Here is a 70085-nt window from a genome sequence, read left to right as displayed (position 1 = left end):
AGTTGGAAGCCCCCCTGGTAGATATTGAATGAACACGAGCTACCTGCACTGTACACTTTTATCTGCCAGGTAGTCCCAAGCATCTAATAATGAAGTTGTGGCCTGATTAAAACCATGTCAAGTGTCTCTTGTTCACTTTTGTATACTAAGCCTATAGACCATACAGTGTTTTCATGTACTATACTGAAGGGTTCTTTAGAACTACCTAGATTAGGTTAGTCACAAATTTACATAATTTAGACCACAAACCTGCACTGGACCTATGCGGGCAGATCTCTGCACCAGTGTAGAGCCCTGTTGAAATCCACAGTGCTTCATGTTGGCAAAAGGGTCCACCTAGTCAATTGTGGTGCAGGCACTCTTGTCATTAGACATTACTAGATTATCCGTCACTCATTAGTAAGCAAAAGAATTTGATAATAAATCTTAGACTAATATGCTAGACCTTTATTTGTAGTTATTTAAACTATACTCTAGGAAAGTGTAAAACTTGAGGAAAATTAAGAAATTGAAGTGTTGTTGAGATGAAGCTTTTCTATTGCACACAACTAACTACACGTCATTACCTCTCACCTTTTACTGGGTGTTTTCTTCGGCACTGTAGTCACCTCTCTGTGTGGCCTTTTCTGCTTCTCCTTTTTCTCTCTATTTGTCTCTGTAGGTACTACTCTAGATTTTTTTTTTGAAGGTGCAGGTACACAGGCAAAGTCTTCATCTGCTTATGAAAACACGCACAAGTTAGAAAGAGTTTAGCCCATACAGTGCAAGTTTCTCCAACAACCACGAAAAAGTCTCTCCTCAGAAAATGTATTTAAATCACAAATATAAAATATTCTAAAACATTTATGTTCTTATGGCTCTCATCTGAAACTATAAAACCAATTTTCAGTCTCATAATCGGACAACAAATAGATGTAGCTGTAATGAGCTTTGAGATACTCTTGAACAAAAAGGTACTAGCTAAATGTAGATCATAATCATAGTGAGACCTGATCATTCTCCTCCTTTTGCAGCAGCTTCGTGGTGGTGAAGTCCATAAATGGCTATTAGCCAGGATGGGTAAGGAATAGTGTCCCTAGCCTCCGTTTGTCAGAGGATGGAGATGGATGGCAGGAGAGAGATCACTTGAACCTGTTAGGTTCACTCTCTCTGGGGCACCTGGCATTGGCCGCTGTCGGTAGACAGATACTGGGCTAGATGGACTTTTGGTCTGACCTGGTACAGCCATTCTTATGTTCTTACTATTTCTAACAATTTTCAAGATGTAAATATTCAAGTTAATTAATTATTATCATCAATATGAGGATAAAGTTTCAATCTCAAATGTGTTCTCAGAGTTCACATTCACTTGAAATTCAAGTTCTTCTGGCAATTGAATACCATTCAATATACATCATTCTTACAGTCCTTGGTCTTTTGGAACTTTTTCCTTTTAATGATTCCCATTCTTAAAAGAGGAGTTCTCCCCCCTTTCATTACACTGCCTCTTTACAAAGTATACTTCTTTAGACCTCCAAGGCCCAAACTGGGAACAAAGACTGAAAATCGGGGATATCAGACTAAAATCAGTCCAAGAATTTTAAAATTTTGTCTTTAGCACAAATTTTTTGTATAACTACGATGCAAAAAAATTGCAATAAAAATAAGTGATAATATCAAGTTTAAATAGGATGGAGGCGAGAGGCATGAGACCTCTGCACAGATGGTTCTACATTCCTGCAGATCACTGTGATTTACAGAAAACTCTGTGGTCTGTTTCATGGAAGAACATGGAATAGACCACCATCCCTCTGGAAAAATGTCAGAGAAATCTCTGTGGGAAAAACCTAGCAGAGCTCTCCTGCCCCAAGCCGCCTCCTACAATTTTTTTTTTCTGCAAGAGGGGTTGAACTAACTCAATATTATGAACAGGTCAGCAGTGTAAATATCACTGCTATTGTGTAATATCCTTATAACATGGATTGTACTCTAACAGGGCCTGAATTTGATTCCACTGAAGCTAATAAGAGTCTTTTCACTGAATTCAACAGAAGGATAGGGCCCATATTCTACCAACATTTTAAACAAAGCTATTGCAGACCTTAACTCTTTTTGGTGTGGATAACAGTGGACCACTTACCATCATTTTCAAAGTCCCCAAACTGTGAATAATCAACAATTTTCTTATTCCTGTGACAAAACAACACACATTATTAGTCATTCAACACAAGAACCATTGTTTGTTAATTTTAGTTTCTCGGCATTGCACTAATTCCCCTTTTCAAATCAGTCTCTATTCATATATATAGTTAGTCATTGCTATCATATAAACTGTAAGCTCAATTCAACATGCGTTAGCGTCCAGCTACTCAAGTGTTTTGGCAGTAAATGGCTTTTTGTTGCCAAGTTGATTTATTTCTTCTATGTACACAATTTCTCGTGATAATTATTTCCTTATAGACTCATAGGTCAGAAGGGACCAATATGATCATCTAGTCTGACCTCCTGCACAAAGCAGGCCACAGAACCCTACCCATCTACTTCTGTAACAACCCCTAACCTATGTCCGAGTTATTGAAGTCTCCAAATTGTGGTTTGAAGACCTCAAGCTGCAGAGAGTCCACCAGCAAGTGACCCATGCCCACGCTGGAAAGGAAAGGCGAAAAACCTCCAGGGCCTCTGCCAATTGCCCTGGAGGAAAATTCCTTCCTGACCCAAATATGGCGATCAGCTAAACCCTGAGCATGTGGGCAAGACTCACCAGCCAGCATTCAGGAAAGAACTCTCTGCAGTAACGCAGATCCCATCCCATCCAACATCCATCACAGACCATTGAGCAGACTTATCTGCTGATAATCCAAGATCAATTGCCAAAATTAAACTTATCCTATCATACCGTCCCTTCCATAAACTTATTAAGCTTAGTCTTAAAGCCAGATATGTCTTTTGCCCCCACTACTCCCTTGGAAGGTTGTTCAGAACTTCACTCCTCTAATGGTTAGAAACCTTCGTCAATTTCAAGTCTAAACTTCCAAATGTCCAGTTTGTACCCATTTGTCCTTGTGTCTACATTAGGACTAAGCTTAAATAATTCCCTCCCTCCCTAATGTTAATCTCCCTGATATATTTATATAGAGCAAGCATATCCCCCGCAGCCTTCTTTTGGCTAGGCTAAACAAGCCAAGCTCTTTGAGTCTCCTTTCTAAGGCAGGTTTTCCATTCCTCGGATCATCCTAGTAGCCCGTCTCTGAACGCTGTTCCAGGTTGAATTCATCCTTCTTAAACATGGGAGACCAGAACTGCACAGTATTCCAGGTGAGGTCTCACCAGCGCCTTATACAACGTACTAACACCTCCTTATCTTTGCTGGAAATACCTCGCCTGATGCATCCTAAAACCGCATTTGCTTTTTTAACGGCCATATCGCATTGGCGGCTCATACTCATCCTTCGATCAACCAATACTCCAAGGTCCTTCTCCTCCTCTGTTGTTTCCAACTGATGTGTCCCCAACGTATATCTAAAATTCTTATTATTAATCCCTAAGTGCATGACCTTGCACTTTTCACTATTAAATTTCATCCTTCTTTAAAAAAATCTTATAAATCACATTATTGTCTCGTACAGTCATTTGAGATGTTTTCTCCATGGTACTTTTAGATTTTGTTTCCTAGACCTAATTGTAAGATCATACTATAAATATTACTATATGCAAAGACTGCATCATCAAAACTTTCAACACATTACTTAGGCCCTTGATCCTGCAGTGAGTTACATACCAGTCAACTCAAGCCCACATGGAGATCTTTTGACTTCAACAGGATTTCTGACAAGCACAGGGATCTGCCTGCCTGCACAGAGCTCATAGCAGGATTGGGGCCTAAGATCTGATCCACGGTATATTTATTCACTAGTGACTCAAATCTGCTGAGCACATTCAACTTCATTATGAGTGAGGACAAAGAAATAATAAGGTATTGAGAAGAGCAAAGTGAGAAATATAGACAAAAAAATAACAGTACAAGATAATGCATCTGGAAAAAAATCAGAAACACAGATATTCAATAAAAGGGACACACTGATCCTACAATGACTTCAGCACAGGTACACGGATCTACCCATGCAGAGCTCATTGTGGGATTATAGCTTAGGAAAAAAAAGGCAGTGTCAAAACTGGGTCTTTATGTTCATTTTCTCAGAGACTGAAAGCTGTTTGGGGACAGGTGCAGATGCTAGAGTGTTGCAAGTCTTATAAGTCCTTCCCCATCCAAGATAGGGAAATAAATAACAGCAAACAAGTTTGGATAAATGTATGATTATATGTAGTGTTGTAGCTGTGTTATCAGATATCAGAGATAAGCTCACCTCTCTCAGCAACAGAAGTTGGTCCAATAAAAGCTATTACCTCACTCACCTTATCTTTTGCACATACCTAAGCAGTTACTTGCAACCATATGGCACCTATCACCAAAGTGAGTGGAGAACTGACATACCTTAGATGCATACTTGCCTAACATCAAGCTTTTAGGAGGGCTTCTCAGGCCTGGTCTACACTACACAGGTTGACACAAGACAGGTTACATCAACCTAACTGTGGAAGAGTGTACACTTACATTTCACTCCCACAGATGTAACTGCCCCATTAAGCTTTGTGTACACTACACAGTTTTGTTGACATAAGTCAGCTTTCATCAGCAAAACAGTGCAAGTATACACACTGAAATGTTCTTCCCACCAATGTAACTCCTCATCTCTGACAAAATAAAACCACCTCGATGAGAGGCATAGAGCGTTTTGTGACGTAGTTACAGTGACTCGGTGTCAGACTAGACGCCGAACCTGCTTATGTTGTCCGAATTGGCCTCCAAGAGGTGTCCCACAATGCCCATCACGACCGCACTGGTCAACAGTTTTCTCTCTGCTGCCCTGCAGGAACACAGGCACGTATCCTTCAACTGATTGAAGGCCTAGGAATTTTTGAGATTCCTCTTTCTCTTTGCTCAGCATGGACTGTTCATACAGCATCTTCTCAGCTGACCATGCCAGCTTTCTGCAACAGAGGCGCTCCTGCCTGGAGTACACCAGAGCTGTTGGATCTGCTCGATCTGTTGAGAGAGGAGGCTGAGCAGTCACAGCTTCGCTCAAGTTGTAAGAACTTTGATATCTGTGGACAGATTGCTCATGGCCTGCAGAACGGACAAGCAACAGTGCCATGCTAAGATCAAGGTACTAAGGTGGGCATAGCAGAAGGCAAGGGAGGCAAACTATCGCTCTGGTGTAGCACCAAAGATAAACCACTGCTACCAGGGGCTGGATGCCATCCTCAGCAGTGACCCTACCTCTACTGCCAAAAGCTCAATGGATACTTTGGGGGGCTGGAGGCAGCAGCCAGCAGAGTCAACCGCAAGGACAAAGTGGTAAATCAGGAAGTGGTGTTGCGGGAGGATGTGGGACATGTGACAAAGTGGACTGGTGGCATTGCAAGTCAGGACCTATTTTTGACTTCAGGGGGGTTTAGCCAGTCCCAGCACTGGTGCCCAGAAAGCACAAGATGCATGCTTTGGTAAACACACATTTTCCTTTGACACTGCACAGTGATGTGAGATTGAGGTCTCATTTATTTTGTTATATGGTAGAAGGATAAGGGATAGAAATTACTAACAGAGTCTATGCAGCTAAGTAGTGGGGGCCTGGCAGAAAAGTTTGTTAATGTCCAAGGAATCCTCCATACAGATCTCTAAGAAGCTTTCATGTAGGTACTCTGCAATCCTCTGCCAACGATTCCTTGGCAGAGCTACCCTGTTACTCCCCCGCTGTAGGAAACTTTGCCGCACCAACAGGCAATTATTTCTGCAGGGACCAAAGTGGCATTAGGCAAGCAGCATACGGACCCGCCCTGAAGCTGCATGCATGCAGAAGATGCACCGTTGAATCCCAGATTACCTTCAGGAGTGAGGTAATCGGATTTGATTACCCCAGCCTGTGGAAAAGGGTGCCAATACTCAGAATAGTGTCTCTAGGCACATATAGTGATCCTCTTTGCAAACTACCCAGAATTTTTGTCCCTTCTTGCCCATTCCCTCTTCCTAACATCTTCCCCTCTCCCCCTCATCCACCTCTGCTGAACTCACCCTATTTGGGACTCTTGTCAAACTGTGTGCTAGCCAAGGGAGAGTGAGAAAGAGGTATATGCGACTTTTGTGATTCACAGCTGTCAGTGCACTCACAATACTGTCTCTGTTCTTTGTTTCCTTGACTTCTGCAGATGTTCCCTTGAGGATCAAGTCCTACACCCCGGCAGAGCACCTCCATCAGATAAGGAAGAGAACCAGGAGGAGTAAAGAGAATATGTTTTGCAAGTGCTGCAGTCAACACATACAGCAGATAGCAAAACAAGATCATGGAGGGAAAACTCAGGCTGGACAGTCTGGAAAGGGGCAGGAGCAGGAGCAGATGATAGATGGACATGAGTAGATGATAAAGCTACTAGAAAGTCAGCAAGAGATGCCCAAGTCCCTCACAGTGCTGCAGTCTGAGCACATCCATGCATGACTCCCCCTACAGTGAATACAGACTGCTGTTCCATGCCCTCTCCCAAACTTCCACAACACATTCCTCAGATGTTCCCATTCCGTCGCAGTACCCCTTGCACTCCACACCTAGAGACTAGTTTCATGAGGAAAATTTGAGTTACACACAGCTCTGAGAACCTTAATGGAGAGACTGTTCCTCATTGCCACGTCCCCTGTGTGCAAAAACAAATATGTTTTATCCTTTAAAGTATAGTCTTTGAAACAAAATGAGTCTGTGTGTCATGCACACAGTAGTTTCTGTGAAAATTCAAATACACTGGCTATAAGTAGAGGAGTATTTACTCACTACAATTTAAAGCTCAGGAAGCAAGCATTACAGGAGTCATTCAAGGAAGCAAGTAAACACTCCCTGACCGAATGCATCACATAAAGACACATTACTGAGGCTCATTGTCAAAATGCTCCTTCAAAGCCTCCCTGATTCAAATAGCTCCCTGCTGAGACCCTCTAACTGACCTGGTATCTGGCTAATCAAAATAAGCAGCCAGCTGATCTATCTTAGCTCTCCATCCCTGGAGAAATATTTTCCCTTTGCTTCACAAATGCTATGCAGAACACAGCAGGCTGCTATGACCATCGGAATATTGTCCTCATCAAGGTCTACCATGCCAAAGGCACATTCAATGGTCATTTGTCCCCTGCTGAGCCTGTTGTTGAAAACTTCCTTGCTGGTGTCTAGATTCCCAGTGTAACTTGGATGGGGGCAAGAGGTATGTGGGTTCTCCCAGGATCACTACGGGCATTTGCACATCCTCCATTGCAATCTTCTGGTTGGGAAAGAAATTCCCAGCGTGCAGCTTTCTATACAGTCCAGTGATCCTAAAGATGAGTGCATCATGAACCTTCCCTGGCCAACCCACATTAATGTCAGTGAAACGGCCCTGGTGTTCCACCAGCACCTACAAGACCCTAGAGAAGTAGCCCTTTCAGTTGATATACTCTGTTGAAAGATGGTCTGGGGCCAAACCTGGGATGTGCGTGCCATCTATCGCCCACTGCAGTTAAGGAATCCCATTGCTGCAAAGCCATCAAGTATTTCCTGCACATTACCCAGAGTAACAGTCCTTCATCGCAGGAGGCGATTGATGGCCCTGCAGGCCCTGCACACTTACATCACCACAACCCTCAGGATGGACTTTCCAACTCCAAACTGATTTGCAACTGACTGGTAGCAGTCTGGAGTTGCCTGCATCCACACAGCAATCTCCACTCGCTTTTCCACTGTGAATGCAGCTCTCATTCTGGTGTCCTTGCACTACAGGGTAGGGGCAAACTCTCCACACAGTTCCAGGACAGTGGCTTTGCACATCCAAAAGTTCTGCAGCCACTGCTTGTCACCCCAGACATGCATCACAATGCGATCTCATGACTCAGTGGTCCTGACCTCGGATAACAAGCAACAGTCAATAGCGTGCAGCTACTCCATAATTGCCAGCAACAATCTTGAACTGTTTCTTTCCACTGCACACAGCAAGACAGGCACCACAGAGTCACCTTCTGTTTCCCAGCTCATGAAATACTACAGGACCAGCTGCTTTGGGTTCATAATGCTCATTACCAGACAGTTCAGAACTGTTTCAGGCAGAGATGGCAAGTGCAGTTTACACGGGCTATTAAAAAATGGTACAAAATGAAGTTGGAAGCCCACAGAATGATCAGACAGAAAGAACTACATCATGATTAAGAACCCCATGATTAATGCTAAAATTTTGTCACAGATATTTTTGGTAAAAGTCAGGGATAGGTCATGGGCAATAAACAAAAATTCACAGAAGTCTGTGACCTGTCCCTGACTTTTACTAAAAATATCCCTGAACAAATGGGGAAAGGATGGTCCAACACCCACAACTGCTGGGCTCCAGGGTCCCCCCACCGCCTAGGCCAGCTGGGAGCTTCAGGGGGAGAGGAGGAGAGGGGGTAGGGACAGGGACTGACAGCTCCAGCTCCAGCCCCAGCCCCAGCCCCAGCCCCAGCCCCGCTTCCCTGGGGCTCAAGTGGAAAAAGTCAGGAAGTCTCTGGAAGTTTCAGAATCCATGACCTCTGTCACCTAATCATAACCTTACCCATTGTGCACTGTGATCCATTCCCAGACCTGCCAGTGGCAGAAAGTGGCAAATTGCACAGTGAGATAGCTACCAACAATGCAACACACTCTGTCCATGCAAAAGATCCGACCCTGAACATGATCTGACGACACAAAGAGCGTTGTACAGATGTGCACAACTGATGTAATTAAAGCTGCTTACGATCAATATAACTTAAGTCAACTTAACACTGTAGTGTAAACATGGCCTTAGTAACCGCCATTTCCTGAAGGGGCGCAGAGTCACAGTTGATGTAACATCAGTGAGGACACTGCCTAGCTTACATCAACTGTTACTAGCTTTCAGGAGCCATCCCACAGACCCCAGGCAGACAGTACAATCCACCCAAGGCTCCGAGTGAGGCCCCGCACCGCGCGCGCACACACACTATGTAGGAACGCAGTGGCGGGCATGGCAATCCAGATAACTAGACAGGAGCGGTCAGACTATCGAAAGCCCCCCGCCCGTGCCCCCCCCGGGCCACAGCGCTGCAATGACCAGGCCGCCAGAGGAGGGCCAAGGAGGCTAGCTACAGAGGAGCCACAGGACGCGGTCCCCCCGCACGGCGCTGAACTGCCCCCGGAGACGGAGGCCAAACACCGCTTACCAGGCGGGTGATGAGAATCAGGCTGGCGCCCATGGCTGCGGACTGGCCTGAGCGGCAGCCGCGCGGGGCCGGGCTTCTGCAGGGGGCGGGTCTGCGTCAGGCAGAACGAGCCCTCCCCAGCAGCGGAGAGGTCGGAAGCTGCGTCCCGCGCTGCCCTGCCGTGTCAACGGTCGCGGGCCGCGCGGGAAGCCCCTGGCCCGCGTGCGCTCGGGGGGAGACCCCTCTGACCGCGCCCGTCCATCGCGGTGCGGCGGCGCTGGCTCCCCGCCGCCTGGCGGGCGGCGTTCCTTGTCGCCGCGGCGCGCGCTAGCGCCGGCCCGGCACATTCGTCACCGGCACAAAAAAGGAGGCGGGGCCCGAGCGGGGAGGAGAAGGCGAATCTGCGGCGCCGGATCCGAAGGAACCGTTGGGAGCAGCAACCCCGCCCCACTGTCCAATAGCCCGGACCAGCTGCTCCCTCCGGGCTCAGGTGAGGGCGGGGCTGCCCCGCCCGTAGGGAACAGCCCCCTCCCCCCGTCACTAGCGCCAGCGGCCAGGGCAGGGGGCCTAGGCCCGGCCCGGCCCGGCTCTCGGTGGGGGCCAGGCTCGCGGCCCCCTCCCCTCCTCTCCTCGCGGTGACTGGTGCGATTGGCTTAGGCCTCGGGCGGGGTGAGAGGGCGGGACCGTTGGGTGTTTCCGCGCCTGAGCGCGCGGATGTTCTGTCCGCAGCCGGGGCTGCGTCATCCCCGAACGAGCTTCGGTGCCGCGCGAGCCACTCCCGAGCGTGGGCAGCGCCGGGCTCAGGGCTCTAAGGCGTGTGTCGTGCTGGCCAGTGTGGACAGAAGCCCTGGCTCTCATTCAGCCTTCCTAGCGCTGCAGGTCAGGAAAGAATGGTTATGATCAATTAGTCTGAGTTAACCTAGGCCACCGGGGACAGTGTGTCCGAGGAGAGTAAAATTTCAGACATTAACTTTTTCCTTCGTTTGTGCAATGGTGCAATAGAGCTTTTCACCACCTCATCCTTCTCCCACCCTCAAAAATCCCAGGGTGCAGCTTCCCACTGATAGTAGAATGGTGTCCTCCAGGTGACAAACCTCTTTTAATGCAGCCAGAGACGTTTTGTCTGCCTCAGGTCCCCTTTGCTCACATAAGCACAGGGGACATGGTCCTCCCGCATTCTTTTTTCATTAATGTCTGTGGTTGTAAAAAGTGAAAGGATTATTGGTTACTTTTTGCACTTCACAAGTTTGGATATGACAATAAACTAGCCAGTTTCACTTTCTGTTCTCTTGGATTAGTACAATGCTATAAGGTTTGAGTTGCAAACCTTGCAAGGGATTGTTTAAAGACAAACCAACTGTTCTAATTTGTCAAGTGTCCGAGGGGTAGCTGTGTTAGTCTGGAGCTTGTAAAAAGCGACAAAGAGTCCTGTGGCACCTTAAAGACTAACAGATGTATTGGAGCATAAGCTTTCATGGATGCATACCCACTTCGTATTCTAATTTGTTGTGTTTTTAAATTCATGAAAACATATTCATTTTAGGTTTTGTAACTTAGGTCTTTTAAAATTGTTCTATTACATTTGTATAAACCCCTCAAAATAATTTTTATTCTAAAATATACACTTAACCCAAAATATTCCCTCCCTGTTTTAATATATCTGCATTAAGAGGAAGTGAAATCCTAATTAACAAGTATGGTCTCTTTGGAGACAGCATTTGACTTCAGCAAGGCCACTGATGGTAATTTGCACTACGTCAATAGCATGTTTGAATTTGGGGGCCTAAGCCACATTTTTCAGAAATAGGTGCTAAATCCATATTTAGTCACTAAAATTAGTGGAACCTTCCAGGTGCTCAGCACTTCTGAAAATCAAGCAACTTATTTAAGTACCTAAATGTGATTTTAGCAGACTTAGGGCAGGTCTACACTATGGCGCTACATTGGCTGTAGCGCATCCAGTGAAGACACACTTGTCATAATTACTTCACCTTGGTGAGAAGCAAAAGCTGCATCGCTCACCAGGGGATTTTTTCACACTCCTGAGCAATGCAAGTTATATCAGCTTAAGCTATAGTGTAGACCTGCCCTAAATGTAGGCACTTATATTTAAAAAAAAAAATATTGGCTATTATGTCCCCTTCCCTGAATATTTTAATTATTGCCAAATCACATTTTGTGTTTCTTTTTGTTAACAGTTGGAATATGTGAATATATATAAAAGATACGACATGCTGTTTTGCTTATTATGCAGAAAATCAACAAAAGAAGATGAAGGCCAATAAGGGAAAAACCTGCACTAGAGAGCGAGAGTTTTCATATAAATTCAATGCTGGAAATCAGCACTTAGTGCTTACAGTGCCTCTCAAATTTCCTGTGCAAGAGAATGCCAGTCACTTGCATGGACGTCTAATGCTTCTGCACAATTTACCATGCTTCATAGAAAATGGTGAGAATTGAGTTTGTAAATGATCAGTATCGTATGCATTAATGTGCTGTGACAGACTAAGCAAAATATTATTTCTAAAAGTTTTTTGAAAGGAAATTTTAATAATATTTAGCTGTTTTTATGGTTTGACAGCATATCAATATATGAGGAAGGAGTGTGGTCAAGTAAACTTAGTAGTTTTAAGTACATGTTCATGCAGTTGTTTGAATAGTTAAAATAAAAGGAAATTTTAAGTAAACTCTGGTTGATGACACATTCTTTTCTTATTGCAATAGACTTAAAGCAATCTCTTAGTCAATTCATTGAAGGAGAATCCATAAAAGATTATGATAAAGAAGCAGAGGCGGCCCTGGAAGCTGTGAAATCCGGAGAAGTGGACATGCACCAGCTGGCAAATGCTTGGGCTAAAGCTTATACAGAGGTGAGACTGAGGGTATGTCTACACTATGAAATTAAGTTGAACTTATAGAAGTCGCGTTTTTAGAAATCAATTTTATACAGTCGATTGTGTGTGTCCCCACTTAAGACCATTAAAACCATTAACTCGACGGAGTGCATCCACAGTACCGAGGCTAGTGTCAATTTCCCGAGCATTGCACTGTGGGTAGCTATCCCACAGTTCCCGCAGTCTCCGCCGCTCATTGGAATTCTGGGTTGAGCTCCCAATGCCTGAAGGGGAAAAAACATTGTCGCTGGTGATTCTGGGTAAGTGTCATCAGCCACCCCCTCCACGCCCCATGAAAGCAATGACAATAAATAGTTTCTCACCTTTTTTCCCGGGTTACCTGTGCAGATGACATACCACGACAAGCATCGAGCCCACTCAACTCACTGTCACCATATGTCTCCTGGGTGCTGCCAGACATGGTACTTCATTGCTACACAGCAGCAGCTTATTGCCTTTTGGCAGCAGACAGTGCATTACGATTGGTAGCCATTGTCGTCATCTCCTGGGTGCTGTTTTAGCCGACCTTGGTGAGGTTGGCCGGGGGCATCTGGATATAAATGGGAGACGACGATGGCTAGCAATCGTACTGCACCGTCTGCTGCCAGTCTAAGATGTGTAAGAGAGATGGAGGGGATCAAAACAATAAAGAGACCAAATGAATACAAAACAAATCTGTATTCATTTGCTCCCCCCTCCTTCCCTCCATGAATGGTGGAGGGAGGGGTAGCTCAGTGATTTGAGCATTGGCCTGCTAAACCCAGGGTTGTGAGTTCAATCCTTGAGGAGGCCATTCTGTGTGACAACCCTATGAGCCATGTCATCAATCACCTCTCCCTCCTAAGAGCAACAGCAGACAATCATTTCGCACCTTTTTTCAGCGCAGATGCCATAGCACGGCAAGCATGGAGCCCGCTCAGATCACCGCGCAATTATGAGCACTGTAAACACCATGCGTGTTATCCTGCAGTATATGCAGAACCAGAACCTGCAACAGCAGAACCAGGCAAGGGGGCAACGGCAGCGCAGTGATGAGGACACGGACACAGACTTCTCACTAAGTACGGGCACTGGCAATGTGGACATCATGGTGTTAATGGGGCAGGTTCATGCCGTGGAACGCTGATTCTGAGCCCGGGAAACAAGCACAGACTGGTGGGACTGTATAGTATTGCATGTCTGGGGTGATTCCCAGTGACTGCGAAACTTTCGCATGTGTAAGGGCACTTTCATGGAACTTTGTGACTTGCTTTCCCCTGCCCTGAAGTGCAAGAATGCCAAGATGAGAGCAGTCCTCACAGTTGAGAAGCGAGTGGGGATAGCCCTGTGGAAGCTTGCAATGCCAGACAGCTACCAGTCAATCGGACATCAATTTGGAGTGGGCAAATCTACTGTGGGGACTGCTGTGATCCAAGTAGCCAATGCAATCAAAGAGCTGTTAATATCAAGGGTAGTGACTCTGGAAAACGTGCAGGTGATAGCGGATGGCTTTGCTGCAATGGGATTCCCTAACTGTGGTGGAGCGATAGACGGAACCCTTATCCCTATCTTGGCACCAGAGCACCAAGCCAGCGAGTACATAAACCAAAAGGAGTACTTTTCAGTGCACTGGTGGATCACAAGGGACGTTTCACCAACATCAATTTGAGATGGCCGGGAAAGGTACATGAAGCTCACGTCTTCAGGAACTCTGATCTGTTTCAAAAGCTGCACCAGAGGACTTTCTTCCCAGACCAGAAAATAACTGTTGGGGATGTTGAAATGCCTATAGTTATTCTTGCGGATCAGCTTACCCCTTAATGCCATGGCTCATGAAGCCGTACACAGGCAGCCTGGACAGTAGTCAGGAGCTGTTCAACTATAGGCTGAGCAAGTGCAGAATGGTGGTAGAATGTGCATTTGGAGGTTTAAAAGAATGCTGGCGCCGTTTACTGGCTCGGATAGACCTCAGCGAAACCAATAGTCCCATTGTTATTACTGCTTGCTGTGCACTCCACAATATCTGTGAGAGAAAGGGGGAGACGTTTATGGCAGGTGGGAGGTTGAGGCAAATCGACTAGCTGCTGATTACGCGCAGCCAGACACAGAGCAGTTAGCAGAGTACAGGAGGGAGTGGTGCACATCAGAGAAGCTTTGAAAACCAGTTTCACGACTGGCCAGTCTATGGTGTGAAAGTTCTGTTTGTTTCTCTTTGATGAAACCTCCCCCCCGCCCCTCGGTTCACTCTACTTCCCTGTAAGCTAACCACCCTCCCCTCCCCCCTTCAGTCACCGCTTGCAGAGGCAATAAAATCATTGTTGCTTAACATACATGCGTTCTTTATTAATTCGTCACACAAATAGGGGGATAACTGCCAGGGTAGCCCGGGAGGGGTGGGAGAAGAGGGAAGCACCGGGTGGGGTGGGGAAGGAGGGAAGGACAAGGCCACACTGCATTTTAAAACTTATTGAATGCCAGCTTTCTGTTGCTTGGGCAGTCCTCTGGTGTGGAGTGGTTGGCTGCCCGGAGGCCCCCCCCAACGTTCTTGGGCATCTGGGTGAGGAGTCAGTGGAACTGCAGAGGGAGGGCAGTTGGTTACACGGGGGCTGTAGTGGCAGTCTGTGCTCAAGCTGCCTTTCCTGAACCTCACCCGTATGCCAGAGCATATCAGTTTGTTCCTCCAGTAGCCTCAGCATTGCCTCTTGCCTTCTGTCACCAAGCTGACACCACCTATCATCTTCAGCCCGCCACCTGTCCTCGCGTTCATATTGTGCTTTCCTGGACTCTGACATTGTCTGCCTCCATGCATTCTGCTGGGCTCTTTCAGTATGCGAGGACTGCATGAGCTCGGAGAACATTTCATCGCGAGGGCATTTTTCCCCCCCTTCTAATCTTTTCTAGCCCTAGGAAGGAGAAGATAGTGTGAGCATTGAAACATTTGCAGCTGGTGAAGGAAAAAAAAAGGGAGAGTGGTAGTTAAAAAGACATATTTTAGAGAACAAGGGGTAGACTCTTTCATGGTAAACCTTGCTGTTAACATTACATAGCACATGTGCTTTCGGTAGAAGGTCACATTTTGCCTCTTATTGAGGGTATACCGGTTTGGTGTGAGAGATCACTCACGCAGGGCCAGGCAACAGAATTTGACTTGCAGGCAGCCATGGTAAGACACAGTCTTTTGGCTTCTTTAACCTTCATAACATGTGGGAATGGTTTCAAACAGCAGCGTCCTTATTTCCCATACCAAGCAGCCGTTGGGTTGGCCATTTAAAATAGGTTGGCCATTTAAAAGGAGGAGGGGCTGTGGTTTTCGGGTTAACGGGTTAGGGTTGCAGCGCAAACCTAACTAACTCCCCCCCCCACACACACACATACCCAATTCTCTGGGATGATCGCGTCACCCCTCCCCCCACCGCATGGCTAACAGTGGGGAACATTTCTGTTCAGCCATAGGCAAACAACCCAGCAGGAACGGGCACCTCCGAATGTCCCCTTAATAAAAACACCCTATTTCAACCAGGTGTCTAGGAGTGATATCACTCTCCTGAGGATAACACAGAGAGATAAAGAATGGATGCTGTTTGAATGCCAGCAAACACTGGGACCATATGCTGCCATGCCTTGTTATGCAATGATTCCAGACTACCTGCTACTGGCCTGGCATGGTAAAGTGTCCTACCATGGAGGATGAAATAAGGATGCCCTCCCCAGAAACGTTTTGCAAAGGCTTTGGGAGTACATCCAGGAGAGCTTTTTGGAAATGTCCCTGGAGGATTTCCACTCCATCACCAGACATGTTAACAGACTTTTCCAGTAACTGTACTGGCCGTAAATGCATCCCAAGTCGTCAGGGCAAATTAATTATTCAACAACGCTTGCTTTTAAACCATGTATAATATTTACAAAGGTACGCTCACCAGAGATCCCTTCTCCTCCTGGCAGGTCTGGGAGGCAGCCTTGGGTTGGTTTAGGGGGTACTGACTCCAGGTCCAGGGTGCGAAACAGTTCCTGGCTGTCTGGGAAAATGGTTTCTCCACTTCCTTGCTGTGAGCTATCTTCAGCCTCCTCCTCCCATCTTCCTTGTCCCCAAAACCCACATCCCTGTTGCGTGCTACTCCATTGATGGAGTCAAAACACAGGGGTGGGGTAGTGGTGGCTGCATCACTTAGAATGGCATGCAGCTCATCATGGAAGCGGCATGTCTGGGGCTGTGACCTGGAGTGGCCGTTTGTCTCTCTGGGTTTTTGGTAGGCTTGCCTCAGCTCCTTAAATTTCACGCGGCACTGCTGTGGGTCCCTGTTATAGCCTCTGTCCTTCACGCTCTTTGAGATTTTTTGAAATGTTTGGGCATTTTGTCCTTTAGAATGGAGTTCTGATAGCATGGATGTGTCTCCCCCCTACAGCGATCAGATCCAGTACCTCCCATTTGGTCTGTGCTGGAGCTTTTTTGCGATTCTGGGACTCCATGGTCACCTCTGCTGATGAGCTCTGCATGGTCACCTGCGCTGATCAGCTAACCACGCTGGCCAAACAGGAAATGAGATTCAAAAGTTCACGGGCCTTTTCTTGTCTACGTGGCTAGTGCATCCGAGTTGAGACCTCTGTCCAGAACGGTCACCATGGAGCACTGTGGGATAGCTCCCGGAGGCCAATACCTTCGAACTGTGACCACGCTACCCCAAATTGGACCTGGCAAGGTCGATTTCAGCGCTAGTCCCCTCATCGGGAGAGGAGTACTGAAATCGATTTTAACTGCCCTTTAAGTAAAAAATAACGGCTTTGTCGTGTGGACGGGTGCAGGGTTAAATCTATCTAACACTGCTAAATTTAACCTAAACTCGTAGTGTAGACCAGGGCAAAGTCTGAAATATGAAGTTCCAGTGGTTTGCTACATGTGTAGTCTTTCAAAATGTATGTAGGCAGCATTAGAAATTACACTGAAATTCAGTTCTACTGATCACCCCACGTGGTGATAATTTGGCTATTCAGATAAAATCTGAGGGCTCATTCTGCAAGTTCTTAATCATTTCTGTGGAACTATCCACTGAAAGGCCTACTCAGTAAGAGTTTGCAGCAATGAGCCCTCATGGTCAAATGCTGCCCTTTAATAAAGGTCAGCAACTCACATTGAAGTCTATGGGGTTGAACAAATGTAAAGAGGGCAGAGTTTATCCTTGTACTTTGCCTAACACTTTTCCTATTGATGCTGATATGTTGGCCCCTTTTGAACACAGATCACTAGGGATTTTTGTTGAAGAGATCCAATTGGAAACGATTTAACTGATTTTTTTTTAAAGTATTCACACAGGTAGGAGATGATAAACCATTTTTATTCAAACTCAGTTTCAGATAGAGAATGTTATGTAGGGTTATCAGCTCATCCACATTTGGAGGTTGAGCAGCCCCTGTTCTGTTATTTCCAGCCTAATGTGCTGGGGGAGAGAATGGTTGTGATAGAAATCAAGGGAAAACAGAAGATGGAATGGGGAAATGGAAGGGAAAGAGCAAATTTCAAAGATAAAAGTAGATGGGAGAGAGAAGCCAAACTAGAAAAGGAAAATTTTAAATTTTGAACAGTGTACATTGGCACAAAAATTAACTCTGTCATTTTAAGTGACTTTGGTTCTGTGTGCTTGTTTAAAAATTTCCATAGCATTCTTTAAAATATTTGACTTTATTACTTTCTAGACAACATTAGAACATGCAAGACCTGAAGAACCCAGCTGGGATGAAGATTTTGCAGATGTGTACCATGATCTGATACACTCTCCAGCTTCTGAAACTCTGTTAAACCTGGAACACAACTATTTTGTTAGTATCTCAGAGTTAATAAGTGAGAGAGACGTGGAACTGAAAAAATTACGAGAAAGGTATTTTTAAAATGTCTAATTAAACTTGATGTTTTTTATATGACTCTGTTACAAACTCTGTAAATGAACAGTTAGCAATATAAGGCTTATTTTAGCTTTTTCCTTCTTTAAAAAGAATACAGGTCATAAAATGCAAAAATGTAACTCCATGTAATAACTGTTTCAACTTGGAGTCTAATCAAAAGCTAGAATATGTAAAAGCTAAAATAATCTTAATCACATTAATATGTCCAAGTTCCACATACATTGTGGAATATATAATTTTTTTAAGTACGTAAGAATTAGGAAGCCTGCCAAACAATCAATGGGGCCACTCAAGGAAGAAAAGGCTATTGCAGAAAAGCTAAATGAATTCTTTGTATTGGTCTTCACTGCAGAGGATGTGAGGGAGATTACCACACCTGAGCCGTTCTTTTTAGGTGACAGATCTGAGGAACTGTTCAAGATTGAGGTGTCACTAGAGGAGGTTTTGGAACAAATTGATAAATTAAACAGTAGTCAATCACTGGGGTCAGATGGTATTCATCCAAGAGATCTGAAGGAATTCAAATATGAAATTGCAAAACTACTAACTGGTATGTAACCTATTGTCAAATCAGCTTCTATACCAGACGACTGGAGGATAGCTGATGTGACACCAATTTTTTAAAAAGGCTCCAAAGGTGATCCTGGTAATTACAGCCCATAAGTTTACAGTACCAGGGAAATTAGTTGAAAGTAAAATATAGTAAAGAACAGAATTATCAGACAGATGAACGTGATATGTTGGGGAAGAGCCAGCATGGCTTTTGTAAAGGGTAATCTTGCTTCACCAATGTATTAGAATTCTTTGAGGGGCTCAGCAAAGGTGGACAAGAGTGATCCAGTGGATGTAGTATATTTGGACTTTCAGAAAGCCTTTGACAAGGTCCCTCATGCTCTTAAGCAAAGTAAGCAGTCATGGAAAAAGAGGGAAAGTCCTCTCATGGATCAGTAACTGGTTAGAAGACGGGAAAGAAAGGGTAGGAACAAATGGTCAGTTTTCACAGTGGAGACGGGTAAATAGTAGTGGTGTCCCCCAGGGATCTGTATTGAGACCAGTGCTGTTCAACATATTTATAAATGAACTGGAAAAAGGGATAAACAGGGAGGTGGCAAAGTTTGCAGACAATACAAAATTGCTCAGGATAATTAAGTCCAAAGCAGACTGAGAAGAGTTCTGTGTTCTGTTCATTCCCTCTGAAGTGTCTGGCACTGACTACTGTCAGAAGATGGGATACTGGGCTAGGTAGACCATTGGTCTGACCCAATATAGCCATCTTTATGTTTCTGTTGTATTTTAAAAAGGAATGTAGTATCTAGACAATGCAACATTTATTTGTTTAGAGTCTAGAAAATGCAAAAAGGCCCCTATACAAAAGCTCCAGTACCTTTTAACGTGCCTTAAGTAATGCAAACCAACAACAACTTCCTCACATCAAAAGAGGGAGAAAAGACCTCCACTCAAGCCAATGATTATAACTTATAATACATATTATTGGAACATTGGATTCTAGATAACTGGTAGACTGTTGAAAAGCTGCAAAAGCCTCTTTATCCACTAGGGACAGTATATCATAGACTCATAGACTTTAAGGTCAGAAGGGACCAATATGATCATCTAGTCTGACCTCCTGCACAAAGCAGGCCCAGAATCCTACCCATCCACTTCTATAACAAAACCCTAACCTGTGTCTGAGTTACTGAAGTCTTCAAATTGTGGTTTGAAAACCTCAGGCTGCAGAAAATCCACCAGCAAGTGACCCATGCTCCACGCTGCAGAGGAAGGCAAAAAGCCTCCAGGGCCCCTGCCAATCTGCCCCGGAGGAAAATTCCTTCCGTACCCCAAATATGGCAATCAGCTAAACCCTGAGCATGTGGGCAAGACTCATCAGCCAGCGGTCAGGAAAGAATTCTCCACAGTAACTCAGATCCCATCCCATCTAACATCCCATTGCAGACCACTGGGCATATTTACCTGCTGATAATCAAAGATCAGTTGCCAAAATTAAGCTATCCCATCATACCATCCCTTCCATAAACTTATCAAGCTTAGTCTTAAAGCCAGATATGTCTTTTGCCCCCACTACTCCCCTTGGAAGGCTGTTCCAGAACTTCACTCCTCTAATGGTTAGAAACCTATGTAATGCTTTCCTCTTTAGAGCAGAAATAAAAGCTTAAGCTGAAACATTATTATACAGAAAACATATAATAATATAAAATATTAGTTTAAAAGGGACAGTTGTCAGGCTTTATTGTATTAACACCAAAATGTCCCAATTACATAGCTTGTTGAATAGCAAATGAAAGTAAATGTCTCAAAACATCTACCTTCTGATATTATGCCCACATTATACAGTGCATGCACACGTATTTAGTTTTTTCTCCTAGTATGAAGTTACTTTATTCACGACAGTTATGGAGACATTAAATTGCTACAAAATGAGTATAGTGTGAGGTTTTGATTACTAGTGAATTATTTTCTCAGTGAATCACATGTATGTATAAGCAGAAAAAAGAGCACATGGAAATAGGTCCACATTCTGTCTTGCAGAGCTTTGCTATGGCATAACTGTGTATTGACTTCAGTGGAATTTATTTTCATGTACACTGCTACCGTGCTGTAACGCGACCCGAGATAACACGGGTTCGCATATAGCATGGTAGCAGTGGGGCTCCGATGGTGCTTTCAAGGATCCAGGGCTCCGACTGCTGCAGGGAGCCCAGGGCCCTTTAAATCACTGCTGGAGCCCTGCTGCCACTACCCCGGGGCTGTGTCAGTGGGTCTGAGCTGGCGATTTAAAGGGCCTGGGCTCCCCGCAGCAGCCAAAGCCCAGAGCTCTTTAAATCATTGCCGGAGTCCTGCCACTGCTACCCCGGGGCTTGGCTAGTGATTTAAAGGGCCACGGGCTGCTGTGGGGAGTCCCAGGCCCTTTAAATCACTGCTGGAGCCCTGCTGCTGCTACCCTGGGGCTGCGGCAGTGGGGCTCCACTGGCGATTTAAAGGGCCTGGGGCTCCCCACAGCCAGAGCTCCAGGCTCTTTAAATCACCGTTGCAGCCCTGCCACCACTACCCCACTATAACAGCATTTCACTTATAACGTGGTAGGAATTTTTGGCTCCCCATGACTGCGTTATATTGGGGCAGTGATGTACTTTACATGACCATGAATCTTCATATGTAAGGGACTATTGAAGTTACATCAATTGAATTTAGGCATTATATAGTCTATTTACACATGACTTGATTTGAAAACCCTGTCTCTAGGTTTTAAATAGATGTTTTGTGCCAGGTATTGCTTCCAGTCCTGTGCTATGTTTAGCTGATCTTTGCTTGGAGAAAAGTGTGCCTGCAAAAGAAATGATGAGGCAAGTGACAAAGAAGAGTTTAGCTGAGCTGGCTCAGATGATTGGTGGTTATGTGATACTGAATCTTTCTTACTCTGAACGTAGCTCACACTGGAAGTTGTTCAATATAAAATGATTTTGTAGTTTCAGTCCAGTTTCTGGTGGTTAGGTATCCACATCACAGAAACACTACCAGTTGATAGTCTCACAGGACTGAAGTTAAACTACCCTGGGTTCAGAAGTTAAACTATACTTTCAACACAACAGATACTCCCTCCAACTCAGAATTGAGAGAAGCTTGTCCTGCTCTGTTTCTGTAAAAAGGTTTTTAGTATCCAGGTTGCTTGATTTAACACATTCTTCTTCGAGTGCTTGCTCATATCCATTCCAAGTAGGTGTGTGCGCGCTGCATGCACGTTCGTCAGAAGAATTTTCCCCTAGCAACACCCTTTCCCTCTCGGTCTTTCCCTAGCCCCACGTGTTTCACAAAATGTATGGCAGTGGTGGCGCTTTCCTCTCGTCGCCAATGCGTTTCCCTTACCTGACGACTGGTTGTTCGCGGGCACCTCGGACCCAGTCGCCGCACACGGTAGCCCGGAACATCTGAGCTGTTCGAGAGTTTGGGCTCATGGTCAAATTTCGACAAGTCATCCTCAGTATACCCATCAGAGGATAGTTCATTGGGCTTACTGGACTCCACGCTCGTAACAGCCTCGCTCCCTGAGCCCGTTCCAGCACTGTCCCGCATAGAGAGCCTACAAGCTTTCCACCGACTCGGCTGGGTCTGTCTCAGCCTTCCTCGGTCACCATGGCGGCCTGCACTTTTGTCACCCGAGCATGCAAGCTCCCGCTTCGCCCCCTTCAAATTCTGAGTCCTCCGATTTACGTCCCACGCAGAGATTACTATGGACGTTGTCGTCACATATCGCGCAGCGTCCTACTCCTCCGCTGGTGGCAAAACCCTCCCTCTGGTGATGTGCGGGCATGCCATTCCTACCCCAGGCAACGTCTATGTCCGTAAACGGACGCATCATCTCTGGGCGGGGACCCACATGGGGCTCGTCGGACACAAGGCCTTATGGGTTCCGCCCAGGAGCTATCACTGGCATATAACATCGAGAGCTACGGGCAGTCCGCCTGTCTGTAGCTTTCTTCCCACCTGCGAAGCCGTTGTTGTTTTAGTGCTACGGACCAATACACTGCGATGCACTATATACAACAATCAGGAGGGAACCGCTCTCTTCCCTTTGTCAGGAGGCGATCAGGTTATGGGAATTCTGTATAGCCCACTCATGGATCTGGTGGCTTCTCCCTAGGGTCCAGACCGTTAGCGGACCGCCCTCAGCAGGTATTTCTAGCCTGATGAGTGGTCACTTCGACCGGACGTAGCTCATTCTTCTATTCGAAGTGGGGCTTCCACATCGACTTTCGCCTCCCGCAGCAACCGGAAGTGTCCCAGGTTCTGCTCCTTTCGTGGTCTCGCCCCGGGCTCGATCTCGGACACTTCCTCATGTCTTGGTCGACCCACTGCTGTATGCTTCACCTTTCCGTTAGTGCACAAGGTCCTGGTGAAGCTTCGCACGACAGGGCGTCGAATGAATTTGATCGCCCCAGCGTGGCCTCACCAACACTGGTACACACGTTGCTGGACTCTCAGTAGCCAGCCCGTTCCCTGCTCTCTCAGGCCTGAAATATCCCAGGACCAGGCAGCTTCTCCATCCCGACTGATCCCTCCACCTGACGGCGTGGTTCCTGAGTGGTGAGTTGTCGGAGCTGCACTGTCACCCGTCAGTTGCAAGCGAGTTCTTCCTTGGTAGCAGGAAACCATCCACTAGAGCTACTACATGGCCAATGTGGAAGAGGTTTCCCGCTTCTGGTGTCAAGGGGCACACGCGACCTGACAGGCTCCATCCAGTTAATATTAGAATATCTCTAGGTACCTCAAGCAGCGGGTCTCTCGCACTCTCATCTTTGCCGGTACACCTGGGCGTGCCATTTCTGACGTTCCATCCCGGAGAAGGAGCTTCCTCTGTTTTCTCTCACCCGATGGTCTCGAGGTTCTCAAGGGCTGGAGCGCCTTTTCCCCAGGTCGCTTGCCCCACCCCTTCCTGGGCCTCTATTGGTCTGAGTTCGAGGACTAAATGGCCCCTCCGTTTCGAACCCTTGGCAACTGCTCTCTTCTGTATTATCATGGAAGGTGCGTTCCTTGTAGCCATTGACATTGCTAGGAGAGTTTTCGGAGCTCGCGCTCTCTATTGGGGCCCAACCTTACGACGATATTCCACATGGACAAAGTGCAGGCTGCGGGCCCGCATCCAGCCTTCTTCCCAAGGTGGTTTCATCCTTTCACGCTCAACCAAGACATATTCCTTCCCGGTCTTTTTTCCTAACTCACGCATCCGTAGAGAGCAGCAATTACACTCGCTGGACTACGTAGAGCCACTAGCATCTACATTGACAGCCACCAAGACCTTTCCGTAGGACGCCCCAATTTTTGTCGACCGTTGGCAAGACAGGATGAAAGGTTCAACCCGTTTCTCGTTCATCAGAGAATACGTCCGGGTCACGGCGTGCATCGAGCCGTTTGCCATGATTTTAGCTCACGCCTCTCCAGGCCGAGTGATGCACATTCCACCAGGGCTCAGGCTCATTCGATTGCCTTTCTAGCTCGTGTGCGATCCATGGAGATATGCCGATGCAGCTACGTGGTCTCATGCACACTTCTCCTGCCCATTTACGCTTGGTACAAACAATCCAGGGATGAACGCAGCTCTGGGCTTGGCTGTTTTGCATTCGGCAGTCGCCAACTCCGACCCAGCCCCGCCTAGGTAAAGGGCTTGGGATTCACCTACTTTGGAATGGATATTGAGCAAGCATCGAAGAAAAAAACGGTTACTCCACCTTGAACTTTGTTCTTCGAGATGTGTTGCTCATAAGTCCATTCCACACCCGCCCTCCTTCCCTCATGTCGGAGTAGCCTGCAAGAAGGAACTGAGGAGCGGGCGGTCGGGAAGGGTATATTGCAGGGTGCCGCGCAACGGCGCCACACCAGGGGGCGCCTGCCGACCCACCGGGTGTTGCTAGGGGAAAATTCTTCCGACGAACATGCACGCGGCGCGCGCACACCTACTTGGAATGGATATGAGCAACACATCTCGAAGAACAACAGTTACAAAGGTGAGTAACCGTCTTTTTCATCTGCTTTAATTTTTTAAAGGGAAAAGGATTCAAATAAACTGTATTTAAACTATGTTCAACAAACAAAACAATGACAGCCTTCTGATATGCTGAGATTTGAAAAGTTGCTACTGCACATGTGGAAATTGGCTTTTTAAAAAATGGTTGGTGTTATTGATCCTCAACCGTGTGTAAAAAGTTCACTCTTAAAAGGAGTGAACCAGTAACATTTATCTAATGCTAACAAACCATCCTGTACATGGTTTGTTAGCACTGGATAAAAAGATATTCCCAGTGAAGTCCCTTGTACTACTTATGTGGATAAATTGGGTGGGTTTGGCTCCGGATTTCTGATTTTTTGCCTTCAAGCTTAATTTTATATTTAAACCTACCTTGAGAATGAAAATGTTGATGATGTAATTGACAGCTATAAGTAGCTAAGCTTTCAACATTGGCAGAGACATCCAGAAAGTTTGCTTAATGTAACTATGCATTGGTCTAAATGATTGGCTTCTGATTTAGACAAGGAGCAGAAATGGATAAGGTGATGCAAGAACTAGGAAAGTCGCTAACAGATCAAGATGTAAATGCATTGGCTGCTCAGCATTTTGAATCCCAACAGGTAAATTAAGTTCAGTGAATTGGAATAAATCGTGCAAAGAATTGTCTTAAGAAAGAAAAATGAATTGCTTGGAATGATGTCTACTTTTAGGTTTTGGAGAATAAATGGACCAGTGAACTAAAACAGTCCACCGCCATCCAAAAACAGGAGTATCAGGAATGGGTGATAAAACTTCATCAAGATCTAAAAAATCCCAACAACAGCTCTATCAGGTATTTAGCTCTGCTGTAAAGTTCTTAAATATTCTTTCTGTTCAACTACAGTAATGTGGAGGACTCGCTTTTTAGTAACTGTTCTCTAATAGTCATTTAAATTGAAAATATACATTGAAAGGCTAAGAGCCGCTGAAAATAGAACCATCACATGTTCTTTTATAGAAGAGAGAAAATGTATAACACTTTGCATGGGCTTAAATTATGTCTTGTGTCTTCCTACTTTACCTTACTATTTAAAATGTATATTTCTAATATAATGTTCCAGAATGCATTCTGAAGTCATTTATGGATGGCTTTTATTGGGTGTAAGCTGGTGTAGTTCCAGAGTTGTCAGTATATACTAGTTGAGTTTCTGACCCTTGTTTCTGATTTTCAGAGTACCAAGGGCTGTAGGTCCTTAGCACATCTGAAAATCATGCACAAATTGTCAAGTCAGGTGGTACCCAAAAACGGAGCTACACGAACTTAGGCCCCAGTTCTGCAAATGCTTGTGGATGGAGTAGTCCTATTGAGTTTAATAGGACTACTCACAAGAGTTCACAGGATTGAGATCTTTGCTAACAGTTACAAAAGTTGGAGTCTTCATTTTTTTTAATTAAAGCTTTAATTTTGCAGAAACAGATGTGGTACCTGGGAAGTGCTAATACAGCATGCCATCTCTTACTGTTTCATCTGCACCCAGTTGTGAGAGGAGACTGAAAAGTGTTTAATGATTAACTTTAATTGATTTGGAAGATGCTATTTACACAATGGAGAGAATAAAAGTCTCTGTTTTTAAAAATAATACACAGTTATTCAACTCGATGCTCATTGCTTTTTTATTTTTCCTTTTTCGTGACATTTATGTCTTAGTCTTCTTCTAATGTTGGAGAAACAAACGTGCTTTATTTATTTGTGCATGAGCTGCGCTAAGCATGTTGACAACAGTGTTTTCTGAAAACAGTGTTTGTCTTCTGCCGGGGAATTCAGCAAGGGGAGCTTGTGTTCTTAATGTTCCACAAAAGAAATGGAGACTTTCATATCATTCATTATGAGCAAACGGTGGATTTTTTTCTTTTTTAAAGGACTGTTTAAAGGCTTTCCTACCAGATTGTAATGATTTAAAAGTAGGTCTAATTTGAAGCTCACATTCCTTTGATATCCCATTTTAAAACATCCACAAATGGATTTTTATAAAATCCAGCAACTGCAGAATTATCTACTGGATGCTCACAACAGCTAGGTTAAGAGGGGAAATCCAATATTTTTTTTTTATCTTAAATCTCCCCTCCTTATAGTGGAATCTGTGACTTCTGCTCAATTTAAGATAGAGCTGGGATTTGTAATCTCTCTGGGTCATACTGCTGTATTTTAATTATAAGGCTGCAGCAATCTGCTCTGCTTCATGCAAATCTTATGCAGACTTTTGGCTTCCATGGATCAGCTGGGCAAAATTTGTATGTCCCTAACACAAAACAAAACAAATTTCTGCCTTGGAAAAGAAGAGCATTAATGATAAACCTTCTAGAGCTTTTAAATGTATTTTAATGGATTTCAGTGAGGAAATTAAGGTTCAACCCAGTCAGCTGAGAGAATCTGTGGAAGGAAATGGAAGAATTTATGAAGAGCAGAGACAGTTAGAAGAAAGTTTTACTATTCATTTGGGTAAGTATAGTAACATGATCCCATAGATAATTGAGCACTGAATTCTCAATAAGTCATTAAGCTGAAGTATAGTTACATAGAATGATATGTTGTTCATACTTAGAACTGAGAATAAGTGACAAAGTATTAAAATAATGCTTAGAATAAGGCATCCTGATCTGTTGTATTTAAACAATAGCCTTGCAAATAGCTAACTGAAAAACTCTTTCTAGGGAAAATTTCAGGATACAGATCAAATGTTTTTTTGTTTTTTTTTTACTTAGAGCCTGATTCAGCTTCTGTTGAAGTCAATTGCAAAAGTTAAAAGTTGGATTAAACTCCAAAAAAAGAATTTCCAAAAATTAAATATTTAAAATGAAGTTTTAGTTTGTTTATGCAATTGTATTTTTTTAATATTTGACATGTGCTGACAACCTACATATTTCATCCTCTGTCTCATGGTGGAGGATGGGACTTGTTTAGAGGCCTAGATTTACCTTCCTCTATCACATACACATTGTCTTATCAGACCTTTTAGTTTTGTAAATTGCTACTATTGGTAGTATAAAACCTTGACACCTTTATAGATGCTAAAGGAAAGAACCTCACTCATTATCCTCATTTGATTATTTGTTGTGTACCTCCATTCTAAGTTTTGGTCACACACATACACAATGCATATCTGAGCATTAAAGGGTTGATAGCAATGAAAACTCTAGTTTGTTATTTAGTAATATATCTGAAGTTGTTTGGATTCAGCGCTCTTCGGGTTTGCTTTCTACACAGGAGCCCAGTTGAAAACTATGCATAATTTGAGATTATTGAGAGCTGATATACTGGACTTCTGTAAACACAAACGCAATCACCGAAGTGGAGTAAAGCTTCACAGACTTCAAACTGCATTGTCACTTTATTCAACTTCTCTTTGTGGCCTGGTTTTATTGGTAGACAACCGAATCAGTTCATACAGTGGCATCAAAAGAGGTAAGCCATCTAATTCAATGCACTGTTGAAGCGAACACCAAAGTTACCCTTGCAGAATGTACTCTTGCTCTCTATCCCTTCTCAAAAAGAAGCAATTCCTATAAAACTTGATTTTACCACAAGTCCTCCATTTCTCTCTCTATCTGACAGATCTCAAATCTTGTAGTTGAATTTGCTTCAGCTTATCTCTGTCCTCCGACATACTTCTAAAATAGTCTTAAGTGTCTGGATCCCTCTCTCACTTGCCCATTCTGGAACTTGCTTAATAATAATTAATAGTATTTCCAGAGTGTGTTGTACTGCCTATACCTTTACAAAAATAAAGGTTTTCACAGTTGGGTGCCTAAAGCTAGGCTTTAAAATCCATATTTAGGCATCTAAAATAAATAGACCTGCGTTTCAGAAGTGTTGAGCATTGCAACTTTGAATGGAAGTCAATGAAAGTTGTATGTGCTTTCTACTCCAGAAAATGGAACTGGTAGCAGTTGTGAGAGCACTCCTTTTAAATAGCTAGACTTGTATAAATGGTTAGCCACTGTGGGCAAGGCAACTGAAATTTTGTTTGCCCCAGTTCCAATCTTGGCCACATCAGCTTTCTCTGAACCACATTACAGACCTCTCCCAGCTTCCTCCTGAAATTCAGTACAAAAATGTTTACATTTCAAATGTTTGTTTTGGCCAGAGCCACTGTTACTGGTTGGGTGTCCTGTCCCTGACATCCTGTTGTATCCTTTCCTTAAAAAATGTTTCCAGTGAGAAGCAAAGTATTCCGAGAGAATAAAAACAGAGTAACAGAAGAAACTGCAGCATGATATAATTGCCATTACTACTATTTCTAGGCTGCTTCAGATCCTAAAACTATGTTTCATACTCACAATAATTATTTTTATTTTTTTACTTATTTCAGTTTATCAAAACAGACAAAACGCTGCTTGTCCTAATCCCTAGATGTCCTTGACAATTATTTAAAAGTCATAATAAACAAAGATTAAAAAAGTCAGCAACTTCTATCACAGGGGTAGGCAACCTATGGAGCGGTTGCCGAAGGCAGCACACAAGCTGATTTTCAGTGGCACTCACACTACCCAGGTCCAGAACAGCAGTCCAGGGGGCTCTGCATTTTAATTTAATTTTGAATAAATCTTCTTAAACATTTTAAAAACCTTATTTACTTTACGTACAACAATAGTTTAGTTATATATTATAGACTTATAGAAAGAGACCTTCTAAAAATGTTAAAATGTATTACTGGCACATGAAACTTTAAATTAGAGTGAATACTTGAAAACTCGCACACCACTTCTGAAAGGTTGCCGACCCTGTTCTATCATATATAGCAACAACTAATTAGACCTTAGAGCATAAGGGGAAATATCTTCTGCCTTCTGTTTCCCAAAGCCCTCTTAATATTAACCAGGTCACATACCATGGAGGTCAACAAAGGTATAATAAAATGCTTACTATCTAACCTTTCAATCATTAACTTCCTTATTTAGCAAATAATAGCAAAAGTACATGCATCCGACAAAGTGGGTATTCACCCACGAAAGCTCATGCTCCAATATGTCTGTTAGAGTCTATAAGGTGCCACAGGACTCTTTGCTGCTTTACAGATCCAGACTAACACGGCTGCCCCTCTGATAAAACTATGTGCACTCTACAATTTTGAAGATATTTTCCCATTCAGTTTGTTTTTAATAACAATACAAACTTGAACCTGGTGACTTTTCTTTAGAGAGGGACTGGAGGAAAATTCTTAGGCCCTGATCCTGCAACATAAACCTACAAGTGGACTGTAGAGCCACAATGAAGATAATGGGGCTCCATAGGTGCACAAAGGTCTGCCATGCAGTAAGCGTTGTGGGATCAGGGCCATGTTATTTGTTCAAGGCTGACAGTGTGCTCAGTACAGTAGAGAAAGAAAGTCTTATAACATACTTGATAGCCTTGCTTATTTAGCCCAGTGTTGCAGATATTTTGAACTATCCATGTGAAGCATATGTATATATTATGCCCTGCAAAGATTTCTAAATCCTTATCTTTGCTCATGTGAGTAGTCTCATTGAAACAAGTGGACTACTTGTGTGGGTAAAGTTAAAGATGTTGAGTGTTTGAAAGACAGAACTTGGTGGGATCAGTCACTTACTCAGTGAGTGTGTGTGTATGTATGTGATTATATATGATGTATATATGTATATACGTGTGTGTGGACTGGATAGCGTAGTGGTTAAGAGCACTGCCTTTGATACGAGAGACTGGGGTTCAAATCCCGTACCCCAACTTTCCAGTAGGGGTCCTTGGGCAAAAGACCCCCTAACGCTTCACCTGCCTACCTCAAATATGAGAGTGACACGAACTAGGAGAGTCATGCCGCGACATCGCCCGGATTAACAAGGTCACAGCCAGATGTTGAGGAACCAGGACAATGACGATATGCACTGGAATTACTGGAACAAACCATTCATGGACGAGACAAGAGAACCTGGAATTGATGGAATGCTACTACAACAGTAGACCTAATGAGAGGGGATATATGAAACGTATGAGGGGACTGTGGATGGACAAAAGACCTACATCCACACTTACTGAGAAACAGCTAGTTACCCAACGCTTCAACATAGTAAAGAGGAAGCTGCTCTCACAGCTTGAAATAGACCAACTCCACATTACATCCCAGACTCAAGAAGACCTGGAAGAACAAGTGGATGTGCGGCCCACACCTGAAGCTGAAACTTCACTGCCACCCCCTCCATTGCAGAGCACAGCAGCTGATATGAGGCATAAGATCATGGAGAAACTAGCTACAGTCAATCCTCGAGACCGATTACCAAGGGCTCAGTGGAGAAGTACCATCAGATAGTATGTTAGAAGATGCCAATAGAGCCCTCATGACAATCCCTACTACCACCAATATAAAAAAAAAACCCAGCAGCAGACTCCCACCCAAACTGGCTAACACTGGAAAGACAGTGCTGATCATATATTAAAAAAAAAAATTCCCTTCTCACCCCTATGGGTGGTATGTGTATCTTCCTCAACCTCGGGTCCTCTACCAGAGGCCTGGGAGTTTGAGGGTTCTGCGCAGTATCTTAGCTGTTCCTAGCACTGCACTCTTCTGGACAGAGAGCTCTGATGTTGTTCCTGGATCTGTTGGAGCCACTCACCCAGCTTAGGAGTCACAGCCCTGAGTGCTCCTACCACCACTGGGACCACTTTGGCCTTCACTTTCCACATCCTCTCTAGTTCCTCTTTCAGGCCCTGGTACTTCTCCAGCTTCTCATATTCCTTCTTCCTGATGTTGCTGTCACTTGGCACTGCTATATCTATCACCACCGCTGTCTTCTGCTCCTTGTCTATTACCACGAATGTCTGGTTGATTGGCCAGTACCTGCCTGTCCGTCTGGATCTGGAAGTCCCACAGAATCTTAGCCCTGCTATTCTCCACAACCTTCTGTGGAATCTCCCATCTGGTCTTGGAGGGTCTAGCCCATACGCTGTGCAGATGTTCCTGTACACAATGCCAGCCACTTGGTTGTGCCGTTCAGTGTATGCTGTTCCTGCCTGCATCTTACATCCTGCCACTATGTGTTGGACTGTCTCTGAGGCCTCTCTGCACAGTCTGCACCTTGGTCCTCTCTAGTGTGGTAGACCCCTGCTTCAATGGATCTGGTGCTCAGTGCCTGTTCCTGTGCTGCTATGATCAGTGCCTCAGTGCTGTCTTTTAGTCCAGCCCTTTCCAGCCACTGGTAGGATTTCCCAATGTCAGCCACCTCAGCTATCTGTCGATGGTACATCCCATGAAGGGTCTTGTCTTGCCATGGCACTTCTTCTGCTTGGTCTTCCTCCCATGTCTGCTGCTGCCTCAGGCATTCTCTCAGCAGCTCATCTTTGGGGGCCATCTTACTGATGTACTCCTGGATGTTCCGGGTTTCATCCAGGACAGTGGCTTTGACGCTCACCAAGCCCCGCCCACCTTCTTTCCGGCTGGTATACAGTCTCTGGGTGTTGGACTTGGGGTGGAAACCTCCGTGCATTGTGAGGAGCTTCCGGGTTTTCACATCGGCAGCCTCCATGTCCTCCTTTGGCCAGCTCACTATACTGGCAGGGTATCTGATGACTGGCAGGGCGTATCCGTTGATGGCGTGGATCTTGTTCTTCCCACTGAGCTGGCTCTTCAGGACCTGTCTTATCCTTTGGTGATACTTGGATGTTGCTGTCTTCCTTGCCTCCTCATCGTGGTTTCCATGTGACTGTGGGACGCCAAGGTACTTGTAGCTGGTCTGTATGTCTGCTATGTGGCCCGCTGGTAGTTCCACCCCATCAGTCTTGACTACCTTCCCTCTCTTCACTACCATCCGGCCACACTTCTCCAGTCCGAATGACATCCCGATATCCTCACTGTAGATCCACGCGTCAGGTGGATTAGCGAGTCGATGTCTCGTTCATTCTTAGCATACAGCTTGATGTCATCCATGTAGAGGAGGTGGCTGATGGTAGTTCCACTCCTGAACCTGTACCCCGTATCCAGTCCTTGTGATTATCTGGCTGAGGGGGTTTAAGCCTATGCAGAACAGCAGCGGGGACAGTGCATCACCTTGGTATATGCCGCACTTGATGCCACTTGTGCAAGCTGCCTTGAGTTGACTTCCAGTGTTGTCTTCCATAGTCCCATTGAGTTCTTGAGGAAGGTCCTTAGTGTCCTGTTGACTTTGTATAGCGCCAGACATTCACAGATCCACGTGTGCGGCATTGAGTCGTAGGCTTTCCTGTAGTCAATCCAGGCTGTGCTCAGATTGGTCTGTCTAGACCTTGAGTCTTGGCGACTGCTCTATCTATGAGCAACTGGTGTTTTGAGCCTCTGGTGTTGTTCCCAAATGCCCTTCTGAGCTGTGCTCATGTACTGGCCCATTGGTCCTGTAGCTTGGCAGCTATGATGCCTGATAGGACTTTCCATGTTGTGGGGAGGCAGGTTATTGGCCGGTAGTTGGACTGGTTCTGTCCCCTTGCAGGGGTCTTTCATGATCAGCACTGTCCTTCCTTGTGTTAGCCAGTTGGGTGGGAGCCTGCTGCTAGCAGCTGGTTCATCTGTGCTGCTAGGCGTTCATGCACTGCTGTTAGTTTCTTTAGCCAGTAGGTGTGGATCATGTCTGGTCCAGGTGCTGTCCAGCTCTTCATGTTCTTGACCCGCTGCTGGATGTCTTCTACTGTGATGTGACTGGTTTCTGTTCTGGGAGATTGCTGTGCTCTGTTCTCAGGTCCTGCAGCCACTTTGCACTGGTGTTAGATGAGTCTTCTCTTTCTCCATATGTTTCTTCCAGTACTGTTCAGTTTCTGCTGCTGGTGGCTCTGCTGTTATTGTGTTGTTGCACTGCAGTTGGGAGTACACCTTGGATGGTTCTTGGGAGAACAGGGCATTTACTTTTTTGGCCTCTGCTTCTCTAGTGTATCTCCTTAGCCTGGTAGCCAGTGCTGTGAGCCTTTGTTTAGCAGTCTCTAGGGCTTCAGATGGAGTCAGGCCCTTGTATTTTTTCAGTAGCCGAGTCTTATCCTTAATCTCTACACCCTTCTGTAGTTCCACCAGCTGACTAACTTCTCTCCAGAGTCCGCCTTGATCTTATCCTCCAACCTCATTTTCCAGGGTGGGTACATACTGTTGTTCTTCTTGATCGTGTAGCCAAGCATCTCCAGGATTACAGAGGCTGTAGCGTATACCAGTTCATTGGTTTGAGTTATGGTGGTAGTAGGGATTGTCATGAGGGCTCTATTGGCATCTTCTAACATACTATCTGATGGGTACTTCTCCACTGAGCCTTGGTAATCGGTCTCGAGGATTGACTGTAGCTAGTTTCTCCATGATCTTATGCCTCATATCAGCTGCTGTGCTCTGCAATGGAGGGGGTGGCAGTGAAGTTTCAGCTTCAGGTGTGGGCTGCACATCCACTTGTTCTTCCAGGTCTTCTTGAGTCTGGGATGTAATGTGGAGTTGGTCTATCTCAAGCTGTGAGAGCAGCTTCCTCTTTACTATGTTGAAGCGTTGGGTAACTAGCTGTTTCTCAGTAAGTGTGGATGTAGGTCTTTTGTCCATCCATAGTCCCTCATACGTTTCATATATCCCCTCTCATTAGGTCTACTGTTGTAGTAGCATTCCATCAATTCCAGGTTCTCTTGTCTCGTCCTGAATGGTTTGTTCCAGTAGCCCACTTATCGTCAGATTTGTCCTGGTTCAAAGGACCCCCTACTGGAAAAGATATAGGAATAACCCAACACAGGATTTGAATCCCTCAGTCAAAAGTCTCAAATACGTATTAAAGGGCAGGACGCTCACTTAAAACCACATAAACGCATAATGCCTCAGAAAGTTAGGGGGTCTTTTGCCCAAGGACCCCTACTGGAAAGTTGGGTACCAACCAGGATTTGAACCCCAGTCTCTCGTATCAAAGGGCGGCGCTCTTAACCACTACGCTATCCAGTCGTTTATATATATATAAACCTAGCAAAATGGGGCCTTGATCTTGGTTGGAGCCTTTATGCATATCTGAAATACTAATAGTAATTAATTTTGAACTAAAATTGATCTTCGATCTAGGGAGATGCATGTTGTTGTTCACAGAGAGGATAAGGAATCTGCTACCAGCTGGGGCACTCTTCTGTAGTTGTAAGGTCTGTGTTTTTGGTGTTGAAAGACTGCGGTTCTGATTCTGGCTTCCTAGATACATTGTATGAGAAATTTATCTATTATTTCATTTTGTCTGCAGCACATAACTTTTTACACTAGCAGTCATACCAGTTGTTGGTAACTAACACTCTGACACATTTCACTAAAATATTTATGGTAGGTACCAACAAAAGAGGTTACAGCATTCAAATGTGTATGTTTTACAAAATAAGAGAAAAAACTAATTTATGCACACAGTATTTGTTTGGTTCAGGCATGGTCTTTTAGGTTACTTGGTATGTAATATCAGTCTTTGAAGATTTTCCTTTTTAAATAATCCATTTATTGAAAAAATGTTCTAGCTCTCTTGTAAATTGTTTGAATTTAAAGTGGTGCATGGTAGATACGTTTGTTGTTCTCACTAGCTTGCTAGAATACTAGCACAAAATTGTATCATATTCGCAGACAAAAGCTGCAACTTGTGTTTTAAATTTACTTTCTTTTAGATTTTGCAACAGTTTGCCAAGAATGCACAGATTTCCACTTTCCTGGGATTCAAGAGCAGCTTGAAATTGTGCAGCAGGTTGTACTTTATGCTAGAGCACAACGCAGCAGTAAGTCAAAAAGACAGCACGGTCAGTGTCAATCAGAATTGTTTTTCTTGAAATAGAATATCCCTGTGACTAAATGCTTTGTGTGTATCTGTACGGGCAAGATACTTAACCTCTCTGTACCTCAGTTTCCCTATAGGTAGAATGGGGATGTACCTCCATAAAGCACCTTGGGATTGGGGGGCAGGGGGCAGATGACTGATATATAAATACGCAATAATTTATTAGATCGCTTCTGTCTCTTGAAGCATAAATGGTCTGCCAAACTATGATTGTCTGAAACTAACGTACAAAATTTTCAATAAAAGTAAGCTAGAGAGCTCAAAAGAAGACAGAAACATTAGGGATTTCTGTGGTTTCCAATATAAGTTACTTTTACTTTGCTTTGTAGCAGTAATTCAGCCAGCTCTCTTTTTAATTTTTTTTTTTTTTAAAGGTTCATATGTAGGCAGAAAAACATTAATCTGTTAGATCCTTTCTCTTCTTGACACTTAAATCTTTAGAGATCTCAGAAAGATAGGATCCAATATCTGTTATGTAGTAGGCAAAGAGTAATTGTCTTCTTTGATATTGTTTACTCTGTCTTGCACTGAATTAGTTTTAGACACATTGGTCTTGGTGTGGAGAAAGCTATCTGGCACAATTTTATAACTTTTACCAGTCCCTCTGTTAATGCCTGGAGCAACATTAGTATTATCTCTTTCCAAGCTACTGATGAGCAGAGATCAAGGATTCAAATATGCACTTTAATATAGTGCACATTGCCATATATCCTAAGCTTCTACACTCATGCATGTGTATCCTGTAATGATTGTAACATCTTTGTGTGTCCTGTCAAATGGTAGGCTCAAGCCCTAAATGAAAATGCTATAAGAGAAGCTAATTGTTATGACATTTTCACAAACTCTGTATAGCCAGAGTCCAATTTTTAAAAGAAAAAAGATAGAGGTATTCTTCCAGTGTCCTCCCACAAAAGAAGCTGTCTGCTTGAGAGGCCACTCATGATAGAGTGAGCAGATAATATGATTGTACATGTCCTCTAGGCTTGTTTACCTCTCAGTGGTGTTGAAATATACCGATACGTTCTCCTGGACTCCACTCAAGTGGCAGTATCTCCACATTCGTGAGGCCAAAATGAGATTTTAGTTATATTTGAAATACACCAGCAACTGAGTTAATGCCCTGTGTGATGAATGGGGAAATTCACCCCTCTTAGAGCTATTGTTCCAGTCTGTCTGTAAACTTGGGTACACAGTGTGGCCTCAGTTAACAGAAAAGACTCAATTAAAAAAAAATCTTGAGATTCTGGTGCACAAAGTGGCAGCTTGGGAAAGGTTCTGACATACCGTACCTTCTCCCTCTCTCCAATTTAAGCCTGCCTGTAGCAATGGACAAATTTTAGTCTGATTTTTTTTTTTTTATTTTCTGTCTAAAGATTTAGAAATTTCAATAATGTGGAGGGAGTTACGATTTTTTCCTTCACAACCATTGGGTAGTAAAGAAGAGAATATCCTAACTAACATGAGGACCAGAGGGGAAGTGCATCATTCATCACTCTCCCTTGTATTTACAGGCGGCTAAGAGATTGCACAAAATGACAGGAAGTTTTCAACCACATGCTGTTGAGGCAGTACTACTCATACTTTTGTTTTCATGCAAAAAAGTACTTTTGTGGTTTAAGTGAGTCAGTAACGTGAGTAGGCTCACAAAAGTATATACAGAAACTATTTTCCTTTAAGAACCAGCATGTTGTAATAGACAGTCTTATGAAAATAGTTTTCAGTATTTTCTTTGCTTCTTTACATCTCCTTAATTTTTCTTGATACAAAGTAGTACTGGTAATTCATTTCATGTAGTAAATCATTGTCGTTTTCTTATTTTTACACTCCCTTTAAATTCTTTTTGTATAAAATGAATGGCAAATTGTTGGTTATATGTTAATGGGCTTCCATAAACATTTATGTTCCTGTTTGCAAATGAAAAAAAATCGAGTTACTGCTCTCCTCTTATCTGTAAGACTCTAATGTGACTTTAGAGCAGGGATCAGCAAGCTTTGGCACACGGCCCACCAGGGTAAGTCCCCTGGCAGGCCGGGCTGGTTTGTTTACCTGCCGTGTCCGCAGGTTCTGCCAATCGCAGCTCCCAGTGGCCACAGTTCACCACTCCAGGCCAATGGGGGCTGCGGGAAGCGGTGCGGGCCAAGGGATGTGCTGGCCGCTGCTTCCTGCCGCCGCCATTGCCCTGAAGCAATGAACCGCAGCCAGTGGGAGCCGCGATCAGATGAACCTATGGATGTGGCAGGTAAATAAACTAGTTTACCCTGGTGTGCCATGTGCCACAGGTTGCTGATCCCTTAGAGAATTAAGACCACAAAAATAAATGAGAATTAGGAGACAAAGGGGGGAGAGTGCAGCTTTAAGAAAGAAAAGCAGTGGTTCTCAACCTATTTACCATATTGGACCACCTGTGCAGCTGTATGTGTTATGTGGGCCACATCCACACAGTATGCATACTACCTATATGAACCTGAGGATGTTACACGGGCCCCAGCTGTATGCTGATTAGGCTGTAGGTGGGCTATGGGTTGAGAACCACTGGCCTAGAGTGACTATACATTTATGCGTCCCCAACATGATAGTATCTTAGTGCCTTGCAAGTACAGTGAAATAACAATCTTTCTTTCTTCCAAGTCTGTTCATAGCATTCTGTTTCTATTATATTTTGAGTGCATTTGGTTTTCAGAGCATCCCTCAATAAAGGACTGCTGTGTGAAAGGGAAGTCAAAGACAGGATTTTGCAATTAGAACCTGATCCAAAGCCTACTAAAGTCCATAAAAAGATTTGCAGTAATTTCAGATGACTTTGGATCAGCTCCTAAATTCTTAAAATGTGATGAGTGAAAATATTTAATGTCTGTTTACCAAGGCTAATATAATAAATAGCTTATATACAATATATTTAATGGTTACATTACACACAGATTCAGTAAATAGAAATGGTGGAAATGAAGAGAAGTCCAAGAATATTGAACGAAACCAATCAAATATTTTGCCTGGTGAGTACTATTATGAGGATTTGTATTTGTTATTTTTTTTTAAAGCAGACTGTGCTTTATAGATACATATTTTTCTAGTTCTAAATTCAGAGTACAAATTTGAAACTAAACACAACTTGCCCTGAATAAGAGAGGAGGGGTGTTCTTGTGGCTAAGGCACGTGTCTGGATGTCAGGACATCTGGTTTCTATTCCCAGCTTTGCCACTGACTTCCATATGAATTTGGGAAAGTCACTTAACCAGTCTGTGCCTAAGATTCATTTTGCTAATAAAAAACAACCCACCTTACAATATTTGAAGGAGTATTGACATATTTTCAGAAAACAATTGTCTTTTAAAATAGTTGATTCTAGTCACTATTGTTTTGATCCAGCAAAGCACTTAAGCATATGCTTAACTTTAAGCAAATGAGTAGTCCCACTAAAGTCAGTGGGATTACTTATACACTTAAAATTAAGCATATTCTTAAATGCTTTATTTATCCAGGGACTTTAGGAGGAAATATCTCTCATTGCTTCTCTGTATGTGTTGTTCCATTAGTAAGAAAAGTTTATGAAGAAATGATTTGAACATCTACACACAATTTGTGCACTATTTAGAAACAGCTTTAGTTAAATCAGGGTTATCTCTAATGTGGACACTTTTTTAAATCACTCAATTAAATTAGTTTAGTTTAATTACAAGCCAACTTAAGCTAAAAGACATTCAAACTGATGTGAAGGTGTCCACGCTGGGGGTGTGGTGGTTGCACTGATTTCACTAAAGCTGTTTCTAAACCAGGGCAGTTAAATGAATGTGCAGACTGTATGTAAACCAGCCCTATAGGGAGAATAACATTTCTCCCTTGTTTTGTGTAAGCAGTTTTGACATTAGCCTACCAGAATGAAAGGGCCCAACTCAGAACTTTGTTTTCCCTTGTCACCTCCCATCACAAGTATTCTTTCCTTTTGCTTCCTTTACTTTGTCTGCATTTTTTTTTTTGCTGCACACACCTCCTTTCCTTTCTATTGACCCTTTTACTTTTATAATTCTCTTGTATTCCAGTTCATTCACATACCTTTCCTTCAGCCACTTCTAAAAATCTTTGTATTTTCTGTGACTGGTGGTAGAAGAGTAGTGTTGAGTTCTCTCCTCTTTTCTCTCTCCAATTTCCAGCTGGCGTAATAGCTGCTTTTACACTGCCTACAATATCCTTCATTTCAAAAATATTTTGTTTATGAAAATCCGCATCCTACTGATGCTGTTTCTATATCCCATCTTTATAATTAGGTCTCAGTCCTGCAATGAGATTCACGCAGATGACCCCCACCCCCAAGATTTCCCTCTTAACTTCAATAGGGCTAGATCCAAGTAGATCTGTCTGTTGGATTGGCATTTTAATTTGTGGTGGCTGTCCCCAAAATTTCCTCACGCCTTTATCTCTGTTACTTTGGGCTAATATCAGATCCAAGACTCCATTGCCCTTCATTGCTTCCTCTACTTCGGGGACTAAACTGTGTTCCAAGTCTAAATATACCTTTTGACAAATAGTTTTTAGGCACTTTTTAAACAAACCCCCATTACTAAGCCTTCTTTTTAATTTTGATGCTCTCTGATAACTTGCTTCATCTTCCTGTACATTCCTGTTAGATAACCCACTATCCTTTCCCACAGGCTTTTTGTAGCCTTTATTTTAACCCATCCATTTTGGGTATTTCCGCCTCCCACATCTGTCTGCAGTTCATTGCTTGCGTATATGTTTTCACTGTTACACCTCCTCGTTATTTTTTTTCTCTACTGACGTCTTCTACCACATATAGATCATATCTGTCTATATTGGCACTGTCATGCCTTATTACACCAGATCTCTGATGCCAACTAAATACAGTGGAAAAGCATGGAAATAAGTCTTGGGTCAATGTGAACAGGGGATGAGTGTCACTGTTCTGCAGGTTTTTACATCTGTTAGTGTCTTTTCTTCTTATTTATAGCTACTGATCTAGGTTTGATGGGCAAATTTTGCCGTGTAGTGTCTTTAAAATAACAGTAAGGAAGTACAGCAATTGATTTGATCTGATAAAGGAGCATTACACACCACATTGGATTCAGACCATTGGTATTAAAACTTGTCATTCCCAGCATGCTTTGATGTTTATTATATATGTTTGTATTTAGTTTAGATTACTAGCATGATAGAGATTACATTGTCTCTTTCATTATTTTGCAGGAGAATTTTACATCACACGCCATTCAAATCTTTCTGAAATTCATGTTGCTTTTCATCTGTGTGTGGATGATAATGTAAGGTCTGGTAACATTACTGCTCGGGATCCTGCAATCATGGGCCTCAGAAATATTCTCAAAGTTTGTTGTACACACGATATTACTACAATTAGCATCCCTCTTCTACTGGTACATGATATGTCAGAGGTAAGTAAAAGCAAACAAACAAAAAAACCCCAACAAAACCACCAAGTAATCTAACCTCTATATTTGCACTCAGAAAAGTAGCACATTCCTACATCTGCTGGTCTAATTGGAACAGCTACTGTAGAGCTTTCTCATACTCCCAGTTTTCATTGATGCTGGTTGAAAAACAGTGGAGATGAGAAATTTAGAGCATACTAGCACTGTTTAGCTCTGTGTTCTATTTATTATTTGTAGATAGTACAAGATGGTCAGTCTTTATATAAAAAAAGAAGGTGAGAGTGAGGAAAAAGCAACCTAACTTAAAACACCACTTTTAGCACTGCATATTTCTTCTTCAGAAACTAATTAATCTGACCCTAGTCCTGCAAAGGAATCACCAGTAGGGATTCTGACTTAAATGGCATGCCACACAGACATAGGGTCTGCACAGATTATTTTGTAGGATCCACTACACTATAGCCCAAGTCGATACACAGACGCTCCCTGGGTTACGCAAACCCGATTTATGCAAATCCGCAATTACGGAAGAAGTTCCTACGTTCCATAAGCTTTTTTTTTCCTTGTGTAATTGTCAGGTAAACGTTCCTGTCTTACACAAAATTCGACACTTGCGTAAGTCAGGGAGCATCTGTAACTTACGTCACTCATGGAGTGTGAAAAACTCTTTCCCCCCCCCTCCCCCCAGCGATGCAAGTCTTCACGGTTCACACTGGTGCTATGTCAGCAGGAGATACTCTCCCACCAACATAGCTTCTGCTTCTCGCCAAGGTGGAGTAATTATGCTGATGGGAGAGCATAGCATGTCTTCACCAGATGCACTACAGCAGTGCATCTGCATCGGTGCAGCTGTGCCAATGTAGCACTGTAGTGTAGACTTGCTCCTCATTTTCTGATGGGATCCTAGTTAAAAGACATGAACTAATGTATGAAACTGAAGGATGGAATGAACACCTAGCTCTTTAGATTCTTACTTTTATCTCCCCTTTTGTATTGGTTTTCTGGTTTAAGCATTTGCAGAATAAACATTATGATCAGCATAGTATGTGTAGATTTAAGCAAAACTATGTATTCGTCCTTGATATACTTTGTGAATTGAATTGGAACTGTTGGTAACAAACAATTTACTGCAGCTGGCTGACCTAATTTAAAACATGCAACTTTTGTAATACATTGTACAGGGAAAAGTGAACGATATCAGATTTCTGAAAACTAATCTGAATTTGGTGCCTTTGGAAACCTTGTTTTCTAAAGTTGTGTTTACCACCTACGTAAGAAATTTTTTTTGTAAAGTGGTTAACCAGGAGCACAGCTGCAGAGATGTTGAGATGTTTCATTGTGACAGGCATTCATCAGGAGCTTTCTTTGTTGCTCTGCAAAAAAAAAAAAAAAAGCCCTTTTATAGATGGATTTTTATAATTTAGCAATGGCATGGAGTTTATTAAACTGAATGAAGGGTGACTTATTTTTTACTGATATTGGGACTTCATATAAAGTGAACGTCACCAAAAAAAGTTGCTTTTACTGTTTCACTTGTGCCTAATGGTCCTGGTCCATAACTGGGGCCCCTTGGTGAAATGGCAATACAAATAATTGTAATAATAATACTGCTGTTTTTCTAAAAAGTACACGCTGTAGACTTCAGCGCGTGTAAAACCATTCGTTTTCTGCATTCTGTATAAACTGAGATAACCCATACTATTTCTTAATGGACAGGTGTTTATATTTCATCACGGAAAACACCACAACTGGCACCTTTTGTATGGTAGTGATGGACTGAACTCCTTTCAGACAGGATTCTCCCCACACTCAGTTCAGAACTGTTGCTCTGTTCCTCAGGTGTTGTGGTTGCCATGGATAGAGAGAGGAGGTATATTTTGTGGCCTCTGTTGCCTGTATTACTGTTCTATAGAAAAGCAGAAAATTTCTCAGGGGTGGCAGTCAGGCACCTTTTGTGACCATTAGTGTTGCAGAACATTTTCTGAAAAGTCCAAAAAGTAGAAACGGAGATTTTACAATCTGTAGCATAAACTGGCTGTTTGTATTGTTTTTGCGGATTATTTTGGGTATGTGCCCTTGTACCACCATAAACAATTGCACTCCTCATTTCCATCAGATATATATATTATATGAGATGGCTACCAAAATGGCATTTAGTCAAAGTATACCTATTGTAGCCTGGTGTCCTTACTAAGGCAACTATATTGAAATTAATTGGACTTTTCCCTAACTGAGAACTGTTTAGAGACTTCAGGACTTGACTCTATTTTTAGCCCTTGTGGGGCCTGATGCTGTAAAAACTTAAGCACCTGTGTGACATTCCCCAGGGTACAATCTGAACTGATGGACAGCTGTGTCCCCTCAGTTCTCCAACCTGGGGTCCCTTTTACATTGCTTTACTCTGAGAGCAACCTGGCCTTGTTCACACACAGCCTCTCTAGCATGTAAATTACTCCCAGCTGAGTTATGAGTGCTCTTAGCCAGCCACTCCTAAATTTATATGTCACAGTGACACCAGCAAACTTCCAGACCCAGACTTGGCCCCAGAAATGTGTGTGGTATACAGCCCAATACCCTTCTGGACAACACAAGCTCATAGAAAGTCTATCATTTTGTTAAGGTTTATGCATGTTATTTTCTATTATCTCAAATGAAGCTTCCCAAACACTTCAGTCAAAACACACACTGGTTTAAACGAAACAAAACAATAAAGCAGGTTTGTTAACTACAGAAAGATAGATAAAGTGATTACAAGTAATAAGGTATAAAAGTTAGAATTGGTTACAAAGAAATAAAAAGTAAAACACAAACTAATACCTAACTTATCAAGCAAAGTGAATTCAAAGCAAAGATTTCTCTCACCCACATGCTTTATTGGTGTTACTGGCTGAACTCCTTTCAGACAGGATTCTCTCCTTCAGCCATGGTGTCGCCACTGCACAGAGCACCGGGTCAGGCCGGGCTCTGCAGCTGCGCTGCCCCAGAAGCTCACAGCCCCACCGCCCAGAGCATTGTGCCAGCGGCAGAGTGAGTTGAGGCTGCAGGGAAGGGGCCAGGCAGGAGGGTCCCGCGGGCAGTAGTTTGCCCACCTCTGTCCTAGACAATGGCCCTCCTACTAACAAATCAAGCTCTTTTTTTGATAGATTTTAGAGGGCAAGACAGGGATGAGATCATGGTTACTGGCTGCAGACCATAGCTCCCTGAACACTTCTTGTACATCACTAGAATGATAGTATCATTCTGGGTTGACTTTTGATTAGTATCTTTTTTACCCCATACACTGCCACATAAGACCCTGCTCATCTGGTCTGAGTAGACTTATGAACCTTAGTGGAATATTCTGCATGTAAAAAATAACCTGATAGCATAGTGAAATCCTGAGTATATCACTTTTAAAGATGACAAAGTAATGATTCAGGTTCTAATTCATATTTGAGTTTTTGTGGGTTTAATTCATTGATGTTCAGTGTTCAGTTTGTTATTTCCGTGAGTGCCCCCAACACTTAACATCTGTACTCCTCTGACACTGTCCAAGAACTGGTGTCATATCCTGCTTCTTTGGTAGGTCCTTTTAAGGTATCAAATGTTTTTTGACCTTACTGACTGCAAAACTACTGCTAATTAGCCTTCAGGGCAACAGGACCTTTCTTTTTAGACACTGGTTTTAAACTAGGCCAAAACAGGGATCAAAACCACCAACAAACGCCTACCTTACATGTGACAGACAGCCTGTGTAGGCAGATAAATTACAATGAAGACCCAGTATTTCTTCCGGAAAGCTTGAAAAAATATATATTTTGTTGTCCAGCATTGTGCTATCTGATTCATTTGTTGCGTAATCTAAGGGCAAAGCAAACAGATGCTAAGGATTTGCATCATGAAAAAATTGTTTTTAAATGTTACCATATTACGATGTTGGTTCTACCGCCACTCTAGATTTATTTATTTTTTTTAAATAATATATAACGATCCACTGTATCTATTGTAGGTGGGAACTGCGTCTTACAGCAACCCTCTGAGGCAACGTATAGGGTGAACTGTATTTGTGTTACCAAATGATCAGAAGTTTGATACTTTTAAAATAAGGCTGATTTTTTTTTTCCTGCTGTAGAGATGCTCTTTATGTGGTGTTTGACAATCTGTCATTTACACTGTGCAGATTTAGAACGATTTGCTGGTTTTATGGAATACAAAAGTGCTTAAACTGGAAATTTGGAAGGCTATATAGAGTGGCAAGTCTATGTTTACATGCACAGTTCTGTTAATACTGGGAGGTGCTTATCTTTTCAAGTTCCAGAGTGTGAATCATAGGAATGATTCTGTTCAAATAATGTTAATAAAATTGGCATTTATATATCTGCCACTGATGGATTACAAGTGAAATAAAAATAGTATTTTCCATTTCTTGGTGTAGATTCCAAGGAATGTCCAAAATTCATGTAGAGACACCCCTCGGGTTACGCAAACCCAACTTACGCAAATCCACACTTATGGGAAAAGTTCCATAAGTTGGTTTTTTTGGGGTTTTTTTGCGTAAATGTCGGGTATACGTCCCCGACTTATGCAAAATTCAAGTTACACAAGGCATTCCAGAACGGAATGCTTGTGTAAGTTGAGGAGCGTCTGTACTGTTCTCCAGTGTTTAAACTTTTATCTAGATCTCAATTTTTTTTGACAAGTCCCTATTAGCCATGCCTCTTGGAAAACTTTATAGGTGCATACATAATCTTGGTATTTAATGGAAGCTCCAGATTCCCTCTCCAGCTCTTCTTGTATCTGTATCGCTTGAATTATTGAATTTATTTTGTGATATAAATTCAGCCCCAACACAAGATCTATCTGCCCAAGGCATTTTTAGTATGCCAGTGGCCATAGTATGAGGGTCATAGCTAGAGGCCCTCGAAAGGAATACCAACATTCAGTGACTGCAGTTAGGCTGTTGAACACATCCTTACTCTAGCAATCCAAAGTATGGATCTGACCATCTAAGCAATTTAATTGTACCTAATACCTGAAAGCTGAGATTTTCAAAGCCGCTTATGGTAATAGTGCATGTGAATGTTCGTGAGACAAATGGGAGCTGTGCATCAGTATCCCCCTTTGAAAATCTCAGCTTAAAAATGCATATTGCACTGTTCACACAGTAGCTTGTCTCAGCACTGTAAATAACTCAGTAGCTGAGTTTTTGTGGTAATCCATAATAAACATTTCCAGAATGCGTTGGAAAACTAAATGTTCTTTGTCTATGATATTATTTGAAAAGAATGAAGCAGATCAATAAACAAAATTAGCAAATGTGGTCTATGACCTGAGATGTTCGAGAGAGACTTCTGCTTAAGAAGAGAACTTTCTGCTTTCTAGTAGAGAAAATTGCATTCAGCAAATGAGCAGGTGTGGAAGCTCACAACACTAGAGACTATAAAGACATGGGAGTAATAAAGACATTGGAATAAGATAAACACAAAGATATTAAAGACCTGATAGAAAAACATTGTCTTGCAACACTATTGTCTTGAGCCACTTATTGATGCTTTTGTTATATCTTATTAATTTAAACCAATTTTTAATTAGATTTTCTTTTTTAAGGAAATGACTATACCATGGTGCTTGAAGAGGGCAGAGCTTGTGTTTAAATGTGTCAAAGGTTAGTGCACTCTTCACCTATTATTCTATGTCACATTCACTGTCAGCAGAAATCACTTAAAATTACATGTCGCAAAAGAGATGAAAAATGTGAGGAATTCAAAATAGAGCACCAGAAGTAATTTTGTATCTGTTGGCACAACTTTTCCATTATGTGTATGTTTTCTATATTTTTTCCTGTTTAAAAATTGATGAACATATGATACTATATTAGAACAGAGGGGAAAAAGTAATATTAACACACCCTTGTCATGTGAGGACTTGTCTATACTTGAGCATTACAGCTGCACCACTGTAAGCGCTTCGGTATAGACACTATCTATGCCGACGGGAGGGATTCACTTTCCCTGAGGAGAATTCTTCTGTCCACCTAGAGCTATCTACACAGAGCGTTAGGTTGGTATAGATCTGTCTCTCAAAGGTGTGGATTTTTCATACCCCTGAGAGATGTAGCTATATGCCTGTAAATTCCTAGTGTACACCTGGTCTACACTAGGAATTTACAGGCATATAGCTACATCTCTCAGGGGTATGAAAGGGGAAGATTGATCTAAGTTACGCAAGTACAAGGGGAAGATTGATCTAAGTTACGCAACTTGAGTTATGTGAATAATGTAGCTGAAGTCGACGGACTTAGAATCTACTTACCACAGGTTTCACTCTACGCGATGTTGACTGGAGATGCTCTCCCGTCGACTCCCCTTGCGCTTCTCGTTCAGGTGGAGTACAGAAGTCGACGGGAGAGCAATCTGACCTGCTAAATCGACCACCAATGCATCAATCATCATGCGTCGAACCCCCAGTAAGTGTAGACAAGGACTAAGTTAGAAGACAAAGTTGATAAAAGACACATTACATCATCAAGACCTTTATCTGACAGTGCAGAATTGTTCCTTCACAGTATATTTTCCAGTATCTCATTCAGCTGATGTTTTAAATGACCACACAATGGAGCTTCTACTTTTTTTTTTTTGGTGATTATTTCAGAGGTGAATGAACAGGAATTTTCCTGAAATTTAGCCTCAGTTTTTTCCCTTTTTAAATTTATCTTTTATTGTCGATTACTGCTGGTTGTACTCCTGTGCCCTACGTTTAAATAATTCCTCTCCCATCTTTGCAGTTCAAACCCTTCAAATATTAGTTGAATGTTATGCCCCCTATACTAGAAGTTAGCCAGTTTCTTCTTAGTGTGGACCAGTAGGTGGGGGACATATGCTCATTCACAATTATACTACATCCCTGTGTCAGCAACATAGAAAAATACGATTAGGAAAGTGTTTAATGTATTTTTGTCAGCAGTATGGTATTGTGGACTTATACTGGTCCATGGTCCATATTGTGGGAACCCCTGTCCTATAAACACCACATCTGCAGCTAGCCAATCTACATGTTTTGCTCTTTCTTCACAAATCAGTTCCTCGGGATAATTTCTATTGCCCTTCTCCAAACTGCATCCAGTCTGTCAATATATTTCTGGTATTAGAGTGCCCAGAACTGAATTCAATATCTGCTGACACCAGAGTTATATAGACAGCATAGCTAGTTGTTGAAAGCAAGTTGTCAAAATAATACAGATCCAGAAAATATCTTGTGAATGCCTACTGCAGCTCCATGTTGACCAGCACCAGATTGTGCAGTTTGTTCAAGCGCTAGAACTTCATACCCTTCAAGACTAGAATGGTGTTCTTCATAGTGGATCATGGATCTCCAGACTGACCAGAAATATGAACCAGCAGTTTGGCCAGGCTAGTGAAGACTAAGGGGCCAGAGGTGCTGATCTGGTTTATGCAGCTCCACTAGGTTGCTGAAATCATAATTATATATGTAAATTTATAAATTATGATTATATAGACTCTGATAAGTGTCAGATAATATGTACCCTGATAAGTGTCATTAAAAGAAAAACCTAATGCATATAGTAGGTAAATATGTGAATGTTGGGTTTTAGGCTTCATGATGGAAATGGCTTCATGGGATGGAGGAATTTCTCGGACCGTACAATTTCTGGTACCGCAGGTAGGTTAAATTGAGAAATTAACTTCTGGTATGGCCTAGGAGACAAAAATAGAACAGGGCTCTGGGTGCTGATAACTCTGGGTTCTGTTCCCTGCTATACCTTAGCCTTTCTATATAATCTTTAAAAAAAAAAAAAAAAAAATCAGTTAACCTCTCTGTGCTTTAGTTCACTCATCTATGAATTGGAAATAATACGTGCTCTAGAGGTGGTGTGACACTTAATATTTGAACCACTTTTTGCCAGCCACAGATAGAAGGCATTATAGGATGTATCATTATTAGCTCTATTTAATAACAGACACATCAGATAACTGGAGTCAGAATTCACAGTGTTTTAGAGGATACATATTTATCATTAATATAAAGGTATGACGTTACTGCTAGTTTCTTTGGAAAGTATGGAGAGTAAGCTTACATGACTTTATTTTAAGCTTTCAGTTGGTCTTCTCCAGCATCTTTGAAAGTTAGTGTGGCAAGAGCCCAATCATGCTCCCACTGAATCAGTGACACAACTTCCATTTACTTCAGTGGCACAGGATCAGGCCCCAAAAGACATGCACTAAAACTAGAAAGTTGTTTATTAATAACTACCAAATTGTTTGAATTCTGGATGATCTTCAGAAGCAGGAAGTCATCCAAAAGTTGTGATCAGTTTTGTTCATTTGCTCTGGTCCTTAGAGTTATATACATTTCAGAGTTAACTGGAAGGAAGTATTATTTGGAAGCATATTCATAAGTTTAAAAAATTACTTGTCAACACAAAGTTATGAGCCTCTAGGCAGTGCGAACCAAAAGTAGACTACTTGCAAAATCAGATCTAATTTTGGAATTCAGAGAGTGAGACACCAATCTGAAATCATGAAAAGGACTATACTAACTTAAAAGAAAGTTAGTGACTGGAGGAAGAAATCCTCTTTAAATAGATAATTTTACTAATGTAAATACAGGGCAATATTCGCAAGTAGGTTTTGTCCTATTAATTACTAGAATTAGGTTATAGCTAAGACCATATTGCATTCACAATGTTGTGGAAATTATGGATACTGCAATAATAGGCTTCCACCACAATTTTGTTATTAATTAGCTTATTGTGCACAGGTCACAATTTTGCATGCATTTTGAGCATGCAGTTAGTTTTGCACTAATGTTCAATACCTGTAAAATGTAAAAGGCTAATGTGGCTGGTCTTGATTTCTATTGCCATTGTGTTAAGACTTAATTTCCTGGATTTTATGCTGTACTGGTCACTTTTAAAAAAAAAAATATATATAGTTGCAGCAAAAAGTCTGGTTACAAAAAAATTAGCAGGCATAACATACCTGCGTTTATATTATTCCAGCAATTTTTTCTTAAGCAAATAGGTCTACTCTAGCTTTTCCAAAATACTGCTGTTAACAAATGTCCATTATTATTTTTCCATGATTTTCCATCTCTTGTCCACAACTCCGGTGCATTTATTTGAAGGTCATCCCATGATTCAAGTAGGTCCCTAGTCACAGTATGAGTGGCTGGAAACTTCATCTGGATGGTAGATGTGCTGCTATAAGACTCCAATACCGAGTAAAGTACTGGAGGAGAGAGGAGAATGTAGAGAGAATGGTTTGACTCATCCAAATTATAGTAGACAAATCAATGCTTTTTGTTGTCTTCATCTTTACAGACTATATCTGAGGAAATGTTTTATCAGCTGAGTAATATGCTCCCCCAGATCTTTCGAGTGTCCTCTACGCTGACTCTGACATCTAAGCACTAACCCCTCTGCATGTCACTGGAAGAGATGAGAGTATTGGTTTAAATATCAGAATTTCTCCTCTGTATTTTTCCCAAAATTGACTGTTTATTTGGAAGTTAAATTTTATTGCAAGTTGCAAACAAAATAATGTATATCCATTTAAAAGTTCATAAAATCAGTGTTCTGTCTTGATGTATTTGCCAAAAAAATCAAATACAGTCAGTCTTTCAGCAAGATATTAATGTGAAATATTTCACCTTTTTACGCATATCATGTACTGTAAATGTTTGTGTGACCTAAAATGTGTGTATTTAAATGTTATCTATAAAAACATAGTAATTTTCAAACCTAAGCATTTACAGTAGCAGGAATAGATATCTATACATTTTTGGAAACATTCTTGTTTTCTGAATTTGCCCAGTGCAATTTAGAAGAGCATGAATTATGTCAGGCAAGCCTTCTTAGAATAACTTAAATAATCTGGAAACACTGTAAAAGCACTGTAATAAGGTCACCCTGACCATGAGAATAAAATTGACACGCCCTCCCATAACAGTTACAAAATGAAAGGTAAAATAAAATGAAAAATAACCACTAACTTCTTGTATTGTGCAAATCATTCAGTAGATAATATACTCTTGTGACAGTGATTATGGGTTTCAAGTTTTGTTAAAAAACAAGAGTATAGTAATTTCCATTTTCACAATAGGTTTATTTCTTTTTCATGTCCTGGTATTTTTAGGGTAACATCTCTAGTTTAGTAAGAAGATTTGGCATTGGTGGGACTTCCACATAGGCAATTCAGTAATCGTATCAGAGCTATTTTTGTGCATTGTACAGAAAAGTAGGCAGGATTAATTTAATATTAAATTTGAATCTTTGTATTTAGAGTAGAGGATATCCGAGATCTGACATGAATCACAAAAGTACCAAAAACAAAAAACAAAACAAAAATTTTTTTGCTAAGGGCCATCTTTGAAGGCAAAAAATTAATATCACAAAAATTGAAACCCATTGGTGTATATTGCAGCTTGGTATATTGATTCTACAGATCTTGCTAACTCCAAAGAGGTTTGGCTTTGCCTGATAAATGTGAAGAACATAAAGGTCTCTTTTTCGGGGAAGTCAGGCCTGGATGCACAGAAGGAGTTAGGCATTGTGATGTTGACATCACAGTACCTGATTTTTAGCATTCAATGTGATTCACAAGGCCTGAGGAGGAAGCCTGAGCTCCCAATATAATGAATGGGAGAGAGAGACATCTTGTATGATTCACAGAAGTCAGTATGCAGGCAGGGAGCCGCCTAATTTAGACAATGAGTGACATGGACAAGAGAGATATGCAAGTCCAGGCTGCAGTGAGGCGCCTCTCTCTGCTTGTGATTCTCAGCAAAGAACCCTCTCTTGGGCTACAGCTACACTATGAGCTTGGGATGTGAGTCCTCTGCTTGCGTGCACATGCACTAACTTTCATGGAGCTAGCGTTAGCATAAATAGCGGTATAGCCATGATAGCAAGGGGAGAGGTAGTGGAGGCATAGTTGAGCCGGGCCAAGTACATACCAGTGGGTTTCAGGCAGGTTTGTTCTCTGCGGGTCTCCCCTGCTGCTACTGCAGCTACACTGCTATTTATACTTATGCTAGCGCAATGAGGGCTAATGTACTTGTATTTGCATGAGCCAGGGAATCACAGCCCCAGCTTGTAGTATAGACGGTCTGGGAGTTGGGTGCCTACTATGCCATTTTTACATGACACCCGGAGGTAGGGGGTGCAGAAGAGGAATAACTCCCTCATAAAACTTTTAGCCCAGGCATTAGGGTATTCACCTTGGATGTGGGAGTCCCCCAGTTCAAGTCCCCCCTTCTCCTGAGGAGGAGACAAGATTTGAACAAGGCTCTGTCACCTCAGGTGAGTGCTCTAACCATTGGGCCATGGGCTTTTCTGAGGGTCCCGCAAGCTCTCCTGTGGAAGTTGTTGAACTCTGGAAAGATAATGAAAGAATTATTGGGCCAGAGGGAGAGAGAGTGCACAAGCATGAGAGTGACACTGTAGTCTGATGGTTACAGCACTCCCCCAGGATGTGAGGATCCAGTCCCCCTGCTCCAGTGATTGACTGTCCAGCTTGCAACAGATGTGACTGAGGGAGTCCCCACAGCAGAATATCCCATAGTCCTCTGGCTCTGTGCACTGCCCTAAGAAGTGCCCGAGCCTTCTTCACATCCCTTTTCTCCCGCACATGGAGGGGCAACTTGAACCAGCAGTCTCCCACAGCCCTAATCATTAGCCTAAAAGCTATGAGGGAGATGGGCCTCTTCCTCTCCCAGCTGTTTTGTGTGAATTCACCCAAAGGTTTGTTAATCACAGTGGAGCCTAAAACTGAGACCTGGCAACTGACTACTTTTGTGCACCAGGCCTCACTAATAGTCTTTTGGCTGGAAGCATTGTCTAATCATTTTATAAGGCATTTTACTGAGGAGCTAAAGACAAGTCCTATGTAACAGAAAAACGTGAACCAACAAATAGATTTGCATAACACTGTCATCCTCTGAGAGCTACAGACACCCTGCACAATGGAGCCAGTGGACATCTCCCGCTGAGGTGTTGAGTGCCATTTGTTCCATGCTAGCAGCTTCTAAGACAATTGTAAGTATTGCACCTTAATTCAATGTGCAAAAAAAGAGATGGGATGTAAATGCAGCCATAAGAAACTAGAATAATCCTGCCAGAGCTCATTTTACACTGCTGGCCTGAGCCGAAATCAAACCCGGATCCCAGAAAAGCAAGTGCTCTAACCGCTATCCCATTTAATACAGATGCAGTAGCATAAGTATTTCCCTTAGGAGTTGTAAAGGGTCTGTACACTGTATACTTTGCCAGTTTTTGCAGCCAGTATATCCATTAACTAGAAGTGAGCACAGCGAAAACCCTTGGGCATTTGGAGAGTCTGGATTATCCCTGTGGGCTGCCTATAATGCTATAAAATTTATGCCCAAATGTTGCTCTGTTACTGTGGTGTACACCCAGAATAACACCACGGATGTTAGTAGTTGCTCAGAGAACCTACATTGGTGTAACTGAGAGGAGAGGGTGACCTTCCTTTTAATCCTGGGCTCCCCTCCCACCTCTTGATTTTACAAATCCCATTGCCTTCAACAGGAATGCTGCCTGAGTAAAGCCTGAAGAACTGAACTCCTCTAGAAACTTTTGGGTATAATTAACTGTCTAACTGGTCTTCAATACCAGTATAACTTGTGGCTTACTAAAACTTAAGAGGCGGTAATTTATGGGACAATTACTATTTCTAATGGAACCTGTATTGGAAGCCTCACTAAAATCTTAATATTGTAAATGAAATACACTGCATTGTTTTTGTCCACTGAACCTGTACGTTTGTCAGATGCTTTTGACACAATATATTGCTATTTTTCCTGCTGCTTTTCCTACCATACAACTGAAAAGAGAGCCATGTTAATCAACATTTTTGCTGCCACTTTTTCATATTGCATATATAGTGTAGAGCTAGAAAATGCTATTTGGGTCACCCTGGTTGGTCCACACTTGACAGATGCATGTATTTAATTACAGGAGAATCAGCAATAGACCAAACAGCAGCCTAAAGATGAATTGCCATTTGAGAGATCCTGTATGGGTCAAGGGAAGCTATCTGAGAATAAGAGGAAAATGATTAATAGGCATGATGATTGCTATTTGTATGTGCAATGCAACATTCCTTGGAAGGATGACAGTGTTGTTCACCGTCTTTACTGCCTTAAAAATACTTTTTTAAATTGTGCGTTGGCAGCAGGTGGGCTGGGCTCCTACTGAATAATTACTAATAAGAGAAACAAGCAAGGAATGTGACACTGCCATTGATTACTAGTGTACTGACCTACTCACCACATTTAATTTAAATTACAAGTGGTTTTATAGGAACAGAATTCAGGTCATTAAATAAAGTTAATTAAAGAGAGTCTCTGTTTATTCTAGATGCAACTGGCAAACTTCCAGCAGGAGAAGGCCAATACTCTATTGTCTCGCGTTATATGATCTGTGGCATTTTGTGTGGATGTTGACTGACACACAGGAAGAGAGGAATCATGCAAACAATCAAGACATACAGCTTCTTTCTGGTCCCTAATAGGAGAACCTGCAGTAAGAACAAAAGGCCAAATAGAATACCAGTGGCTCACACGAGGTTGGAATTTGAGCCACAGTATTCAAATATGGGACCTCCCTCTGCTCTCAGACCTGTTTTACAGTGGGGTAGTTCCAATGATTTCACTCGAGTCACTCTTGATTTACACCACGAGGAGAAGAATCAAGCCTAAGGATTTTTTTCTTCTGCAATAGTTTTCTTTTGGTAACAGAATATGGTTGGTGAAGCATGGACTGGAGCCACAATATTTTTCACGTGACTTATTACCTTGCCCTTTACATGACAGGTTAGCAGAGCCAATCTAAAGGAAAGCTGTGGCAAGGCAGTATAGCCTAAATGAAGGAACTGGGGTTGAGAATTAAGATGTCCCGAGTTCTGATATGGTTGTGCCATTAACTCTTATGTAACAGTGGGCAAGTTACTTAAGCTCTGTCCCTCACCTTTTTCCTTGTACACCATGGAGATATTAGCTAATGTTTGTACAGCATTTTGATTATGTAAAATACTTAGGATTACTATTGTTTCCTGTCTATGGCAGAGCCAGGAATGCAACCAACTTCTCCAGGGTTTCAGTCTAGTGCTTTAAACATAAGAGAACAGCCCGTCTCCTCTTGCAAATCTCTGCACCTCATTCACTGTCCATCTTATGCACTGAATGAGGCAGGGGTCATGTGTCTTCCATAATATGCGATTATGTAATTAAAACACATACCACAGTGCATAGGCATGTGTAATCTTAATCCTGGCCTTTTCTTAGAGCTTGACTTTACAATCTTAATGTTCTTTTAAATTTTTTAATGTAATTTCCCCTGTTCTTTAGCAGCAAACTGAACAAGACAGAAATTCCGTTATTGGAAATATTGACCACCCACATAGGTCATCAGCGGTTGGAATCCTAGACCTTTAAATTCACAGCACAGACCTCTACGCTTGAGATAAAGGAGTGACTGGTAGGACTAGTAAACTGTTATCCTTTAGAAGGAGACACAACAACAACTTTACTTCCCACCTGTGAGAGAAGTGACTTTACTGTGTTTCTCATCTGTAATGTGGGGGATGATACTTGTCGGCCTCCTAAGATAGGAGTCCTTACTCAGTAATGAAGACTATGAAGTGCACAGATTTGTTGACACCAGTCAGTGGAAGAACTCAGATTAAAACTCATGGTCCTTTCCTGCCACCCACCTCATACAGAGCTCTTGCCATGTGAAAAGCACTGTGGGGCTGCAGCATGCTCAGTGCAGTTGGCATGTTCGGGAGCTCTGAGTGGGGGGAGCATGCACATCACAAAGTTCTAGAAAGAAGGGAAATCAAGCCATGAGCTGTCTCCTTCAGTCCTACTGCCAGATGGGGTGAACAGGCTGAGTTTCCTCTTCCTCCAGTTTTCCATGGAGACTCAGGATCAGATTAAAGTATAGTCATTATAGGTCCATGTGTTAGGCCCTAGCTCTTGGAACCTGAGCTTTTATTTAACAAAATATCTAAGTTTCTAGTCCTTATGGTTGAAAAGAAAACATGAACTGAGTATAACCAATGTAGCAATGTCTGGCTGAGCCTGCAAACAGCGCAACACGATCACAGAGAGGTGTGAATTCCCCTAGGCAGCTCACCAGAGCATTAACTTCAAGGCAAATTCTCAGAGGGGCCTTGCCAACACCACCCTAGCAGAGAGCTCTATGTGGCAGGAGAAAAGTGCAGCAGGACTGGTCCACCCACCCAAGCAGGTATACCCTGGCTGCTGAGGTAATTACAGGGGTAGATGGGGTTTTGCTTCCATTTCTGTCTCTTCGAGGGAGAAAGAGGAATCCTGCTGCTGCTGCTTTCAGGAAGAAGGGGGCCCCAGGCCATGAGCCCTGTCTCTATGGGAGGGGAGATATGTCCCTGCCCCTGTGTCCAAGTGGGGATGGGGTCACAGGGAGATGGCAGAGTGAGTCCTTTGGTGAATAAGTGTTGTACCTAACACTCAAAATTACTCAAACCCAGCCTTCTCCAAGGCTAGGAGTGGGGAGAAAGGGTTGGCTCATGAATTGCTAAATCAGTGAGACCAGAGAGTATGGTGTGCATAAGTGGCTGTTTCCACTGCTTTTGTCAAAAATTGACTTGTTTATGCCCATCTTTTCCACCAAATCTCCAGGACCAAATGCACTGAGTCCGTAGTATGACCGACTGTGGCAAGAATGTTTTAGTGTCCTTTGGAAAGGGATGAACTGATGAGCTTCTTAGACACAAACGGTAAGCGAGACAATAGCTGGGGTGGGATTACAAGGAGCAACTCCCATTTCACCCAGAGAATTCTGTGAGGAAGCTGGACGGTGAAGTGGTGAACATAATGTACTCTGAGCACAATAAGGCTTTTGATAAACATTTTGCATGAGAAGTTTGGCCTCAATTCTGAAAGTTCTGGCTGCCTCCCGAGCAGCATTGCTGAGTAATTTCACCTCCCGCTGAAGTTGGAGCCCAAAACAGGCGATAATGAAGTTAAATGAGAGCCTAGGGCACTCAGCACCTTGTAGCATCAGAATGTTCAAATGCAAAACCACAAATATGGCCAGAGTGATGACAGGGAGAAATTTTTTCCTGGGTGGAAGAATGCGGGGTGGGGGGAGTAGAAACAGGATGACAGAAAAGTTTTTATTGGTGCTGGGGCCAATTCTTTTTGATACTTCCATTACTGCCTTTGAAATCAGAACAAAATCTATGCTGTTCAAATTCACTGATACCATTGCAATAGGAAGAAGAGTAGCAAGCTACACAGATAATCTAGAACCACACAACGGACTAGACAGAGCAAGGCGATATGGAAGAGAAAGCAGCAAATGGAATTTAATATTGCATACTGTGAGTTGCAGCTATACCCTCAATGGGATATAGCAGAAAGGTGAAAAAAAGGAAGAGACCCTAAGCTGGCACTGAAGGATTATATGAAGACTTGGATGTCAAATGCAGCTGTACTTTGGCAAGAAGATATATGTGCTCCTCATGGTCACCTTCCCCAGCATGCAGTAGAGTTTCTTTTGGAAAATATATATGCAGAGCAACTCAGAGCCTGAAATCTCTTCTTGGCTCATAGAGTAATATTTCTCCTTCAGAAGGGTCAACAAACAAAGTGAATATAGGGCACGGCTTCTGACTTGTCTGTTACATCTTGGGCTGGGAAGAGACTGAGAAATTTTTTATCTTCGGGACAACCACCAATACCCAATGGGAAAATTAATGAAATCACAGAGCAGAAAACAGTTTCTATTGTTAGGGCTAGAAGTACTGATGATCCTTATATTTAGGTAAATATGAAGCACCTGGTCCCAAATATTCTTCTGTGATTAAAAATAAATGGGAGCAATTTATGCTAATAAATACAGGGGAAAAATTGAGTTTGGTTTTATGTAACAATCTTATGCAATCAAAAGCAAGAGGATTGTGATGTTATTTCAGACCTTCCCACTAGTTCTAGCCTTTATTTTAAAAAGAGTCAACTTTTGCTCTAGCTAGCCCTATGATACTTAACTTTTGCTCTGTTACACTGGTGTAAATCCAAAGGAACCCTACTGAAGTCAAAGCCTGAAGTTCATGGAGTTGCTCCAGAATTACTCAGATGTAACTGAGGTCAGAATTTGGACTTATGTGCCATTTTTTAGGTGCGAAGTATGAAGGAATACAGAGTAACAGTGGCTAAATGACAGCCAAAGAGGAATATCAAAACCATCTGGAAAGCCTGGCCGTGTGTAAACATCAAGGAGGAGGAAGGTTTATGTAGGCTGCTCCAAGTGGTGTTAAATAACTGACAATAAGATGGTTAAAATGGACATAGGAAAATGTATGATGAATTAGAGGGAAAATACCTTAACAGTGAAGCGTATGGAACAATATCCCAAAATGAAGAGATATCTATTATATAATTTACAAATAAACTGGAAAAAAGCAGTCAAGACTATGCACTAGGGACCAATCCTAATCTAGCTGGGAGATGACAAGACGTGACCTATTTTTGTCTTTATGCTGTGTTCAACTCAAGTTAACAATTCCCTCTCCTAGTGTTCATAAGGCCAACACATGGGAGCTATCAACAAAATGTTATGTGAATCAAGACCAGAAGTGGCTTTGTCTTAGCTTATCTTTATAATAAATTGACTTGACCATGGAATAAAACCCTTTTTCTGGTAGTGGCTGTTTTTATGGATATTCCATCTTTACAGAACTGAACTGTTCTCATTCTAACTTGGTGGTTTTGTGCATGTGAGACGCCGTGGGTCAGCTAGATACTAACAGCATTGCTCATATTCTGATTTGGCTTCAGCTTGCTACCCTGATTCTTATTACAGTTTTATGGCTGCTATTCTCCATGTAATTTATACTAATCACAGCAGTACATTCTGTACTTCATCCAAATGTCTGCAACTGGATGTCCAGGGATAAGGATGGTGTCCGAACTCTAACTGGGTAGAAGAACAGCGATGTATTTGCCCCCACCCATAAAAATCAAAACTGGTGGCTGGTGAAAGAAACAACACATCTTGGGGTTTCAGAACAACCTAGCATTTTACTCAGATGTCTCAGCTGACACAATTTTGAGTGTCTCAATGATTTTGGTGCCCAACCTGGTATCTTAAAGGGTCCTGAAGCTCAGAAAGTGCTGAGCACTCATTTCTTTGATTTTCCGGGAACAGCCTGCTGCGCTGGACTGGAATCAGACTAATCCATTCAGCTCTAAATAACAATACTAATTAATAATACCTAGCTCTTATGTTGGGCTTTTTATGCCTAGATCTCAAAGTACTTTACAAAGGAGTTCAGTATCATGGGCCTCATTTTTACCAAAGGGGAAATTGAGGCACAAGGAGAGACATGACTTGGAGTGACAGACCCACCTCACTGTTCAGTGCCCTATGCAGCGGGCCACACTGCTTCTGTGCTTCCCCACCCTTCTCTGATGCACTGGGACCAGTAGCTCCTCTGCCAGGTCCCACTTGCTCTGCTGTTTTCAAATCAATTTGATGAGCACCATGTGATAAAGAGATAAAGAGCTGCAGGCGGTTTCTTTTAAATGAAATGGTTGTCTCTTCCCTACTGAGAAGAGTCTCGCCTGACACTCTAAAATGGAAATATGGACTTGGAGTTCAAGGTACCTGGCACCTTTGCAGGAATGGACCCTGTAAGTATAAATTTAAGAGTGCCATGAACTGGAAAGTTAGCAGACTTGAAGCGGGTTTGGTTGTCTCCCAAATATCTTATTTTAAATGACTTGAATTGAACCATAATGGCTTCTGCCTGGCATAAATTATAATCCTCCAAAGTGCTCTGTATTCACTCACAACAAGTCATTTATAGGGATCATTTTGAGCTTGTTCTGAAGACGACTTTTAAAGCCAAGCAGAAATAGTATCACTCAACAAAGAAGAGGGCTTGCTTCCTTCTCACACTTATTGCGCTTACAAGCCAGGAAGATTCAGGTTATTTCTGAAGCGGAAATCCTACCAGTACAAGCAGGCTAAATCTCCTTTTTTGAGGCATGAATCTTTTGGCACTCCCTACAGACTGAGAAGTGAAAATTGCAGTGGGTCACTGGCACGTGTTTTCCCTCAAGCTTGACCAGCCTCACAAAAGGATGTGGATAGCTACTATAGACTAGTTGTGGTGAAACCACTGTCTGAGCACCAGTTTTTATCTTGGATGTGTTTTTATCCGTTTCGGGCCATTCTCCCTGCCCTTGGAAATGGTTCTTCCTTTCAAGCAGTGCCTTAATTATGGACATGTCTTTTAAACCTGATGTTACTACATGCAAAACAGCACACTCCACTGTCATGTTGATAACTAACCTTGCTAAGCTCTATTTATGAATCCTTCCTGTAAGTGATTTGAGCTGCAGATAAAAATATACTTTTGGAAATTGCTATATCTTTTTTCTTAAGTTTGTTTGTGTTCCAATTTTGTTGGATTTAAAAACCTTAAACACAAGCTACAGAAACAATGATGTTGCACAAAGGTGAAGGGTATTTTGTTTATCCCAAGGGCAACACCTTTTTTGACTTTTACTTTTTAAACATATTCTAGAAGATGGTATTGGCCATACAGATTGGACCATTGATCCTTTATTTCTGCCTCTAGGAGTGGACAGTATCTGGTACTTTGCAGGAAAGTGAAAAATGCCCCCTATTACTTGGCACATGTATGGTACTTTTCATCTGTAGATCCCAAAGCACCTCACAAAGAATGACTATTATCATTATCCCCCACGGGGAAACTGAGGCACAGATAGATGAAGTGACATGTCCAAGGACACATAGCATAAATGATCAAAGAACTCCTGTCTCCCACTCCAGTGTCCTATCCACTTTGTCATAGTGCACCTGGTCAATTACATACTACTGTACACCAGGGAATCTTTCCTTCCTGATCACTGCAGCCACCAATTGATGCCCTGAAGCATGAACATTGATTGCCCCTATTTAAGCATGGCGGTATGCAGAGAGATTTTCAAAGACACAAAGGAGAGTTAGGCACCTAACACTCATTGTCTTTCATTGAGAGCTATGCACCTAACTCCTCTAGTCATAAAGTTCTCTAGCCCTTTTAAAACTCCTGTCACAATATTTGACTCTTATACCTCCTGAAGCATCGAATTCCTCAGGTTGACAAACGCTGCTTAAAAAAGCATTGACTTTAGTATTTGTCCTGCATTTATCTACCATTCATTTCATCAAGCAATTCTTTTTCCTCATATGAAGAGGCAGTGTAAAAAAGAAAAGTATGATTAATTTTCACTTCACCAGTCACTATGTTGATTATTATTACTGCTTAACATTTATCTAGTGGTAGCACCTTGAGGTGCTGGACTGTGTAAACAGGTAGTAAATGACAGTCGCTGTACCAGAGCTTACATTTCCAAATGAATAGCAATTAAAATATTGAAAGGAAAAACAATAGGCAGGAAACTATTTCCTTCTTGTCATCCCACCATGGTCAGGTCTCAGGCCAAAGTTAAATTCTCTTTGGTAACTAAACAAAATGTGGTTTTGAGTCTGATGGGGAGGATTCCTTTACACATTTTTTCATGTGTGCTAAGACAACTTTAAAATGGTTGAGATTTAGGTGGCCAAATGCTGCACATTGAGAGCATGTAATGAGAACTAAATATTCTGCTAAGTTTGCAAACATTCATTTAGTAATCACAAAAATCACAATATCTACCTAGGCCTTGATTTTGCACTTGGATCTGTACAGAACCCCATTGACTTCAATGGGTTGTATTGCAGGATCAGCCCCCACATATAAGGAATGCAATAGGTTTTAGGGATATTTAGTTTCAAAGTCTTCAGTTGTGCAATTTATATATGGCATTATAGTTGCTGGTAGATGACATTAAGGAAGAGAGAAAATAGACTGTATATCAAAATGACCTTTCCGAGTGGGAGAAGTATTAGGCTGTAGAATAGCCTCCCCAGGAGGTGATAATCCTTTTGCCTGGGATATTTAAAAATGGGCTGGACAAAGCACAGGAAAAATGCTTTGTAGGGAATAGTCCTGCCCTGGGTGATGGGTTGGGTGGGCTAATAGTGTCACTTTCAGCTCTGTCCTCTGAGTCCGTAGAAGCATGCTGTGAAACCTTCACTGATTTCACTGCAGTCAGACACATACTCACCACCTCCACAACCCACTCGCCCACACTCCCCTTTAATTTCCTCACCTCTCTAGAGCATTTGGAATGTGATCATTAGATGCAGTCAGAGCACTCAGCGACTCATTCCACCAGTTTAGGCTGCCAAGGGCCAGATTCAGCATCCAGTGAAGTTAATGGAAATGAAAAACTCCCACTGACCGCAGTGGGCTTTGGATCAGGCCCCAGGAGAAGAATACTTTACCCAGTTCACATCAGGAGAAGATTTCAAGTCAGCTGTGACCCTGCCTAGAATTTCCCCATAACTCTGACACAGTTGCAAAGAGTACCATGGAAACTTTAATACTCACATGTGGTCAGGATCTCTTGGATCAGCCCTGCCAGTACTTGAGCTGCTAGTGTTGCTACCACTGGTGATGAATAATACGTCCCATTTTTGCGAGCATACATATGGCCTTGGAGGGGAAAGTGCCACCTACTGAACCAAGACTATTTCCTGAGGCACCTACATCTTTCTTGAAGGGCTCCCATTTAAATACCCAGTCTGGCCATTCTTCACTCTCAGCTTTCATCAATGTGGGTATGATGCTTCCAGCTGTATTTTGATGTGCAGTGAGCTTTTAATCCACATTTGTGTGTGTCTACTGCAGATATACAGTAAAGAGCATTTTAAAAAAATATATAAAAGGAACTTAATACAGCTAGGTAAAAGGCAATTGGAAATAACCTATATTTATCATACAATAAAAAAAACCCAGTACTGACAAGATGTGTTCCGATCATCAGACTTCACCTAAGTGCTATCTCCGAACCTTTGTCAGCCTCCCCGCTTTGGAGATTGTAAATTCTTCAGGGGAAGATCTGTCTTTTGGTTATAGATTGTACAGCACGTTTTACAACTGAGCCCCCAGTCCCTAATTGTGGCTTTGAGTTTCTACCACAATAATGAATGATGATTGTCATTATTATAGCACGCTTGGGTACTACTGCCAAATACATAAATACAACAGCGCATACAAGAAAGCTGGTGTTTTCAGTCAGAACTCTGTTTTTCCACAGATTTTTAAGGCCAAAAAGATCAAAATTAAAGGGTCCCATAATTTTCACTCCCAGAGCCAGGGTTGATCTAGGATTTGACCATGACGTCTCCGACACTAAGAGAAAGCTCAACTGTGAGGCCACCAAACAGACCATTAAATACACTCTATTCTGTGCAACTGTAACAATCCCCTCCCGGCCACCATGCATCAGCATCATGGTTTGAACCTAGAATCTTCTTGAACCTACCACTTAGATTCATAGGGTTGGAAGGGACCTCAGGAGATCATCTAGTCCAACCCCCTGCTCAAAGCAGGACCAATCCCCAAATCCCTAAATGGCCCCCTCAAGGATTGAACTCACAACCCTGGGTTTAGCAGGCCAATGCTCAAACCACTGAGCTCAGGACTCTAAAACGACCTTAGGTTCTCTGTCATGTACACTAGTGTAAAATCTAGCTAAATGTAAACTCCTAACAGATTTTTTTTCAAATTAGATACATGTGAAGAAAAAAAGAAAATCATCAGCTGTTTTACTAATGAAACATTCTGTTCAAGAGAATGATTTAAACAAGTATCAAGAGCAATTTTTTGAGTAACTTTTACTTAACGTGAAATGAAAATGAGCACTGTCAGCAGAGTGGGACCTTTTCAGACTGTTTCTAGGGAGTCCGCATATTTTGACATTCCCCCTAGTTTGCCCTATAAAGAGCATCACTGGGCAGCCTGCTGTCTGTTTTCTCCTAGAGTGGAGAGCCTGAAAAGCCCAGCCACAAAACCTCTCACACAATGCCTTTCTGCGGGATCACTCCACTTCACAGTCAGACTCCTGACCTCAATTACACAGCTCAGCCAAGCTCAGAGCTGTGTGTTTTAAACAGATGTAGGGTGTAATTCTGGCCCTATTGAAGTCAACGGGAGCTTTGCCATTGACTTCAGTAAAACCAGGATTTCACTCATGGTGTTTATCTTGGGAATATGTGCAGTTTAAATAAGAAAATAAGTGTGTGTAAAATGTGTAGGGATTATCAAATCTCTGCAACTCCCCCCTGAACACAATGCATTTAGCAGCATGGTTCAGTGCCGAGGGGAGTCAGAAGGTCTGGGTTTAATTCCTGATGCTGTCACTGGCTCTATGTGAGTTTGGGAAAAATCATCTCTCTGCACATCTGCTTCCTCATTTGCAAAATAAGGGTAATGATAGTCATGTTTGCAAAATGCTTGGAGATCATTGGCTGAAAAGTGCTATATATGTGCCCAGCATTACTATTTACACCATGGGCTTATATTAGCATTGGGAAGATGGATTTCCAAAGGCCTTATCGATCACACCCCATCCCTGGCAAAGTATATATTCCCAAAAGCCCCAATCCTGCAAAGACATATGTGAGTAGCTTTCTATGAGACTAGTCACATTGATAAAGTTACTCAGTTGCTTAAGTTTTCACAGGATTTGGGCCTAAATAGAAAGATGGGAAAGCACTGAAGTGGATAAATAAGGTACTGTTAAAAAAAAATCAAACTAAACTGAATCAGATACTGTCTAGTGCAGCAGCTGGAGTATTATTCTTAGAGGTACAGTAATAACAATCTTGCCTAAGGTTAGATCTCTCTCTCTCTCATGTCCATAATTAAAGGGACACAGTATGTTTAGAAGTCAGTTTAAAAAAAAAAAAAGAAAACAAATTCTTTATATTCTAAAGAACTCATTAAGGTTATTAATGGGAAAAGCAAGTAAAATTAAGCATCACTGATGCTGCTTGTTTACCTTTTTCATTCCCCAGTTTGGACAATGAAAATAGGTTTTACTTTTAAAAGTGAGTTTCTACCCCATTTCATTTTCAGATTTCATGCATCAACATTTGGTATGCAAACACTACCAGGGGAATGTTTGTTTATCTAGAATACTGTTCCTTTTTTTTTTTTTCATTATGGAAGTTTGTTGCACAAAACCTAATTTTTTAGGCAAATGTGACCTGAATGTGGCTCTTTAAATTGTTCCCAATATGATAACAATTCTGTCTCAGAATTGTTCAACTCCAAGTGTTCAAAAATCATGAGTCAGACTCCAGAAATAATGAGATTGACTTTAAAAGCACTAGATTTTAAAAATAATCAACTTGAGTTCTTTTTATTTGCCTTCTGTTTTTTCAGACTTTAAAATTCATGATTTCAAGCTTTTCTCCACAAGCCTGAGGGCTAGAAATGTACTTTCTTTTTGACATGACAGGAGAGATTTTCAAGTAAGAAAGACAGCAAATATTGCAAGTCTGATAATAAAATTGTGAGAGATGGCAAAAACAGCAGGTTTTTTTTAAACAACAGGTTACCTTTGATTTTAAGATAACGTAATTCTGTCAGTGTGGGAGGAATAGCCAGAGTGGGCCAGATCCTCAGCTGCTATAAATTGATTTAGCTCCATTTAATTCAATTAAACTATATGATTTACATCAATTGAAGACCTGATAGATTTCACACACTGGTAGGATGTTAAATAGAAAGTGTATACCTAACATAAAATTATCAAATAGTATATAAAATAACATTTATTTGAACAAGGGAGCTGTCAACAAGTTTTTGACAACTGCAACGAGATTTAAAATTAAAATTCAATTAAAAAATATACTGGAATATTTAGAACATTCATCCCAGATTTGAAGCCTAGTTCTATTCTGAAAAGAGAGTTGGTAAAAGTAGTACGTGATTGTTTTTGTTTAAACCAGCAAAAACATTCTCTGATCTGTCCTCTCTCTATTTTACAAAAAATAAAATAATACTTTGCATTCCTATGCCACCTTTCATCTGAGGATCTCAAAAGGGATCAGACGCTTTATCATGATGAGCGATAGCTTCAGAGTGACCAGGCAGCAAATGTGAAAAATTGGGAGGGGGTAATAGGAGCCCATATAAAAAAAAGCCCCAAATATCGGGACTGTCCCTATAAAATTGGGACATCTAGTCACCCTAGATAACTTATACTTCTGTCTTACCACTAATAAATCTGACCAATTGTATACAGAAATCACTTCAGCTAGCACTGAAATGCATCCAGCTCTGGGGTGGAACAAGAGAGTTGATTGCTTACGGCAACACCACAAAACTGCTTAGGGCCCCACTTTAGGAAAGTACTTAAGCATATACCTAACTGTAAGCACATGAGTAGTCCTGAGATTAAAGCTAGGCACATTCTTTAATCAGGCCTGCAAACAATAAGGACTTGTGTTCATTGCAGAGCTGACCCATGCTCTTACTTGGGAGTTGCCTTTAACCCAGCTCCTGACCACACATAAAACCATCTCACCTGGGTTTACTGGTGCTTCAGTCAGAGCTAGCTGGCCTTGCTGGGGCTATAGGGTAAAGCATGGATAAGGCTATCACTTGGGCTGGTAACCAACCCATTTCACAGTGAGGATACAGGTTAAATCACTTGAGTGCTGCTTATGGTCCTCCCATACCTTCCCACAATTCCCTGTGTGCCCAGGTGAACAGAAAAGTTCTCCCACAATTCACCAGGAAAGAATCATAAAAGACAGCTTATCTTAGTGCCGCACAAAAACCCTGGGAATGTGCCCCTAGAGGTCCTAGCGAGAGACAGAGCTGCATGCAGCACCAGTGAGCAGGGCCACCCAGAGGGGCCGGGGGCAAGTGGGGCAATTTGCCCTGGAGCCGCAGGGGCCCCACAAGCCCTGGCCCGCTGGCAGTCCAGGTCTTCGGCGGCATTTCGGCAGCGGGGGGCCTTTCAGTGCTGCCAAAGACGTGGAGCGACTGAAGGCCTCCCCGCCGAAATGCTGCTGAAGACCCGGACCGCTGCCGTGTGAGTATAAACACTGCAGTGCCCCGCTTTGCCCCAGGCCCCCTGAATCCTCTGGGCGGCCTTCCCAGTGAGGGCACAGTAACTCAGGTATGGGTTTTCACCATGGCTGCTCACCACCTGAGCGAGGCTAACCCATGTATCAATTAGTTGAGTTCGCTCTGCAGTGAAGACATACCATCAGTGCATAATATCACAAGCAATAGAAGTTGATAAGGGAATTGAATGAGGTAGAATGCAATTGGTAGTTTTAATTTGGCCAAAACACTGGGGCTAATTCCTCTAATTCTTATGTAAAGTACCATGGGACTACTCCCGCTCAGGACCTTGGTTTTGCATGACATCCAAAAGACAGCAGTGTTTTGACAGAGGTCAGCTGGAAGCACAGCAGATGCAGGAATGCACAGCAATTACATATTTGTTGCATTTTTAAAGAGAAAAAAATATTTGCAGCACAATATAGAATGTTAACATCGATGTGCTATGGGTCAGATTTTCAAAGCAGCCTAAGAATTTGGGCTGCCTAATTCCCATTGAAATGAATGGGGACTGGGTGTCAGTCTCCCCTCGTGGCTCCAGAAATCTCAATCTGAATATCTAAATGAAAACTCTATACTTCTGTGGCCAAGATTTCCAAAAGGGACTGGTGATTTTTGAATACCCACCTTGAGCAGCTTGGTTTTCAGATAATGGATACTAAGCACTTTCTGAAAATCAGGCCCATTTTTTATGGGTCTGCAGTGGGACACCCCAAATCACTAGTCATTTGAAAATCTTGGCCACCACTGTGTAATGTAAGAATATAAGGCCACAGCTCTGCTATTATTACCACATGTAGTGCTTACCACCAGTTGGAGTGTGTGAAAGTAGAATTAATTATATTGTAAAAATAAGAATGGATTAAAGAAATGTTGTATGTACCTTTAAGCAGAAATAAGAAATGTTGAAATACAGGTGCCAGGAAAAGAAACATTAGCATAAACAAGGTTGCTTAATTGGCGAACATTAACAGAGACGGTAATACTTAGTAAGGAAATAAGATATGCATGTCTAGCCCAGGTAAACTTATCAGATTTGCTTCCTTTGTTATTTTGCTAAATGCTCCCCCTTATCTGTATAAATAGATAGGTTGTGTGTCTTGCATGGTGCTCACATTTATCTGGGTGTATTAGCAGAGCGCTGTGCTAATAAAACAGAGTGGTCTGACAAACTGTGAGTCCTGAGTCTAACTTTGACAATTTGGAGGTTCCACCGAGATGGCAACCGTCTTCACTGGGGCTGTGTGATTCCTGACCATTTTTGTAGGATGACCGTGGCAGCCGGCACCTGGGCATTTGGCCCGAGCGGTCCTCCACTAGAACGGAAAGGCGCACAACCACAATGAAGTCTACGCCATCGAACCTGTTGGTTCCCACTCTGTTCTGGTAGGGATCCCGGGATCTGACATCATTATCTGGGTGTATTAGCAGAGAGCTGTGCTAATAAAACAGAGTGGTCTGACAAACTGTGAGTCCTGAGTCTAACTTTGACAAGTGCTTGCTTTCACGAGTAGTCCGATGAGTTGACCTGTAATGGAACTGTTCTCTGTAGTAAACACTGTGCCCGGAAATAAGGGCTTGCAGGACTGAAAGACAATAATTGCATATTGCATAACCATCATATTTTGATAGCGGACTCACATACAAACCAGACTAGCCAACCACACAGAAAAATAAAAACAGAGCAAGAGCAAAGACAATATACAAACTATGAAAACTAGAGATGAAGTAATTCATGAACCCCACAAGAACCACACAGGAGAGAGTTAAATATTTGTATGTCACAGCACAAAGAGAAACATAGTACAGAAAATAGCAACAGATGGTCAGAAATTGCTTTCAGGCTCAATCAACATGCATTTCTATGTCCAGCTCGTGTTCAGTATAGACTTATTTGCCAGAAGCATCATCATTTTTCATACTTTTATTTTTATTAATGCTTATGAAAAATTATTAATTGCAGCATGTTTCCCTTCCATTGCATTTTGCAAAGGAAAATGGCAGACTGGGAAGGACAGCTGGGGTTGCATATGGTATATGTCAGTTTACTTATGTGTAACCATTTTACTGCTGTAGGGGAATGCAGCAGAAGGTCAGTGTTGAGACCCTACTGAAGAAAGTTCAGTGCACATTCCGGCTGTGAACATATGGTCACTACGTAGCTGATCAAAAAGGGAGTTTCAGTGCTCTGCCGCATGCTTACCTTGACCCTGCTCCATACCAACCGTCTTACGTGCATCACACAAACTATTCTTTAATCCCACATGGAATATGCATTCTGTCTAGAAAATACTTGGAATAACCGCATTTCATCATTAGTGCAGCAGCCATGAACTGGCCCTATCTATATGGAGGAGTGTGCAATGGACACCACAGTAAGTAAACCACACCCAGAGAGTAGAGATGACAGATACCAAGATGGTAGGTACCTTATAAATGCATAAAATAGAGAGGTGATAATATTTCTTAGTCCTTATACAGCAAATTCCACCCGTAGATCTCAAAGTTCTCTACAATGCAAGATAGGGCAGTATTACTGACCTTCTTTTAGAGATAGGGAAACTGAGACCCAGAGAGGTTAAGGTCACATAGCTAGTTAGCAGCAGAGCCAGGAATAGAACACCCAGGGCCCCTGTGCTGTGCCCTATCCCCTAGATCACACTGAGGGTACTTTGGAAAGATCAAAGAGAGGGTAGCAGCAGCGCTCAGCCAGAATGTCTCTAGGAATTATAGCGGAGCGCACATCAGGGCAGGAGCTCTGCCATCATTTTGCAGCATACCTTGCACTCCCTACTCAGACAGAGGCTGCCCTGTGTACAGGGTGCAAAGACCATCTTTGCACTCTTCCCTTGCGCACTCAAACAGGTCTGCCATAATGTAGCCCTGTCTGAATCAGGATATTGGTTGCACAGGGAAAGGAATGTAATATTATGTAGCCCTTAGAAATATTATTTTCTGTCACTTCTTTACATGCGTAATGTCCTAGACATGGTCAGAAGCGTTCAGCGTCAGAAGGAGAATTCTGTGCTAATAAAATAAGCGAAAAAGCTGCACCAGTTGTTAACTCAATTAGGCCTTTCAAAATTACAGAAGAGGAGTTCCTCTGGCTTCAAGAGCTTTCAGCTGATTTAGAACATGCCCTCATAACATCACTTGATAAAAATAAGACACTGACTTTTTAATAGAATGAATTACTTAAGTTTTATATTTAACCACAGTCAGTGTTGAGGCTATTACTAGTTTTCAGAATATTTTAGGAATCTAATCTTAATCTTGCATATGCTAAAAGCCATCACAACAAATGTCTTATGCCATGACTGCTGGGGAGGAAATAGCAAAGTG

General features: G+C 42.4%; 2 protein-coding genes across 6 annotated transcripts in view; one reads left to right on the top strand and one right to left on the bottom strand.

Moving 5' to 3' along the window:
* Nucleotides 1-5901, bottom strand: part of RAD51AP1 (RAD51 associated protein 1) — a 19035-nt gene extending 13134 nt beyond the window's left edge. The window contains exons 1-3 of one of the 2 annotated variants that reach the window (XM_075070784.1): nucleotides 5777-5901; nucleotides 2120-2169; nucleotides 574-715 (exon numbers count right to left, since the gene is read on the bottom strand). In XM_075070784.1, coding sequence (XP_074926885.1) covers nucleotides 574-715; nucleotides 2120-2169; nucleotides 5777-5886 — 302 coding nt within the window. In that variant the 5' untranslated portion in view covers nucleotides 5887-5901. Of the gene's footprint in view, nucleotides 1-573; nucleotides 716-2119; nucleotides 2170-4817; nucleotides 4883-5776 lie in introns of those variants that run through there. The other variant, XM_032775750.2, reaches the window with a different exon arrangement.
* A 3737-nt stretch (nucleotides 5902-9638) lies between these two features.
* On the top strand, nucleotides 9639-50687 carry FERRY3 (FERRY endosomal RAB5 effector complex subunit 3). 4 transcript variants are annotated; one of them, XM_032775746.2, is made up of 14 exons: nucleotides 9639-10120; nucleotides 11496-11690; nucleotides 11966-12111; nucleotides 17803-17984; nucleotides 25050-25149; nucleotides 25240-25361; nucleotides 26902-27008; nucleotides 27774-27971; nucleotides 35133-35261; nucleotides 38218-38292; nucleotides 40499-40701; nucleotides 46285-46342; nucleotides 48290-48357; nucleotides 50018-50687. In XM_032775746.2, exons 2-14 carry the CDS (start codon nucleotides 11513-11515, stop codon nucleotides 50108-50110), a joined length of 1659 nt encoding a protein of 552 aa, XP_032631637.1. In that variant the 5' UTR covers nucleotides 9639-10120; nucleotides 11496-11512; the 3' UTR covers nucleotides 50111-50687. The 4 variants fall into 4 exon arrangements, with proteins under 4 accessions (XP_032631637.1, XP_074926875.1, XP_074926882.1 ...); XM_075070774.1 differs by having other exon boundaries at nucleotides 9810-9883; nucleotides 11440-11690; XM_032775748.2 differs by having other exon boundaries at nucleotides 9946-10120; nucleotides 35133-35240.
* The last annotated feature ends 19398 nt before the right edge of the window (nucleotides 50688-70085 follow it).

This window comes from Chelonoidis abingdonii, chromosome 1, assembly GCF_003597395.2.
Source record: "Chelonoidis abingdonii isolate Lonesome George chromosome 1, CheloAbing_2.0, whole genome shotgun sequence".
Taxonomy (NCBI): Eukaryota; Metazoa; Chordata; order Testudines; family Testudinidae; genus Chelonoidis; species Chelonoidis abingdonii.
The sequence above is the reverse complement of the archived record's forward strand: the minus strand, read 5'-3'. Positions and strand labels throughout refer to the sequence as shown.

What these genes read in the sequence shown, in the direction of transcription:
- FERRY3 (XM_032775746.2), top strand. Translation starts at nt 11,513, where the DNA reads ATGAAGGCCAATAAGGGAAAAACCTGCACTAGAGAGCGAGAGTTTTCA. An exon ending in CCCAACAACAGCTCTATCAG is followed by an intron (nt 25,362 to 26,901) that starts GTATTTAGCTCT and finishes AATGGATTTCAG; the next exon opens with TGAGGAAATTAAGGTTCAAC. An exon ending in TAAGTCAAAAAGACAGCACG is followed by an intron (nt 35,262 to 38,217) that starts GTCAGTGTCAAT and finishes CATTACACACAG; the next exon opens with ATTCAGTAAATAGAAATGGT.